We start from the raw sequence: 72,089 nt of genomic DNA, 5'->3' as shown, positions 1-72,089 counted from the left end.
CCATCCCAAACCCCGCTCCCCACCCTCATGCCCCCCGTTCCACCATCCTTTCCCCCACGGCCCCCCACCCCTCTCTCCGTCCCTCCCAACCTCTCCCCGGTGCAGTCACCACACGGTGAACTTGCCTTCGGTGAACTGTAGCCGGTCACGTTCGAGTTCCCAGAGCCGCACCTGGTCGGTGATGGTGGGAGGCAGCACCGGGGTCTGTGGGAGACAAACACAGACTGGATCAACGGGGAAACCACAGAGACCTCCGCCCACACTGCACACGACCCTGTCCCCTGCAGCACCGGCCGTGACCTGCAGGTGGTGGTGTTGCTCCACGGCCAGAGCCTGAGAGAGCCCACCCACTGTCCCCTGCAGCACCGGCCGTGACCCGCAGGTGGTGGTGTCGCTCCACGGACTGAGCCTGAGAGAACACACTGAGGGTCATATTGGATCTTCTCAGTCCAACATAGAAGCTTCCCTCACCCTCCATCGAGGAAACCAAGCCACCAGGAACTGCAGGCGCTGGACTCTGGAGCAAAAATCACAAAGTGCTGGAGTAACTCAGCGGGTCAAGTAACAGGTAACGCTTCACATAGTGATGGAGTAACTCAGTGGGTCAGGCAGCATCTCTGGAGAGAAAGGACTACGCAGTTGCAGCATGGGACCCATACACAAATAAAAACATTTATTCCATCGATCGTGTCCAAAGACAGTTAGCTCGATTTGTTACTAACACATATGAGAAAGAAGCGAGTGTCACCAAACTTCTGAATTCTCTGGGGTGGAAGGAACCCTCTCCAAGACAGACGTGAAGTTCACTGTTTGACCTGTTTTTACAAAATGTTAAATGGTCAGCTCGACATAGACTACAAGACCTACACCAAACCCAAACCCATTAGGAGCAGACGAGGGCATTCGATCCAATTTGTGATCCCAGCTACAAAGACAGATGTGTACAGCAATTCGTTCTCCCCCCGCACAATTAAAGCATGGAATAATCTCCACCCAACTATAGTTACCCAACCAGATGCAACTACATTTAAAGTAGCTCTTTCTTCCCAATAACCCTTTCTGGCTTAAGCCCTCCCTTCACCACCTCCAGTTTAAATTCCATTTGGAATATTTTGGAGGACCAAGAAACCAAGAATATGTGACGTTTCAGGTCGAGACCCTTCTTCAGACTGTAAGAAGGAACTGCAGATGCTGGTTTGTGAGAAGATGAAGGGTATCGAACTGAAACGTCACCTCTCCACTTTCTCCAGAGATACTGTCTAACCCGCTGAGTTGCTCCAGCACTCTGTGAAACGTCACCTATCCATGTTCTCCACAGATGCTGCCTGACCCGCTGAGTTACTCCAGCACTCTGTGTTTCTCCAGACACGGAGGAAACAGGGACAGGCCCTTCGGCCCATCTCGCCCTCGATGCCCCACTGCTGATTCCATTTGCTAGCAATAAGTAGAACTGCAGATGCTGGGTTACAAAAAAAATACACAGACACACACACAAACACAGACACACACACACACACACACACACACACACACACACACACACACACACGCACGCACACACACACACACACACACACACACACACACACACACACACACACACACACACACACACACACACACACACACGGAGACTCGCACACAGACATCACACAGACTCTCTCACACACACACACACACACGCAGACTCACACACTCACACTCTCACACACACACACACACACACACGCACACAGAGACTCACACACACACACACACACACACACACACACACACACACACACACACACACACACACACACACACACACACACACACACACACACACACACACACACGGAGACTCGCACACAGACATCACACAGACTCTCTCACACACACACACACACACGCAGACTCACACACTCACACTCTCACACACACACACACGCACGCACACAGAGACTCACACACGCACACACATACACATACACACACATTAATAGCACCATGTATTACTCAAGTTAGACAACCAGGTAGCTCTTGCCGTCTCTCCTGTTCGTTTCTCTCGTCATGCCGGATTGTGTCTCAGTCACCGCCGCTGCTCCCACGTCTATGTCGGCCTCCAGCATCGCAATCTGTTCATACTCTCTGCCCCAGATTCATTATCCCCACATGCATATCGGCCGATTCCGCAGGATCGATTTTTAGCAACGGGTGGGAACCCTGCGCCGCGCAAGCATTTAGACATCTCGGAGGTAGACACAAATGCTGGAGAAACTCAGCGGGTGGGGCAGCCTGAAGAATGGTCTCGACCCGAGACGTTACCTATTCCTTCGCTTCATAGTGCTGCTCACCCGCTGAGTTTCTCCAGCATTTTGGTCTGCCTTCGATTTTTCCAGCATCTGCAGTTCTTTCTTAAACATTTAAACAGCTCGGCATCAGCTGAAAGTGGCACTGCCGCGAACTGAACTGATCTGAACATGCATGAAATTTGTGCTAACATTCTCGACGTGCTGCATATTCTTAAACCACATTCTGCTATTTTGAAGTTCTACAAACATGTGATTTGTTTAATGTAATAATTTATAATGCTTGGTTCATCGTTGTTGATGTCCAGATTCACTGGGACACAAGAGTCTGTAGATACGGCGCATGCATGAGGTGGAATAGTGGAGAGACCCTCAATGCAGGAGCGAGAAGTGAACTTCTGGTAGAATTTAATTGATCAAGAAGCATTTGTGGAAGCTATGAGCGGATCCTATTTGAGGGTAAAGACCCCCCTAAACATGACGAATTGATACATTAATAGATTAACCCCCCTTTGTTGAATTTGGACAATTCGCACAACCAGTAAAATGCACAATAATCTAATAGATAAGATTTGTTTATTCGAATTTGGTGCCAAGTGCTTTCAGTGTTTAAATGAAGTAAACCCCATACTGAATGGACTTTAGAGGTTGGTTTTAAAATCTGTAGAGTGAAAAGCTTTTGTTGCGTGCACTCCAGTCAGCGGAAAGACAATGCATGATTACAATCGATCCATTACAGTGTATCATAATCATAATCATAAGCAAGGCCGCCAGCTCCATGATGTTAGGCCGCAGAGCGACCGGAGATATCATCCGGGAAACAATCGCATCTCCGACAATGTAAGAGATTGAAAATAAGTTTTCCCCGACCCCTCCCCTACCCCCCCCCACCCCACACAAAAGACACCAGAGAAGATTAACCCACAATTTTGAAACACGCTGAAAATAACAAAAAAAAGACGAAAAGACAGACAGGCTGTTGTGTGATGCAGATCCACCAATGAGGTAGATAGTAGTTCAGCTCTCTGGTTGTGGGAGGATGATTCAGTTGCCTGAGAACAGCTGGGAAGAAACTGTCCCTGAATCACGAGGTGTGCATCTTACTAGTGTCTTGTACAGTTGTATCAAATCCTGTATTTCATACCCTCACGGACCCAGCAAATGTTCCAAACGCCTTCGTCACCACCCTGCCCATTCCTGGTGCAATTGTCTTGGAGCTGTGTGCCTGCATTCCAATGTCTCTCTAGTCTGCTAAAAATAACACAGGGCGTAACGTTTTAATGTGTATAGTGTGCCCTGACCTGTTTTACCAACTTGCATCACAGTTGTCCGAGCTAGATAAATCAGCCTTTAATCCGCACATTGGCCCAGTTCATAAAAATCTTGTTCTAACCCATAGAAATGGATTCACTCTCCAAAATGTTACCATAGAAACGTAGAAACATAGAAATTAGGTGCAGGAGTAGGCCATTCTGCGTATATTAACCGCTGGTCATCCGAATTCAGTACCCTGTTCCTGCTTTCTCCCCATATACCTTGATTCCGTTAACCCTGAGAGCTATATCTAACTCTCTCTTGAATACACCCCGTGAATTGGCCTATACTGCCTCTGTGGCATATAATTCCACAGATTCACAACCCTCCGGGTGAAAAAGTTATTCGTCATCTCAGTCCTATATGACCTACCCCTTATTCTTAAACTATGGCCCCTGGTTCTAGATTCCCCCAACACTGGGAACATTTTTCCTGCATCCAGCCTGTCCAATCGGCTAAGAATTTTATATGTCTCAATAAGATCCCATCTCATCCTTCTAAAATGTCAGTTAATATCAGCGCAGTCGTTCCATTATCGATCTCCCGTACACTAACACTATCCTACATACTAGGGACATTTTTTTTAAACTAGCCTCATCGCAAACTGACTAACCATTGGAACGGGTTGTTTAAGAAGGAACTGCAGGTGCTGGAAAAATCGATAAAAAATGCTGGAGAAACTCAGCGGATGAGACAGCATTCCTTCCATAGATGTTGCCCCACCCGCTGAGTTTCTCCAGCATTTTTATCAACCATTGGAACGGGGTACTGATTGTGGATGATCAGCCATGATCACATTGAATGGTGTCGTGGTTTTAAGATCAAATTGTGGATAAGATTACACAGACACGAATAATTCTTCAATAAGACGAAAAGCCTTTTTATTTGCACACAAATTTAGCTTGGAACATTCAGAGGAACCGCGGCCTGGTCACTCACCACTTGTTCTCTGATTCATAAATTCAGACAGCGTTTTATTACAGTTTCAGTCATCTTCGGCTACTTGGCATGCATGCTTCTGTAACTTTAATCTCTCACTGTCCTTGCCCTTTAACTTTCATCTCTGAGCTTACCGTGGTGTTCTTAGCTAAAGCAAAATAATAAATAAGAAGCAACTTGTTTGTGTGCCTTGATGTCTGATCACATAAAACAACAGACATCTGCGAGCTTTAATAAATGTTTTAAGCATATTGGTTATATGTCTACACATAAAGTTACAAATGGTGCCGAAATTAAAAGTAAGAAGTAACCTTTTTAATCTTTTATATTACTTCTATATAGATTTCTATAATGGTCGTGTTGGGGAAAAGGGCCGACTGGATTAATCCTGCACATATTTTCTATGTATCTATGTAACCATGCCACTTGCATACACATCCAAATCGTTTGCATTAACAAATGGTCGACAGTTGAGCCAGCACCGGGCCCTGCGGCAAACCATCTGCTTCTGGCTCCATTCTGAGGAGCAACCCTCTACCATCGCCCTCTGAATCCGACCTTCAGGCGAATTTTGTATCCCATTGGCTTGTTTAAAGCGTGAATACGCACACCTCCAGATTCAGGAACTGTTTCTTCCCAGCTGTCATCGGGCAACTGAATCATCCCAACAAACCAGAGAGCGGTGCTGAACCACAATCTATCTCAATGGTGAGCCTCGGCCTCTCCTTGTTCAAACTTTAACCTTGCACTAAATTTTACTCCCTTATCGCGTATCTATACACTGTAATGGCTTGATTGTAATCATGCATTGTCTTTCCGCTGACTGAATTGTACGCAAAAAGGTTTTTCACTGTACCTCGATACACGTGAGAATAATCAAAACTCACCTGAACAAAACTAAACTATTTCGTCCTATGTAGATTATTGCATAATATGTGAATGGCACATAGATTAATAGTTGAAAGATGGAGGAATTGAGGTGTAAAGGGAACTCACACTGAACAGAAATTTAGATGAGTCAATAGACAACAGACAATAGACAATAGGTGCAGGAGTAGGCCATTCGGCTCTTCAAGCCAGCACCGCCATTCAATGTGATCATGGCTGATCATCCACAATAAGTACACCGTACCTGCCTTCTCGCCATATCCCTTGACTCCGCTATCTTTAAGAGCTCTATCCAACTCTCTCTTGAATGCATTCAGAGAATTGGCCTCCACTGCCTTCTGAGGCAGTGAATTGTACAGATTCACAATTCTCTCTATGTGAAAAAGTTTTCCCTCGTCTCATTCTAAATGGCTCAGCCTTTATTCTTAAACTGTGGCACCTGGTTCTGGACTCCCCCAACATCGTGGACATATTTCCTGCCTCTCGTTCACCGCTTTAACGCTTCATCTCACTCACTGCCAATTTCCAACCAGCTCCCACTTTCCTCTGTTCGATCCCCGACTCTCCCCTCCGTTTTCTCGCCGTGTCTGTCACCGTTTCAGGGAAAACTTGAGTGGCCAAAAACATAGAAACATAGAAACATAGAAAATAGGTGCAGGAGTAGGCCATTCGCCCCTTCGAGCCTGCAACGCCATTCGATATGATCATGGCTGATCATCCAACTCAGTATCCCATCCCTGCCTTCCCTCCAAACCCCCTGATCCCTTTAGCCACAAGGGCCACATCTAACTCCCTCTTAAATATAGCCAATGAACTTGCCTCAACTACCTTCTGTGGCAGATAATTCCACAGATTCACCATTCTCTGTGTAAAATATGATTTTCTCATCTCAGTCCTAAAAGACTTCCCTCTTATCCTTAAACTGTGACCCCTAGTTCTGGACTTCCCCAACATCGGGAATAATCTTCCTGCATCTAGCCTGCCCAACCCATTAAGAATTTTGTAAGTTTCTATAAGATCCCCTCTCAATCTTCTAAATTCTGGCGAGTACAATCCGAGTCTATCCAGTCTTTCTTCATATGAAAGTACCGCCATCCCAGGAATCAGTCTGGTGAACCTTCCCTGTACTCCCTCTATGGCAAGAATGTCTTTCCTCAGATTTGGAGACCAAAACTGTACGCATCCTTTATAAGCGCGCATAGATAGACAGATATAATTTTTTGCCACACAACCAGGGTCGGTGGAAATTTGGGTTGTCAGCAGCAGTACAATAATAAAGAACACACAATAAAACTGTAACACAAACATCCACCACAGCATTCATCACTGTGGTGGAAGGCACAAACATTTGGCCAGTCCTCCTCCATCCCCCCCCACCCCCCCGTGTACAGGACCAGAGTCCAGAGTCAGTCCAGGATCGGCTCTTCCTCACCGGAGACCGCGGCTTTAAGATGGTGTAGGCCGCAGGCCGGCGGTCGAGATTTAAAGTCCCCGCCGCAGCCAGAAGCACCGTAGACCGCAGGGCCGTGGTCGAAGCTCCCCTCCAGGGGTGATGGTAAGTCCATGCCGGCCCCGCGGTAGAAGTTGGCCGCGGGCCGGCAGTGATGGCTTCTTCTTCCCCCGGGTCCCCCACGAGGGATCCCGGGCCGTAGACGCCGCACCAGCTGGAGCTCTGCAGACCGCGACTTCAGGCTGCGACTTCAGGCTGCCGGCTACCCCGGGCCAGCGAAACGGAGCGCTCCCCTCCAGCGAGCCCCAACGAGGGTTCACCCGCTCCACGCCGAGAGTCCACGCTGCGCCCGCCGCTGAAGCCCCGGGCACGTCTCCGGGAAAGGCCGCGCCGATCCTTGCTGTTAGGCCACGGGGGAGGCGACCTGGAAAAAGTCGCCTCTCCATGGAGGAGGCGACCGAAGCGGTTTCCCCCTCACCCCCCCCCACACCACCCCCCACACAAAACACACAAAGAAACACAAAATACATACTTTAAAACATACAAAAAAAATTAAAAAAATTGAAAAAACGGACGCGCTGCTGACATGGCTGCACACAGAGGAGCGCCACCTACAGATGAAGCTACTTCGTCTATCCAGTACCTCTGTTTGCTCATCGGAAATGTAATATTCCCTCCAAGATCGAGTGCATACAGCAACACCCTGTTACATTTACTCAATGTCCTCGCATATCATTTAGGAAACCCCACAGTCTTTTTGTTGACGTAAATCTCTTTAAAGTGCAGCCACGAACTACAACGGGAGTGCAGCCGTCAACCTGCAGTAAGGAACAGTCACAGACAGAGTTTAAAAGAAAGCTGTACCGTCCCCACCGATTTGGGTTTATTTCAATTAGAGTATTAGAAGCATCAAGCACATCATTCAAATAAACACAATCTTTCTATTCGGTTCTTATGAATGTTACTGGTTGTACAAATTATCCAACTTTAACAACAGGGTATTAAATTTATCGGTTGTATTAATCTACTGACCTACAATATTGTAAGTGGGTTTGATTTCAATGAACCAAACCCTTTTACATGTTTTCCTCTCTGATTGTCTGCCTCTGTTTCTTCCCTTATTTCACCCAATAGAAGAGAGATCGAGCAACTGTCCATCTGGTGCCAGCAGAATAACCCGGCCCTCAACACCAGCAAAACCAAGGAACTGATTGTGGACTTTGGAAGGAGTAGGATGGGGAGGAAGCACCGGGGTCTGTGGGACACAATTGTCGTAGGGCATCCGCCTTGGCCTACGTGATCTCACGGTTACAAATATGTTTACTCCCCTTCCCATTCCCATACTGACATTTCTGCCCTGGGCCTCCTCCACTGTCAGAGTGAGGCCACATGCAAATTTGAGGAACAGCACCTCATATTTCGCTTGGGCAGCTTGCAACCCAGCGGTATTCATATTGATTTCTCTAAATTCAAGTAACTCTTTCATTCCCTCTCCCTCCTTCTCTCCCTACCCACCATAGGCGTCCCGCTAGTTTTACTATTCGTGTCCCATAATTATCATCTCATCCACAGTCAACAATGGATCATTGTGGGCTCCATTTATCCTTGGACACCGGGACATTGACCACAAACGCACTGACTCCAACAGCTACCCAGTCTGTGCCTCCTCCAGCCCAGCCTCCTGTGAGGATGCCACTCCCTTCTCTCAGTTCCTCCGTCTCCGCCGCATCAGTGCTCTAGACGAGGTGTGTAGGAAGGAAATGCAGATGCTGGTTTAAACCGGGGATTGACACAAAAAGCTGGAGTAACTCAGTGGGACAGGCAGGATCTCTAGAGGGAAGGAATGGGTGACGTTTCAGGTCAAGACCTTTCTTCAGACTGGTTCGGGATCACAGAGGGGGAACAGCGAGAGGTCTTCTACTCCAAGACATCGGAGGTGTCCTCTTTCTTCAGGATACAGGGCTTCAACTCTACTGCAATTGATGGTGCTCTCACTTGTATCTCCACCACTATCCGCACATCAGATCTCACCTCCCTCCACTCCAGAGAGAATAGGCGTAGAGATCCCTGGTCTTCATCTTTCACCCCATCATCCCATCCCCAGGCGCTTTCCCATACAACCCACCAGGGGAGGCGCCACTCTGTCCCTACACCTCGACCCTCACCACTATTCAGCAACACAAACAGCCCTTTCATGGGAGGCAGAGATTCACTTGCATCTCCTCTATCCTCGTCTATGGCACTCGGTTCTCTCGATGTGCCCTCCTTTACATCTAAACGCCTCTACTTCCTCGGAAGACCGAGGAAGTTTGGCATGTCTCAAACTTTGAATAATTCAGAGTCCGCTGTACCAGAGTGAATGAATTGGTGTTGATGTTGATCGGACGAGGACAGTATAGGTCTTACTGAGGATGTGTAAATGGAAGCTGGGAATGAAATTGGAAAAAATAATCCATTAGAGGTAAATAACGTTGAATTCTATGAATTTCTCGCAACTTTGGCGGCACCAGAAACTTGGCGACTCTCTCTGTACTGCCTGGGTGAGGTCTGTGTTTTACCGGATTACATGGGAAAACAAAGGGGGGTTTCACGTAAGATCACTGGGTCATAGGGCTTGACGTACGGGGCCGCTCAATCCATCTGGAGGACATCCGTAACTTCCGGTATATGTTATTAATGCAAGAAACGCGTACTTTCCTACCTGTTAAAACCGCCAAAATGTTGAATTTTTGCGCTGAAAAAAATTGTGGAAGTCGGGGTGAGTGTGAGAGACGTGTACCCGACTTCAGAATTCCAAACGTGAAGCGAAATGAAGGTAATGAGAAGCGAGAGCTGAAAGCACAACAACAGCGAAAGTGCATTGGCTGTGCAGATATCAGAATTGAAAATATCGGGAATTATCGCGTTTGCTCACTGCATTTCATCAACAGTAAGGCATTATTTGTGTTTTTTCTTGATTGCTTTGGCATCTAAAATGTCTCTGAAGTGATAAATCTGTCTGCAAATTTTTCTTCAGATGCGTTTTCATTTTTGTATGTAAAACCCACTTGAGAACCATGGGCGATTTAAAACATTTACAGCCAGATTTATCACTTCTGAAACTTTAGATGCCGAAGGAATCAAGAAAAAACACAAATAATGCCTTAGTTGATGAAATGCAGTGAGCAAACGGCCAATGTTCAGATACGACTCAGATTCAGATTTATTGTCATTGTGCAGTGTACAGTACAGAGACAACGAAATGCAGTTAGCATCTCCCTACAAGAGCGACATAAATATGAGCAATAAATAAATATATTTACGTGCATACAGTCATAGTATTTTTTTCCAGGTGGGAGGGGTGTCGGGGGGGGGGGGGGGGTGATTGGCAATCACCGAGGTCCAGTGTTGAGTAGTGTAACAGCCGCAGGGAAGAAGCTGTTCCTGGACCTGCTGGTCCGGCAAAGGAGAGACCTGTAGCGCCTCCCGGATGGTAGGAGGGTAAACAGTCTGTGGTTGGGGTGAGAGCAGTCCTTGGCGACGCTGAGCGCCCTTCGCAGACATCACTTGCTTTGGACAGACCCAATGGAGGGGAGGGAGGAACCGGTGATGCGTTGGGCAATCTTCACCACCCTCTGCAGTGCTTTCCGGTCGGAGACAGAGCAGTTGCCATACCATACTGTGATACAGTTGGTAAGGATGCTCTCGATGGTGCAGCGGTAGAAGTTCACCAGAATCTGAGGAGACAGATGGACCTTCTTCAGTCTCCTCAGGAAGAAGAGACGATGGTGAGCCTTCTTGACCAGAGTTGATGTATTGTGGGTCCAAGAGAGGTCATCGGAGATGTTGACCCCCAGGACCCTGAAGCTGGAAACACGTTCCACCTCCGTCCCGTTAATGTGGATGGGGGTGTGTGTGTGTGTGGGGTTTCGCTAAGCACTTTGGCTGTTGTTGTCCCTTCATCTCTCGCTTCTATCTACCGTCATTTCTCCTCACTTTTGGAATTCTGAAGTAGGCTAAATGTCTCTCACGCTTATCCCGATTTCCTTAATTATTTACAGCGCAAAAATAGACAATTTCAGCGGGTTTTAACGGGCCCACTACGCTGGAAACAATGGTAAGCGCATACCTGCAGTTCATCGCGTGTAATCCATTTGGAGTAGCGTAGCAACAGTACGGGTCACGGGTCGTGAACCGACTGCCGTGAAACCTCCCTATAGCGGCCATGTGTCCCAAAGATCCTATAGCGGCCCTGTGTCCCAAAGATCCTACAGCGGCCCTGTGTCCCAAAGATCCTATAAGATCTTTGCTGTGTCCTGGGCATCCTCCATGGCCAGAGTGAGCAACATCGGAAATTGGAAGAACAGCACCTCATATTCCGCTTGGGGAGTCTGCATCCTGGTGGAATAAACATTGAATTCTCACAATATTGTTAACCCTCGCTGTCTCCTCCCTTTCCTATCTCCTCCTCATTTTTCCTTTCTTCTCCCCGCCCCCCATCAGTCTGAAGAAGGGTTTCGGCCTGAAACGTTGCCTATTTCCTTCGCTGCATAGATGCTGCCGCACCCGCTGAGTTTCTCCAGCATTTTTGACCACCTTCGATTTTCCAGCATCTGCAGTTCCTTCTTAAACAAGTTACATTCACTGCCCGGGACGGCAGCGAGCGCAGTGGACACTCGCGGTACTGCAGGGGTTCTGCAACTACACGTGGAGTGAAAACATTTTAAACCAGAAAGCAAAGAAAGTGCGGGAGTTAATAAAATGGCTGCGAAACGCCCGGCCGGGAGTTGGATCGACGAGGTAGTTTGTCCCATCTGCAAATATTTCTTCACCGATCCGGTGGCGCTGGGCTGCGGGCACAACTTCTGCCGCTCCTGCATCACACAGAGTTGGGACAGGGAGCGGAGAAACTCCTGCCCGGAATGTAGAGAGGAATCTGCAAACCGCACCCTCAGGGTGAATCGGGCCTTGGTTAGACTGTCTGAGAAAGCTCGAACACTGAGCCTGAATCTCAAAGCGAAGAAAAGTAAACTTCAGTGCGAGAAACATCAGGAAGAACTGAAGCTGTTTTGTAAAACTGACAAGAAACTGATCTGTTTGATTTGTGCAACTGGGCAGCAGCACAGGTCTCACAATGCTGATAGAAGAAGCAATTGAATTCTACAAGGTAAAAACAAATCACTTTTGATTACATCATTGTCTAATATTTTGTTCATTGTTTGACATTAATTATTCTCTGATCTGAAACCCAACCCCAGGAACAGGTGAAATCTTCTTTCGAATCTCTCACAGAAAAGGAATCAGAGATCCAGAAAATTGAACAGGAACAGAGAGAAAGCATTTCTGGAGTTCAGGTGAGGCTTTGTACTATCGATTTAATGGTTTTGTGTAGATTTCAACCATGTGATGTGTGCAATAATTTAGCACATCAATAAAGCTCAGCAGTCGAGAGCCAGAACTGTTGGCAGAGGTTGAGCAGCCAAGGTAAACTCGAGTGATATAATATATTGATTCTCATCTTTCATCTGGCAGGCAGAGTCACACAACCTTCAGTCACAGATCACATCCCAGTTTGCTGAACTGCACCAGATTCTCAATGATAAAGATCAGCGCTTACTCGGAGATGTCCGGGAAGAAGCGGAGAAGATTGTAAAATCAATGGAGAAAAATCTTCAAGGGATACAAGAGAATTTAAAATCAATTCAGGAGGAACTCTCAAAGCTACAGGAACAGACAGACCACAAGAACGGCCTGATATTTCTGAAGGTGAGGGGGTTACACTACAGTTTGGTGAAGTGAAAGTGCAGTCACAAAATGGTGGGTTAAATTTCTGAAATAAATGCTGCATTTACCAGTATTTCAGTACTGGGTCAATGTTCCGTCTGTTCCATCTACTCGCCACATGTGACAATAATGCCCCAAATCCCAGGAATCCTCTTGTATTTATCCCACCAACCTAAATGTATCTGCAATAACCAGGCCGCCCTGTGAGTTCCAGTTTCTGTTTACTGCATTTCATGTAGAATTTGTTAAAGTCCATCATACATTTCAGGTTTTATTTTTCTCCTCCCCACAAGTAGTGATAATATTTCCAATCCCCATCCATTATATCCGCCGCTGACCTTAAAATGTTCCATCCCATTATCCCTGACATCTTCTCGTAAGCTGCATACTAGCAGTTATTTTCAACGACATTCCTAATGCTTTCCCCCGTGTTTGATGTCTCTACGACAATATCCAAGTTCTGTCTGTGACAGCGGCAAAGAGTTGGGAAATGGGAATTAGCAGAGGGTATTTTTGGCAGCAATTTGGTGAAATACCCGCCGTCGGGATCATGATGATCGATCTCAGTCTATTGAGATTTGTGTTTTATTTATTTCAGGAGGAAGCTGGTCGCAAGAAGAGGTAGGACATGCTTTTGACTGAAACAATGTATGTTTTTATAGTACAGCTCAAAAAAACATCTAATGCCCAGTTTCTAACCAGCTGTAAAATATTTGCAGGATTAGTGATGAAACCAAACCAATGTTGGTGGTATATGGGGCTTTTCTCATTGAAAAGTATGATTGCAACTTACACTACAAAATAGAATTGAGCGAAGCATCTGATATCAAACAAGGTAAAACTAATACCTTTTCCATCGTACTTTTTTTAAACATCTTTATGCAATACTCATATATGAAGATTAATGATATTAATGGACTGGGGAAGTATCACAGAACCAGAGAGTGAAGTTTGTTTGCACTTGAACAAATCCTGGAGAATAGGTTTGCTGTGCTGGGTGAAATTGCGTAGACTAGGCCTGCGTACTTGAGAGTTCAGGTGTATTAGAGCAGATCTCAGTGAAACACACATAGTACTTACAGGGCTCAGTGGGCTGGATGCAGGGAAGATGTTTCCCCTGTCTGAGGGGGCCTGGAGCCAGCGGAAACCTCCTCAGAATGTGAGCTGCACCATTTAGGACAGAGACAAGGAGAAATTACTGCATGCTGAGACTAGGCAACCTTTAGAATTCACTGCACACCTGGTGGCTGTGGATAATCAATCATTTAATGTTCTTGGAGCCAGAGAGCCATGGTTGTACATTACAGAATCAGGCCCTTCAGCCCATCACGTCCAAGTCCACCTTTTTTCCTAGCCACACAAATCCTATTTGCTCACATTAGAGCCGTATTATTCTACACCTCGTTTGCTAAATCGCAATGTCTCTTAGATGTACTGGTTACATCTGATTCCACCACATCCTCTGGCAAAATACTCCAGGTATTAACTTTTTGTGCGTCCTCCAGTATTGATATCCCTGCATGACAATAAGGTTTCGACGATCTAGCCTATATCCTGCTGCAGACTTTGACAGACTTTCTTGCTATTCACAACATTACCCGTTCTCCACAGTCTTAGTAGTCACACCTCCTACATTCACATCCAAGCCATGAAAACATAAAATAAACAGCAATGGTTGCTGCACCGATCTCTGCTGCACTCCAACAGTCACAGACCCTCCAGGCAGAAAAATCATCCTTCAACCTCCACCTTCTGCCTCCAACCATTAAACCAATTGTGGGTCCATTTTACCAACTTGTCTTTGATCCCACCTGCCTTCGCTTTCTGGACCAGCCTTGCATGCAAAACATTGTCAAGTCCCTCAGTGAAGTTCATATATTGCTTCACAATGAGATTATAGTGTTCTTGGTTGTACAGACGCATCAAACCACCCTCCACTAAAGAAAGCAAGTAAATAGCAGTAGATTGCCTCACCTGTCCAGTCCCCTCCCGTTCAGTATGATCACGGCAACTCCACCACACATCTGTCTTCACTAAGGAGGACACAAACAATCTTCCTGATACAGTAGTGCCCATAGGATCTGGGGTGACAGAGGAACTGAAGGAAATCCACATTAGGCAGGAAATGGTGTTGGATAGACAGATAGGACTGAAGGCTGATAAATCCCCAGGGCCTGATGGTCTGAAACCCAGGGTACATAAGGAAGTGGCTCTAGAAATCGTGGATGCATTGGTGATAATTTTCCAATGTTCTATAGATTCAGGTTCAGTTCCTGCGGATTGGTGGGTAGCTAATGTTATCCCACTTCTTAAGAAAGGCGGGAGAGAGAAAACAGGGAATTATAGACCAGTTAGCCTGATATCGGTGGTGGGGACGATGCTGGAGTCAATTATAAAAGATGAGATAGCCGAACATTTGGATAGCAGTAACAGGATCGGTCCGAGTCAGTATGGATTTACAAAGGGGAAATCATGCTTGACTAATCTTCTGGAATATTTTGAAGATGTAACTAGGAAAAGGGACAAGGGAGAGCCAGTGGATGTAGTGTACCTGGACTTCCAGAAAGCATTTGATAAGGTCCCACATAGGAGATTAGTGGGTAAAATTAGGGCACATGGTATTGGGGGTAGAGTGCTGACATGGATAGAGAAGTGGTTGGCAGAAAGGAAACAATGAGTAGGGATTAACGTGTCCCTTTCAGAATGGCAGGCAGTGACTAGTGAGGTACCGCAAGGCTCGGTGCTGGGACCGCAGCTATTTACAATATACATCAATGATTTGGGTGAAAGGATTCAAAATAACATTAGCAAATTTGCAGATGACACAAAGCTGGGTGGCAGTGTGAACTGTGAGGAGGATGCTATGAGAATGAAGGATGACTTGGACAGGTTGGGGGAGTGGGCAGATGCATGGCAGATGAAGTTTAATGCGGATAAATGTGAGGTTATCAACTTTGGTAGCAAAAACAGGAAGGCAGATTACTATCTAAATGGCGTCAAGTTGGGAAAAGGGGAAGTACAACGGGATCTGGGGGTCCTTGTACATCAGTCTATGAAAGTAAGCATGCAGGTACAGCAGGCAGTGAAGAAAGCGAATGGCTTGTTGGCCTTTAGAACAAGAGGAATCGAATATAGGAGCAAAGAGGTCCTTCTGCAGTTGTACAGAGCCCTAGTGAGACCACACCTGGAGTATTGTCTACAGTTTTGGTCCCTTAATTTGAGTAAGGACATTCTTGCTATTGAGGGAGTGCAGCATAGGTTTACAAGGTTAATTCCCGGGATGGTGGGACTGTCATATGCTGAGAGAATGGATCAGCTGGGTTGTACACTCTGGAGTTTAGATGGATGAGAAGGGATCTCATTGAAACATATAAGATTGTTAAGGGCTTGGACACGCTAGAGGCAGGAAACATGTTCCCTATGTTGGGGGTGGAGAGTGGTGAGTCTGTGGAATTTTCTGCCTCGAAGGGCGGTGGAGGCAGGTTCACTGGCTAGATAGGGCTCTTAAAAATAGCGGTGTCGGGGGATATGGAGAGAAGGCAGGAACGGGGTACTGATTGGGGATGATCAGCCATGATCACATTGAATGGCGGTGCTGGCTCAAAGGGCCGAACGGCCTACTCCTACACCTATTGTCTATCTCTACATCCTCATTAACCATCTGTATTTACCACTCACACCAGTCTCCTCATCTGCCAATCTGCCTCTCCCTCCCCAGCAACAGGCAAGATATTGGAATACCTGCCTCATTTCTCCATTTTCACCCACAAAGTCCCGTTCATCCTGACTTTCCGCGTTCGTTTTCCCCGTCCGCATGCCTCGCCCCCTCCCCTTCCCGATAACATGCAGAATTTCCGCTCTCCTGCCCGCTTGAGAAATGCCGGGGGAAATGTGTGTGTCCATCCGATGTTGTTGTGGGCGGCGCGACTCTCGTCAGCAGCGGCCTCTGCAGTCCGTCTGCGTTTTTATTATTTTATGTCTTATGTTTTTATGTAGTTTTTGTTATTTTTGTTGGGGTATGTGTGTGGGAGGGTGGGGGTGGTGTGGGGGGTGGGGGGGGGGTAACTTCTAAATCTCTCCCTGCACGGGAGACCCGACCTTTTCTTTGTCTGGTCTCCGTTGTCGTTGGGGCTGCAACGAGGAGCGGCCTGCAGCAGGAAGACCGCGGGCTGTGGTGCCGACTACTCACCTCACCGTCGCGGAGCTGGCCGAGTCCAGAGCGGGTGGAGCTGTGGTGGATGCTGCTGCGACCCGACCCCCGGAGATCTGGTGGCTACAACTGCGGGTTTGGCGGGCGGCACCGGGAGCCCGCGGGTCCTTGGAGGGAGACCGCTTTCCAGGGCTCCCGCAACGGCGACTTCTCCCGCCCGAGTTGCGGGGCTGAAGAGCTCCTGGAGCGGGGCCTTACACCATCGCCCCGCGCGGCTTGGAATGGCTGCTGGTCTCTGCGAGCGCGCGCCGGGGGCTCTAACATCAAGACCCGGTGTGCGGCCTTGCATCACCCGGCGTGGCTTTAATGGCCACGGGACAATTCGCCATCGCCAGCCGGGCGCTTTGACTTTGACTCTGACATCGGGGGGGGGGGGGGGGGGGGGCGGGGAGAGTGCAGTGGAGAGATAAGTTTTTTTGGCCTTCCATCACAGCAATGTGATGGATGTTTATGTAAATTATGTTGTGTCTTGGGTCTATTTGTTTGTAATGTATGGCTGCAGAAACGACATTTCGTTTGGACCTCAAGGGGTCCAAATGACAATAAATTGAATTGTATTGTATTGTATTGTGGGTGAAGGGTTCAGTTGTCCGCCTGCCTGTGCCTGAGGCCGAGCGGCTTCTCCCCGGGACCGCGCTGCCCGAGTCTCCCCCCCTCCCCCTCCCGACCCCCGGGGACTCTCTGAATCTCTTCTTCTCCCCCCAGTCTCCGTCACCCTGGATGTGGAAACAGCGCATCCGGAGCTCGAAGTGTTTGAGGATCGGAAGAGGGTGAGACGGATCCGGACCCAGAGGAGTCTCCCTGACACCGGGAAGAGGTTTACATCCAGTCCGTGTGTGCTGGGATCGGAAGGATTCACATCGGGGAGACATTACTGGGAGGTGGAGGTGGCAAGGAATCAGTACTGGAGTCTGGCTGTCTCTAGGATACGTATATCATTCCTTGTTTCAGTCGCCACCTCTCTCCCATGTACACCATGTCTGAATCGCTGCTGCTTCCTGCTCTTGTTCATCACTTTAACGCTTCATCTCCCTCACTGCCAGTTTCCAACCAGCTCCCACGTTCCTCTGCTCGAGCCCCGACTCTTCCCTTCGCTTTCTCGCCGTCTCTATCTCTGTCAGAGAAAACAAGAGTGAACAAAATCCATTCCAAGCCCGCGGACACCATCGGCTACCTCGTCTAACCTCGACCCCTTTTCATGCATCAGAAATGCAATATTCCCCACAAGATCGAGTGAGTACAACAACAACACGCTTACATTTACAAAATATCCTCGCGTCTCTTTTAGGAGACTCCACAGTGCTTTCCATGCGTAATGCCCCTGTCCCACTTAGGAAACCTGAACGGAAACCTCTGGAGACTTTGCGCCCCACCCAAGGTTTCCGTGCGGTTCCTGGAGGTTGCAGGTGGTTGCCGGAGGTTGCAGGTAGGGAGACTGACAAAAACCTCCGGGAACCGCACGGAAACCTTTAAAAAAATTTTAAGAAAGTTATGGCCATTTGACTGTCCTCGATCACAGCTTTTGTGTTAAGACAATGGAAAAGTAATAGGGAACAAGATGCTAATTTCCGAGTATGAAAATGGCCACATATTCTTATAGAAACTTACAAAATTCTTAAGGGGTTGGACAGGCTAGATGCAGGAAGATTATTCCCGATGTTGGGGAAGTCCAGAACTAGTGGTCACAGTTTAAGGATAAGAGGGAAGTCTTTTAGGACCGAGATGAGAAAATCATTTTTTACGCAGAGAGTGGTGAATCTGTAGAATTCTCTGCCACAGAAGGTAGTTGAGGCCAGTTCATTGGTTATATTTAAGATATGGCCCTTGTGGCTAAAGGGATCAGGGGGCATGGAGAGACGGCAGGTACAGGATACTGAGTTGGAATGATCAGCCATGATCATATCCAATGACGGTGCAGGCTCGAAGGGCCGAATGGCCTACTCCTGCACCTATTTTCTATGTTTCTATGTCTATGTTTCTATGACTAAAAGATATGAAAGTGAATTAGATATGAAAGTGAATTAGGTGACAAATTAAACTTCTTTTTATGCTTTATCTGATGGGATAAATTGTAGACTTGATTTTTTAAATCTCAAAAATTTGTAACATTGCTTGATGGGGGCGTGCACATTGAATTCTCCCAATTTTGTTAGCCCTCCCCTTCCTACCTCTCCTTCAGCTTTCTGGCTGTCTCCTCCTGCTTTTTCCGCTATTCTCCCCGCTCCGCTATAAGATCTTTGTTCCAATTAAAGCTCCATTCACAAAATCCTTTGTTCACTCTGACATCACCGGCCCGCCCACTGACGCGTGATTGGCCGGTCCAGATCACTATGACACGCCCACTGCCGCGTGATTGGTCAGTCCAGATCACGATGGACCGCCCACTAACTCGTGATTGGCTGGCCCAGATCACTATGACCCGCCCACTGATGCATGATTGGTTGGGCTAGATCTCGATAGCCCGCCCCCTGATTGGTCGGCCCAGACCACAATAGCCCCCCCCCCCCACCCCCCGCTGACCGCGTGATTGGCCCGCGCCATCCCTTCTCTCCAGGGATGTCAAGTCAAGTTTATCCGTCACATACACATACAAGATGTGCAGTGAAATGAAAAGTGGCAAATCCTCGCGGACTTTGTGCAAAACGACAAACAAACAAACAACCAAACAAACTATAAACACAATCATAAACACACACATATTCTTTTACATATTAAATATTGGAAGGAAAAACGTTCAGTAAGGTTAGTCCCTGGTCCTTTGGGACTGCCCTGAGATACTGGAGGAGGAGCAGGAGCAGCATCTTTAGCTGGGACAGCCCTGAGATACTGGAGGAGGAGCAGCATCTTTGCTGAGGCTGCCATGAAATACTGGAGCAGCATCTTTAGCTGGGACTGCCCTGGGATACTGGAGGAGGAGCAGCATCTTTGCTGAGACTGCCATGAAATACTGGAGCAGCATCTTTGGCTGGGAAGCAGGCGCAGCATCTTTGGGACTTCCCTGAGATACTGGAGGAGCAGCAGCAGCAGCACCTTTGCTGAGACTTCCCTGAGATGCTGGAGCAGGAGCAGCATCAGCATCTTTGCTGGGACCAAAGATCTTATAAGATCTTTAGCTGGGACTGCCCTGAGATACTGGAGCAGGAGCAGCATCTTTGTCAAGTCAAGTCAAGTCAAGTTTATTCGTCACATACACATACGAGATGTGCAGTGAAATGAAATGTGGCAATGCTCGCGGACTTTGTGCAAAAAGACAAACAAACAAACAACCAAACAAACTATGAACACAATCATAAACACACACATATTCTTTTACATATTAAACATTGGAAGGAAAAAACGTTCAGTAAAGTTAGTCCCTGGTGAGATAGAAGTTTACAGTCCGAATGGCCTCTGGGAAGAAACTCCTTCTCAACCTCTCCATTGGCTATTTCCATGCCTGTCCTGTCCCGCTGAGTTATAGACCCAGAGACAGACAAAAAAAAACAAAGAACCGTGCAAGCTATTCATTCACACATGGTTAGTATCTGTACATTTAATAGTGTTATTTATTCATACGGCGCCTTAGACTTCTGTACATTCATCACCTATCGTTCCAGAGAGTACTCGTGGAAAAACGTTAAAACGCGTGCAAAGGTTTTAATTTGTCTGTACACAAACAAGCTGGAGAAACTCAGTGGATGCAGCAGCATCTATGCAGCGAAAGAAATGAGCAACATTTCAGGCCGAAACAATTCTTCAGACTGGTGGGGGGGGGGGGGGGGGGGGGGGGGGGGGGGGGGGGGGGGGGGGCGGCGGAGAATAAAGGAAAAAGGAGGAGGAGACAGCCAGAGGCGAAACTATCGCCAAGCCTACGCTTGGTCTCAGACTCTGCACAATAACATCACTTCAATACCAGACACTGCAATGAAGAAGGGGTCTCGTCCCTAAACGTCACCCATTCCATCTCCCCAGAGATGATGCTTGTCCCGCTGAGTTACTCCAGCTTTTTGTGTCTATCTGCAGTTCCTTTTTATACGCTCGATTATTATTTAATAATCTCATGTGTAAACTTGAATTTAATGATTCAATTATACTCTATTGTCACGTGTACCTCGTGACTGTGGGATTATTTGCTTTTGCGTGCAATCCGGTAAAATACAGACCTCGCCTCCTCCATGGCCAGAGTGAGTCCCACCGCAAATTGGAGGAGCGGCACCTCATATTTCTTTTGCGTAGTTTGCACCCCAGCGGTATGAACATTGACTTCTCCAATTTCAGGAAGTCCTTGCTGGCCTCTCCCCTTCCAAGCTCTCTCACATCCCACTCTCCGCCTCCTCCTTTCTTCTTCCCGCCACTCCCCCACCCCCATACCAGTCTGATGAAGGGTGATAACATCACTTCAATACCAGACACAATAACATCACTTCAATACCAGGCACTGTAATGAAGAAGGGGTCTCGACCCTAAACGTCACCCATTCCTTCTCTCCAGAGATGCTGCCTCACCCGCTGAGTTTCTCCAGCATTTTTGTCTACTTTCGATTTTTCCAGCATCTGCAGTTCTTTCTCAAACAATCATACTCTATTGTTCAATGTACCTCGGATCAGTGAAATGCCTTGTTTTTGCCAGTAACCCGGTACAGACCTGACCTGGGCGGTACAGTGGGCGCCGGTTAGGTTGCGAGAGGTTCATGGAATAGTCTATATTTCCCCGCAGCGGTGAACCAGGCCCCGCCGCACCAGGCAGCAGGCGCCCGCGCCGGGTCTCCCTTCGTTCTCGGCTGCCCCCCGCCGGGTTGCTCTCGGCTTGGAATGATTCAGGGCTATTTTCCCAGCGTGGAAAATTCAATGACTGGACGACATAGATTTTAACACAGTAGGGGGATCTTTCAAGGAGATGTGCGGGGCATGTTTTATCACACAGGGTGGTGGGTGCCTGGAACGCGCTGCTGGACTGGTGGTCGAGGCACATACGGTGGAGGCATTGCAGTCTGATGTGGGCTGAAGGAACTTTTCTGGTTCAATGTGGCCATCAACAAAACCGACAGATTCATTAGAGCTCCCATTCTCAGCTTCTTACCCACAACCATTAGATTCTTGAACCGACCTGCACTGCCTGCGTTTGGCCCACATCCCTCTAACCTGTTCTATCAATGTACCTGTGTAAATGCTTCTGAAGCGTTACGATAGTGCCCGCCTCATATACCTCCTCCAGCAGCTCATTCCATACACCCACCACCCACCACCCCTTGTGTGAACAAAGTTACCCCTCAGGTTTCTATTAAACCTTTCCACCCTCACCTTAAACCTTTGTCCTCTGGTACTTGATGCCCCTTCTCTGGGCAAGGGGCTCTGTGCGTCTACCCGATGTGTTCCTCTCATGATTTTTTTACATCTCTTCTAAGATCATCCCTCATCATGGAAAAGCAACCAACATAATCAAATACTTGTTCTACCCCGGTCATTCCTTCTTCTCACTGTTCTTGTCGGGCAGAAGGTACAGCATCTTGAAAGCGCTTACTACCAGTCTCAGGAACAGCCTCCTCCCCTCTGTTATCAGTCTTGTGAATGGTCCTTCCATAAGCTAGACATTGTGTGTTGAAGGGCCTGTTCCTGTGCAGTATTGATTACGACTTGTTTTCGCTGTTGAGCGGCAGTGCAAGGTTGATTTTCTGACCAGAGTGGAGCTTACTTTACTTTAGAGATACAGCATGGAAGTAGGCCCTTCGGCCCACCGAGTCCACATCGACCATCGATCACCAATTAACACTTGGACTCTGTTATCCCACCTTCCCGTTAACTCCCAACATATTGGGGCAATTTACAGAGGACCAATTACCCTACAAACCCGCATGATTTTTGAATATGGGAGAAAACCGGAGCTCCCGGAGGAAACCCACACGGTCACCGGGAGAATGCGCACGTTCCGAACAGTGAACATGGTCAGGATCGAACCCGCGTCTTTGGCCCCGTGAGGCAGCGGTTCAATCTGCTGCTCCATATTACCTCAGAAATATTAACCCTTCCCTTTCCAGATACTGTACACTGCCCGAACCTGCTGAATGCCGACAACGCTTTCTGTTTTTTTGTTGGCATTTTATGGTCAGACTCTCGTTCCAGTCACCCATTTAACTGGAACAACTTTAGTTTAAGGGAATGAAATTTACCCGAAGCTAATTACAAATGACATCGGCTTTCTGGTCAGGGCTGTGATTGACGGGGCTGAGCTCCGCCTCCCCTCAGCCATGCCCCGCCCCTTTCATTGATTGTTCCACAGCTCCGGGCTCCCCCGGGTCCTAAAGCCCGTCCACACGTTGTTGTCCAGCCTGACTTACCTCCTCTGGCAGCTTGTTCCATTTCCCCACGACCTTCTGTGTGGAAATATTGTTCCTCAGGTTCCGATTAAATGACAATAAACTAACTTGAACTTGAACTTGAACTTGAAATCTTGCACCTCTCACCACAAACCTGTGTCCTCTAGTTCTCGACTCCACTGCTCCGGGTAAAAGACTGTGCATTCACCCTATCCATTCACCTCTTGATCCCATGAACTTCAGCCTCCGGCGCTCCAATTAATTACTGCAGGGCGTCAGCAGTTTCAGCGAATGGGAATGCGTTTTGAACCAGGAAGTGGAGGTTAAAATGGCTGCGAAAGACCCGGTCGAGAGTTTAACCGAGGAGATGCTTTGTCCCATCTGCCTGGATTTCTTCACCGATCCGGTATCACTGGAGTGTGGGCACTACTTCTGCCGCTCCTGTATCACACAGAGTTGGGACAGGGAGGAGAAAAACTCCTGCCCGGAATGTAGAGAGGAGTTTACAGACCGCACCCTCAGGGTGAGTCGGGCCTTGGCGAGACTGTCTGAGAAAGCTCGAACACTGAGCCTGAATCGGACAGAGAAGGAAAGTAAACTTCAGTGCGAGGAACATCAGGAAGAGCTGAAGCTGTTTTGTGAAACGGACAAGAAGCTGATCTGTGTGATTTGTGCAGCTGGGCGGGAACACAGAGATCACCGCTTCATGCCGGTTAAAGAAGCTGTTGAAACCTACAAGGTAAAAGCAAACCGATTTTGGTCGCATCATTGTTTAATTCCATCTTTATAATCTGAACACTTTATTCTCTGATTTTCAATCACAATCCCAGGATCAGACGAAATCTTCCATCCAGTCTCTTACAAAAAAGAAATCAGGGATCCAGCGAATGGAGCAGCAACAGAAACAGAAGATTTCTGGAGTTCTGGTGAGGCTTTTAAGTTTCGATTTCCTGATCTTGTGTAGATTTGATCCCTGTGATGCGTGTAATAATAGGGCAGCGCAGTGACACAAGTAGTGCTGCTGTCTCCTAGTTCTGGTGAGCGGGTTCGATCCTGGCCTCGGGTGCTGCCCGTGTGGTTCATGCCTTCACCCTGTGACCGCGTCGGATTCCTTCCACGTCCCCAATACACGCTGGTTCAATGGTCAATCGGTGACTGTTATAATCCCTGGGAAAGTGGGTGGTGGATGGATAAATGGGAATTAATGGGCACGTGAAAAGGAACAGGCAGCAGGGAATTGTATTGGGGGTAGAGGATTGATGGGTTATAACATTACCCTCACGACATTTCGTGAAGTCTGAAGAAGGGTCTCAAGCATCACCCGCTGAGTTCCTCCAGCATTTTTGTCTACATTAGACAAACTATTGAATTGCTAAAGCAAATAAAACATGCACAGGCCAAATGTCACCGTTAAAGTCGTGAGGAAACACAACCAGTGACATTATATATTAATCTTCACCTTTTATTTCACAGGAACAGTCACACAACCTTCAGTCCAGATCACATCCAGTATGCTGAACTGCACCAGATTCTCACTGAGAAGAGCAGCACACACTGGCAGATATCCGGGAGGAAGAGAGGAAGATTCTAAATACAATGGAGACAAATCTTGGAAACATTCAAGAGAATTTAAAATCCATTCAGGAGGAACTCTTAAAGTTGCAGCAACAGATGGATCATGAAGACAGTGTGTGTTCTGAAGGTGAGGGGTTACACTACAGTTTGGTGAAGTGAAAGTGCAGTCACAAAATGATGGTGACATTTCAGAAATAAATGCTGCATTTACCAGTAATGAGAACTGGGTAAATGTTCACTCTGTTCCAGCTGTTGTTGTTCCCAAACTAATTGGCCTCCCGTATAATCTATGGGATCTCAGGAATGCCTGGCCGGCATGTAGAGAGGTGTTTGTATTCGTAGCGTTTGGAACAACGACGGGTGATCCTATATCTGATCCCAAGGACCACGAATGGACAGAGGGCAGTAAATCTCTGGGATTCTCCAACAAGAGACTCTGAGAGGGGTCACAGCTTAAGGATAAGGGGAAATCCTTTAAAACCGAGATGAGAAAAACTTTTTCTGTGGAACTCTCTGCCACAGAGGGTAGTTGAGGCCAGTTCATTGGCTATATTTAAGAGGGAGTTAGATGTGGCCCTTGTGGCTAAAAGGATCAGAGGGTATGGAGAGAAGGCAGGTACGGGATACTGAGTTGGATGATCAGCCATGATCATATTGAATGGCGGTGCAGGCTCGAAGGGCCGAATGGCCTACTCCTGCACCTAATTTCTATGTTTCTATGTAAGACGTATTTAAACCTGAGGAAGATACATTTTTGAACATTCGGGCGATTGTAATTGAAGGGAATGGGGCTAAGAGGAGGAGTTCAGTCCTGGGCTAGATTAGCCATGACCACATTGAGGGGATTAACATTGAAATCTAAAATGTGGCACACACATCATCTATATCCAGTTCCCATCAGCAGTGGGTGGTCACCTTGAGGGAATTTGCTCTGTTTGTTTTGTCCATCTTGTTTCACCATAGAATGACATCCCATTCTACACCATAGACAGGCCATTTGGCCCATCCTATCCAGTCAAGATTTCTGCTCCACTCATCATCCCTCCTATCTATTCTCCACACCCGGTAACTATATCCCAAATTCCATGAGCCCTAATGTGTTTACCCCACTGTTAATCCTGGCTAAATTGGACCAGCCAGGACTTCAAAATGGGGTTCAGTTTCAGGGTTTGCTGGGAGATTTGGTCAAATTGGAATTGCTCTCTGGGACTGGCTGCGAGAGATGCCAGGATGTCTGGAACTTAGATAGAATTTGCAAGCAAAGAATGGGAAGCTTTGCAAATCCTGTCAATCTGGTACAAAATGCATAGAATGGATTGGATGGCTGCAAACCAGACATATACCTTGTAAATAGCTTGTAATTAATGTTGCAGAGTCTGACTCTGCTAAGTGTTGATTGGATGGGGTGTTGAGCCTTGTCTGAGAGTTCTGTTCATCAGGGTAAATGTTTCCAAGTTGACTTCATCTTGAAGTCGGTTGTGAATACAATGTATTGAATTGTTGTATCATCGGGTTAGGGAAATGCCTGTTATGTATGGGGTTAATCGATATTTGTAATTGGGTGATTAAGAGACAACCCCCGTGTGGTTCGGCCCCTCGAGTTTGCGGGGCATATAAAAGTCCCTGGTCACGAGGCTCAGGGCCCATCTTCTGGAAGAGCGCTCAGGACCACGTATCCTTCTTGAGTGCCTCTGTCTGTGTGAGGCCTAGAGGGCTTGAACAGATAGACGCAGGGATCGAACCCAAGGTGGGATAGGTACAGTGTGTGATCTGTGATTCGCTTTTGGTAGAATACAATTAATTGATTCAAGTGCTTGATTCAGTGCTTTTACTGAAACTAGACTGGGGGGAAGCTTAGAACCGAGCAATTATCAGCGCTTGAATTTAAATTTATCTCTGCTGTTGGCTTCAGTCCCTCCAATGCTAGTGAGGTCCATGTTCTCATGACTGCATTCCTTTAGGTATTTATTGAAGACCACGTTACATTTCAGCTTTGATTATTGGTCTCCCCTTCGATTTGAGATATTATTTCATCCCCACACATTTAAATCCACCGATAATATTAAATTCCCGCTCATCATTCCTGAAAACTTCTACAGATGAAAACACAAGACCTGCCCAGTCTTTTCATTAAGTTCCATCCTCTCAGTTGTGGCGTCATTCTCATGAACATTCCTTGTGCTTTCCCCCATCGTTCTACATCTCTGCGACAATATCCGCTTTCTCTCTGCATGACAGTGGTGATAAGAGTTGGGAAATGGGAATTATCAGAGGGTTGTAGAAATTTGGTGAAGTTCCCGCTGTCGGGATGAGGACGGTCCATCTCAGTCAATTGAGATTTGTGTTTTATTTCTTTCAGGAGGAAGCTGGTCGCAAGCGAAGGTATGACATTGTCCTGACGGAAACAGTGTAAGTGTTTTGTGGAACACCTTAAAACATTTCTAATGCTCAGTTTATAAACAGCTGTTCAATATTTGCAGGGTTCGTGATGAAGCCAAACCACTGTCGGTGGTAGATGAAGCCTTGCCGATTGAAAAGTTTCATTGCCCTGTTTCGTTCAACACGGCATTCAAAGAAACATCTGATGAATTCAAGCAAGGTAAAGCTTGTACCTTTTCCATTATTCTTCTTTGTGTTATCTTTAAGCAATACCTAGATGCAAACATTAATGGTCTTTTGGACTGAAGGGAAATTGGATCTACCACTAAATCCATCAGCTGGGAAGCATCACCGAGTCAGACGTTCACACTCATGCTTTGGGTGAAATACTGTGGCTATTCACCCTATCTGTAAACCTTATATAGATCTTATACACAGCTATAAAAACACCCGGACGGGCTCCAAAGACAAATGTTCCTGCCTGTACAACGTCTTCTTATAACCCAGCCCTTCAGACCTGATGAAATTATCGTAAATACTTTTGCACCCTCTCTAATTTACTAACAACCATATTGTGTCAAATTTAATATCCTGACCTATGAAAGCATGAGTGACAAACACAATCTTCACCACACTGCCTGTCACTGTTGCATCTTCCATGGCACTGTGTACCTGCAGCCCGAGATCTCTCAGTTCTATAAAGTTCCCCGTTTACTGTGTATGTCCTGCCCTGGTTTGTCTCAGCAAAGTGCATCACCTCACCTTCACATGAATAAATACCACCTGCCGTTCCTGACCCCATTGGCCCAGTTCACCGGGATCACATTTACTCTCAGATAACCTTCTTCACTCTCCACAATGTTACCAATTTTAGTTCCATCTGCAAACTGACTAACTGTGCAACCTACATACACACCCAATCGTGTATATAAATAAGGAACAACAGTGGACTCTGTCTCCAGTCTGAAACACGACCCTCTACCAACATCCTCTGTCTGTGACCTTCCGGTAAATGTAGTATTCCATCGGCTAATTCACCCCGGATTCCATGAGATCCAACCTTCCAGAGCGGCCTCTCATGTGGTGTGTAGAAGTTGCATCTCTCAGAGGGCAGTGAATATCTGGCATGTTGTGCCCAAGGTGGTGGTGAAAAGCTGAGTTATTGGATATGTGCAACTTGGCTACAAATAAATATTTGATAGATCCAATATTTAAGATTATGGGGAACTCACACAGAAGAGGAATTGGTGCCAGCTTAGATCAGCCATGATCACATTGAATGGAGGGGCAAGCCTGAGGAGCGGATTCTAATCCTGCTCCTGTTTTCTTGTGTTCCTATGCTCCTGTGTACCGATAAATTGACAGACTTGACCCAGAGGAATTGAAGCAAAGATTAACAATACTTGTTCCTGGGACAATGAGTTTGCTGTGCGGGGTGAGATTGAGTAGACTAGGCCTGTGTACTCTCGAATTTGGGTGTATAGGAAGAGATCTCAGTGAAACACAAAGTTCTTACAGGGCTCAGTGGGCTGGATGCAGGGAGGATGTTTCCCCTGACTGTGGGGTCTGGAGAATGGGCACCCTCTCAGAATGTGGGCTGCAACATGTAGGACAGAGATAAGGAGACATTACTGCACGCAGCGACTGGGGAACCTATGGAATTCCCTGCACAGGTGGCTGTGGAGACTCAGTCATTCAGTGCTCTTGGAGCTGAGAGCCATGGTTGTACATTACAGCGTCGGGCCGTTTGGCCCATCATGTCCATGTCCACCTATTTCCCATCTTTACTAATCGATTTGCCCAGATTACATTGGTATTCTTCTGCACCTCGCCTAGATAAGTGCCTCAAATATAATGATTAGATCTCACCACCGCCTCCTCTGTAGCATGTTGCAGATATCACCCACTCTCAGTGTAAAGAAAACTTACAACTCAGAACCACTTTAAAATTCCTTGCTCTCAAGATAAACCTGTACTCTTGATCTGATATCCCTGCTGCAGCTCCGATCTCTGCTGCACTCCACCAGTCACAGACCTCCAAGCAGAAAAATCATCCTTCTACCGCTACCTTCTACCTCCAACCACCAAGCCAATTGTGGATCCATTTCACCAGCTCGCCTTGGATCCCACCTGCCTTCACTTTCTGGACCAGCCTTACATGTGGAACATTGTCAAGTCCCTCAGTGAAGTTCATATATTGGTTCACAATGAGATCAGTGTGTTCTTAGTTGTACACACCCATCAAATCCACCCGTGAATCCCCTCTCTTTCAGCGACCCTACAACCACAAGTCCCCACATATTCTGTCCAACACCCGATCATTCAAACTCTGCTTCCTTCCATGGTCCAAGCCACCCCTACCTCTCTCTCACCCTCCACTCAAAGAAACAGGGGCAGGTCCTCTGGCCCCTCATGTCTCCCCCTCCCATTCACTATGGTCATGGCGACTCCACCCCACACCTCTACCTCCTCTTTAACAACCTCAAACTACCACTCACCTCAATATCCTCTTGCTCCGATCTGCCTCCATTTCTGAATAGCCCGCTTCATTTCTCCATCCCCACCGCAATCTCGCAATTCTCCTCACTCTCCGCACTCGTCCTCCCCGTCCACCCTCCCCCACCTCACGAAATTCCCCTCTCCACCCCTGGATAAAAACTGTGGGAAAGATGTCTGTTGTCCACCGGATGTGGTTGTGGGTGAAACCCCGGGCAAGGTTCCAGTTGTCCGCCCGCCTGTGCCTGAGGCCGAGCGGCTTCTCCCCCGGTCCCGGGGCCGCGCTGCCCGAGTCTCCCCCCGACCCCCGGGGACTCTCTGATTCCCTGCTTCTCCCCCCAGTCTCCGTCACCCTGGATGTGGAAACAGCGCATCCGCGGCTCGAGGTGTCTGAGGATTGGAAGAGGGTGAGATGTACCGGGACCCAGAGGAATCTCCCTGACACCGGGAAGAGGTTTACATACTGGCCGTGTGTGCTGGGATCGGAGGGATTCACATCGGGGAGACATTACTGGGAAGTGGAGGTGGCGGGGAATCAGTGGTGGAGGCTGGGAGTCGCCGCAGAGTCTGTGGAGAGGAAGAGAGCGGTCACATTGATCCCGGAGACTGGAGTCTGGAGCATCGGGTGGTGGGATGGCGGGTTTGTTGCATTCACCTCCCCTCTATCCCCTCTCCCCGCCCGTCCCATCCCCGGGAGGGTGGGAGTTTATCTCAGTTACGAGTTCGGGACAGTTTCATTTCACGACGCGGACACCAAGTCCCATCTCCACACCTTCACTGGGAATAAATTCACGGAGAAACTTTATCCTTTCTTTGCGCCTTGGGATGGAAACTGGCTGAGAATCTGCTCCGGTTCCGCTCCGGGTGTGTAAAAAATATGTAAATGTGGGAGTTGAAATAAACCGCAACTGAAATCAGAGCTGTCTGTCTGTCGATCCGTTCATTTTAACGCGTGAACCGCGTCCGGCAACGGAACAGAAATTACTTTTATGAAAATATAAAGATTGAAACAATCCCCCTTCCCGCGGGTTCAGCAGCAGCCGCGGGCGGCGGGTCCTGAGCTCCGGGCTCCCCCGGGTCCTAAACTCCCCCCGAGTCACAACGCGACACAAGCGGTGTTGGTGCGGAATTCAACAGCGGCGTAAAGGCGAGTTTGGGGGTAGGTGGAGATAGAAGGGCGGAACAACATCGGAAGTGGTCAAGATCTTACTTTTGATATAGATTTAAACTAAAATGTATTTACAAATAAGATCCGACATAATATTTATAGTGGATAGATGGATAGAGGTGTTTTAGAAATTGGTATATGTGAGGGAGATTGAATTGAGTTACGCGAAGTGCGTGTAGGATGATGTTAGTGTGCGGAGATTGTTGGTCGGCGTAGACTTGGTGGACCGAGGGGCTCGTTTCCGCTCTGTGTCGTCAAATTTCGCAAAGTGCAAAGTGAGAAACTCAGCTGGTTTCCCCCAAGAATGATACCCAAAGCGTTGAGTTACTCCAGCACTTTGTATCCACAAGTACATCCACTTCCTCCCGAATGAGGAAGTTCGAACAGGCTGTCACCTCGTCCGTTATTCAATTCTCCAACACATTGCACAACACCGGATCAAGCAAACTATTCCGAGAATCATAATTTTCCGAGAATCACCCCATAATTTTGCTGGAGCTACTATAGAAAACATAGAAAAATAGGTGCTGGAGTAGGCCATTCGGCCCTTCAAGCCTGCACCGCCATTCAATATATCATGGCTGATCATCCAACTCAGTATCCCATCCCTGCCTTCTCTCCATACCCCCTGATCCCTTTAGCCACAAGGGCCACATCTAACTCCCTCGTAAATATAACCAATGAACTGGCCTCGACTACCTTCTGTGGCAGAGAATTCCACAGATTCACCACTCTCTGTGTAAAAAATGATTTTCTCATCTCGGTCCTAAAAGATTTCCCTCTTATCCTTAAACTGTGACCCCTAGTTCTGGACTTCCCCAACATGGGAATAATCTTCCTGCATCTAGCCTGCATCTAACTGCATCTAGCGAGTAATACTAATAACAGTTGCGCACTATCTCATCCTGCCCAGGTCACTCACTGTCCCATCCTCTGGGGGTCCAAGTCACACTCACCGTCCCATCCTCTGGGGGTCCAAGTCACACTCACCGTCCCATCCTCTGGGGGTCCAAGTCACACTCACTGTCCCATCTATTTTATAATTTCTTTTTCTCGTTTAAAAAAAAATATTTTTTGTCTTTTTTCTATTTTCTCGGTTTCTTTTTTCCTTCTTTTCCCTCTGTTTTTCTTTTTTTAAATCTTTTTTGTCTTTTTTTTTCTAGTTTTCGCTTTTTTCTTTTTGTCCTTTTCCTCCTTTTCTATTGTTTCTTGATTTTTTTTGATTTTTTAAATTTCTCTTTTTTCGCGTTTTTCTCTTTTCCTCCTTTTCCTCCTATTTTTTTATATTTTGTCTTGTTTTTCTTTGTTATTTTTTATTTCTCTTTTTCTCGTTTTTCCTTTATTTCATCCTTTTTCCTCTTTTTCTTTTTTCTCTTTTTTATTTCTTTTTCTCGTTTTTCTTTTTTGACTTTTTTGTCTTTTTTCTATTTTTCCTCCTTTTCCTATTTTTCTTTTTTCATTTAATTCTTTCTGGTTTTTCCGCCTTTTCCGCCTTTTCCTCCTTTATCCCTCTTTTTTCTTTTTTCTCTTTTTTATTTATTTTTCTCGTTTTTCTTTTTTTCAAAATCTTTTTTGTCTTTTTTTCTAGTTTTTCTCTTTTTTCTTTTTTCCTTTTTCCTCCCTTTCTTCCTTATTCCTCTTTTTCTCGTTTTTCCTTTTTGCCTTTTGTCTTTTCTATTTTTTCTGTTTTTCCTATATAACTCTTTTTTCTTTTTTTCCTCCTTTTCCTCCTTTTTCTATTTTTTCATTTTTCCTTTCTCTTTTTTCTAGTTTTTCTCTTTTCTCTTTTTTATTTTTTTTAGTTCTCTTTTTTATTTTTGTCCTCCTTTTCCTCATTTTTCTATTTTTTCTATTTTTTCTTGTTTTTCTTTATAAATGTTTTTTTTATTACTCTTTTTTCTCCTTTTACTTTTTTCCTCCTTTTCCTCCTTTTTCTATTTTTTCTGTTTTGTCTTGTTTTTCTTTTTTCTTTTTTTTAAAATTTATTTTTTCCTCTTTTTTCCCCTTTTTTCTTTTATATTTTTTTCTCATTTTTCTTTTTTGACTTTTTTGTCTTTTTTTCTATTTTTTCTTTTTTTCCCTCCTTTTCCTCCTTGTTCTATTTTTACTAGTTTTACTCTTTTCTCTTTTTTTATTTCCCTTTTTTCTAGTTTTTCCTTTTTTTCCACCCTCCTTTTTCCTATTTTTTCTTTTTTCTCTTTTTTATTTATTTTTCTCGTTTTTCTTTTTTAAAATCTTTTCTGTCTTTTTTTCTAGTTTTGTCCTTTTTCTTTTTGTCCTCCTTTTCCTCTCTTTTTCTAATTTTTCCATTTTTTCCTCCTCTTTTTTCTTTTTTCCTTTTTTATTTCTTTCCCATTTTTCTTATTTAAAATCTTTTTTGTCAGTTTCTAGTTTTCTTTTTCTTTTTTCCTCCTTTACCGCATTTTTCTATTTTTTCTCTTTCATTTTTTTTCATCTTTTTCTTTTTCTATTATTTATTTATTTTTCTCGTTTTTAAAAACAATATTTTTTGTCTTTTTTTCTGTCTTGTTTTTCTTTTTTCTTTTTTTAATTACTCTTTTTTCTCCTTTTGCTTTTTTCCTCTTTTTCCTCCTTTTCCTCCTTTTTCTATTTTTTCTATTTTGTCTTGTTTTTCTTTTTTATTATTAATTTTTTTATTTCTCTTTTTTCCTCCTTTTTCCTCTTTTTTCTTTTTTCTCTTTTTTATTTATTTTTCTCGTTTTTCTTTTTTTAAATCTTTTTTGTCTTTTTTCTAGTTTTCTCTACTTTCTTTTTTTCCTCCTTTTCCGCTTTCCATTTTTTCTAGTTTTTCTCCTTTTTTCCCCCTCCTTTTCCTCCTTTTCCTATTTTTTTATTTCTTTTTCTCGTTTAAAAAAAAAACTTTTTTGTCTTTTTTTCTATTTTTCCTTTTTACCTCTTTTTCCTCCTTTTTCTATTTTTTCTAGTTTTACTTGTTTTTTCTTTTTTCTTTTATTTTTTATTTCTCTTTTTTCTCGTTTTTCCTTTTTTTCCTCCTTTCCCTCCTTTTTCCTTTCTTTTTTATTTCTTTTTCTCGCTTTTGGAGTGGAATGGAGGGTTATGGCATGAGTGCAGGCAGGAGGGACTAAGGGAAAAAAGTTGTTCGGCACGGACTTGTAGGGCCGAGATGGCCTGCTTCCGTGCTGTAATTGTTATATGGTTATATGGTTTTCTTTTTTAAATCTTTTTTTGTCTTTGTTTCTAGTTTTCTTTTTTCCCTCCTTTTCCTATTTCTCTTTTTTATTCTCGTTTTAAAAAAAAATATTTTCTTCTTTTTTTCTATTTTTTTCGATTTTTCTCTTTTTTCTTTTTACCGCCTTTTCTATTTTTTCTTGTTTTTATTTTTTATTTTTTTATTTCTCTTTTTTCTCGTTTTTCCTTTTTTTCCTCCTTTTCCCTCTTTTTTCTTTTTTTCTCTTTATTATTTCTTTTTCTCGTTTTTATTTTTTTAAATCTTTTTTTCTAGTTTTCACTTTTTTCTTTTTTCCCTCCTTTTCCTCCTTTTACTGCCTTAAGGGCACAGAAAACTGGAGTAACTCCGAGGGTCCGGCCGCATCTGTGGAGAAAAGGAACGTGACGTTTTGTGTCGGCGACGGTTGTGGGAAAGATGTTAAGTGCGGCGTGACAGGGTCGGAGCGAATGTCGGTCCCCGCACATCAGCAGCAGCGGCGACGGCTCCATCTCCTCCTCCTCCCGCATAGCTTAGAGAGGAAAGAACGAGAGGGGGGGGGGGACGAGACAAGAGATAGTTAGAGACACGTACATGACAGGAGTCTCCTTGTAGTACACTGTAACTGTACTATATATTTATATTTATTGACCACAGCCACACACATTTCCCGCTCATTTACAACATTATTTACCTCAGCTCTGTCCGTCTAGTTTATTGACCATATTGTATTTATGTGGTCATTGACCCATATTGACCACACACACGTGTACTAGACTACACTATATTAACAATATTGACCCCACACAAACACAGTGTTCTGTACTACATGTGTACTACACTGTACTGTAACTATATTTATATATATTAACCACACAGAGTTCCCGCTCATTTACAACATTATTTATGTGATCATTGACCCATATTGACCAGTTTCCACACACACACACACACGTGTACTGTACTGTATATATGTGGTATTTATTGACCACACACACGTGTACTACACTGAACTACACTACACTGTACTATAACTATATATTTATATTTATTGACCATACACACAGTGTACTACACTACACTACACTACGCTACACTATAACTATCTATTTATATTTATTGACCATACGCACAGTGTACTACACTACACTACATTGAACTACACTACACAACACTGTACTATAACTATATTTAGACTAGACTGAACTACACAGACATTTCCCGCTCATTTACAACATTATTTATGTGGTCATTGACCCATATTGACCAGTTTCCACACACACACACACACACACACACACACACACACACACACACACACACACACACACACACACACGTGTACTGTACTATATATATATTTATTGACCACACACACACGTGTACTGTACTATATATATATATATATATTTATTGACCACACACACACGTGTACTGTACTGTACTACACTACACTATAACTATATACTAGACTACACTACACTACAACTATATTTATACTAGACTACACTACACTGCACTATAACTATATTTATACTAGACTACACACACATACACACACACAGTGTTCTGTACTGTACTACACGTGAACTAATACTGTAACTACACTGAACTACACTGTAACTATAACTATATATTTATACTAGACTAGACTAAACCATAAAAACATTTCCTGCTCATTGACAACATTATTTACCTCAGCTCCATCCGTCTAGTTTATTGACTACACTGTATTTATGTGGTCATTGACCCATATTGACCCCACACACGTGTACTACACTACACTATATTAACAATGTAATAATAATAATATATTTTATTGTCATTGCACATCAGCGCAACGAGATTTAATATGCAGCTCCAACCGATGTACAAGAAAAGTAAAATAAATAAATAAGCTGTGTGACGTGACCATCCAAGGGAGACTGTCCAGGGGGGTGGGTGGGGGGCACTCAGCAGGGCCGGTTCAGAGCCACTATAGCTCTTGGAATAAAGCTGTTTCTGAGTCTGGAGGTTCGGGCGTAGAAGGCCTTGTAACGTCTGCCGGAGGGAAGTAGTTCAAACAGTCCGTTACAAGGCTGTGATGAGTCCTTATGGATGCTGACGGCCTTCCTGAGGCACCGTGTGTGGTAGATGCCCTCCAAGGCTGGTAGCTGTGTCCCAATGATCCTCTGCGCTCTGTGGACGACGCGCTGAAGAGCTCTCCTCTCCGCCTCCGTGCAGCTGAGATACCACACAGAGATGCCATACGTTAATATGCTCTCTGTGGTGCAGCGGTAGAACGTTGTCAGCAGCTGCTGGGGCAGACCAGTCTTTTTTAATGTCCTCAGGAAGAACAGTCGTTGCTGTGCCTTCTTGACCAGCGCGGCGGTGTTGGTGGACCATGTGAGGTCCTCTGAAATGTGAGTGCCCAGAAACTTAAAGCTGGACACTCTCTCCACACTTTCCCCGTAAATGGAGATTGGGGCGTATTCTCCATTATGGGACCTCCTGAAGTCGATAATCAGCTCCTTCGTCTTGGAGGTGTTTAGTGCCAAGTTGTTATGAGCGCACCAGACCGCCAGGTTCTGCACCTACGCTCTGTATTTAGTTTCATCACCGTTGGTGATCAGCCCAATCACTGTTGTGTCGTCTGCAAACTTCACGATGGTGTTGGTGTCGAATGCAGGGACACAGTCGTGAGTGAAGAGGGAGTAGAGCATGGGGCTTAGTACACAGCCCTGTGGTGTGCTGGTGCTCAGGGTGATGGTGGAGGACAGGTGCGGGCCCAGTCTCACTGCCTGCGGTCGCTCCGTCAGAAAGTTCAGGATCGAATCGCATATCGGCGAGCTGAGGCCTAGCTGGTGGAGTTTGGTGGTGAGCATGGTGGGGATGACCGTATTGAATGCAGAGCTATAGTCAAGGAAGAGCATCCTCACATACGTGCCCTGTCTGTCCAGGTGAGTCAGGACAGTGTGAAGAGCCAGAGAGATGGCCTCTGTTGATCTATTTGCCCTGTATGCAAATTGATGAGAGTCCAGTGAGGCAGGGATGCTGGATTTGATATGGGAGAGGACCAGCCTTTCGAAGCACTTCATTGGGATTGGAGTCAGGGCAACCGGCCGGTAGTCGTTCAGGTTGGTGACTTTGGACTTTTTCGGCACCGGCACTATGGTGGCTGTTTTCAGGCACTTGGGGACCGTTGCCAGAGATAGAGATAGATTGAAGATTCTCGTGAATACCTCCGCCAGCTGTCCAGCACAGTCCTTTAGTACCCTTCCCTGGACTCCATCCGGGCCTGCACCCTTGCGTGGATTGATCCTACGCAGAGCGCACTGTACCTCCTGAGTGCTCAGTGTTAAGGCCTGTCCCTCCGCCATGGCTGGGGTTATTCCCATCCTGGTGGTGTTGCCAGTTTCGAACCGGGCAAATAAGGTGTTTAGTTTGTTGGCCAGTGTGATATCACCGTGGGGGCAGGCGGGGCTGCTCTTGTAGTCAGTGATGTCCCTGACACACTGCCACATGCTTCTGGTGTCTGCGGTATTGAAGTGGTCTTCTACCCTTTGCCTGTGGATGTCTTTGCCCTTTTTTATGCCTCTGTTCAAGTTCGACCTGGCCGCACTGTAAGCAGAAGTGTCCCTGGATTTAAAGGCGTTGTTGCGTGCCATTAGTAGATACTGAACCTCCTTGTTCATCCAGGGTTTCCGGTTTGGGAACATCTTTATTTGCTTGTCCACTGTGACAGTCTCCACACAGCAGTTGATGTAGGAGAGCACAGTGGATGTGTACTCCTCCAAGTCTACCTCTGTACCACTGGTAGCCTGTTGTGCAAACAGGTCCCAGTCGGTGCGATCAAAGCAGTCCTGAAGTTGTAGGGTGGCATCCTAATGATATTGACCCCACACAAACACAGTGTTCTGTACTACACTGTACTGTAACTATATTTATGTATATTAACCACACACAGAGTTCCCGCTCATTTACAACATTATTTATGTGGTCATTGACCCATATTGACCAGTTTCCACACACACACACGTGTACTGTACTAGACTACACTATAACTATATATTTATATTTATATTTATTGACCACAGACAAAGACATTTCCCGCTCATTTACAATATTATTTACCTCACTAATTTCTCTTCTGTACATTATATGGTGATATTGATCCATTTTGACCCCACACACACACAGTGTTCTGTACTACCCTACACTACATTTACACTAGACTAGACTAAACTATAAATACATTTCCCGCTCATTTACAACATTATTGACCTCAGCTCCGTCCGTCTAGTTTATTGACCATACTTTATTTATGTGGTCATTGACCCATATTGACCACACACACGTGTAACTGTAGATGATGTGGTCATTGCTACATGTTGACCCATTTTGACCCCACACACACAGTGTAAGTATATGTATACTACACTACAATACACATTTATATATATTGACCACACACACACATTTACATTATTGACCTCAGCTCCGTCCGTGTAGTTCCAGTACAGCGTAGTACACGTGTTGTACAGAACACTGTGTGTGTGTGTGGTCTAGTCTACACTACACTATATTGACCAGTTTCACGCACACACGTGTAACTACACTACACTGTACTATATTTACACTACACTATATTTATATATATATTGACCACACACACACACTATATTTACACTAAACTACATTTGCAACATTATTTACCTCAACTCAGTCCATCCCCAGTGACGTCACTAACCGCCGCTTCTTCATGCGGTCCATGAGGCGGGCGGAAGGGCGGCCATCTTGGCGAGGGGTCTAAATATGACGTGCCGGCGGCCATCTTGGTGAGGGCAGGTGAGCTGGTCAGCCGGCGGCCATCTCGGTGAGGTGGTAAGCCGGCGGCCATCTTGGTGAGGGCAGGTGAGGTGGTCAGACGGCGGCCATCTTGGTGAGGTGGTCAGCCGGCGGTCATCTTGGTGAGGGGATCAGTCTGAAGAAGGCTTTCGGCCCGAAACGTTGCCTATTTCCTTCGCTCCATAGATGCTGCTGCACCCGCTGAGTTTCTCCAGCAATTTTGTGTACCTTCGATCTTCCAGCATCTGCAGTTCGTTCTTGAACACTTGGTGAGGGGTCTATTCCCTTCGCTCCACAGAAGCTGCTGCTTCTCCCGCTGTGTTTCAATACAATACAATACAATTTATTTGTCATTTGAACCTCATTGAGGTCCAAACGAAATGTTGTTTCTGCAGTCATACACACAAGAAAGACCCAAGACACAACACAATTTACACAGACATCCATCACAGCGCATCTCCTCCTCGCTGTGATGGAAGGCAAAAACGTATCTCTCCCCTGCACTCCCCATTCCCCTCCCGATGTCAGAGTCAAAGCCCCCGGCGGGCGATGGTAATTGTCCCGCGGCCATTAACGCCGCGCCGGTTGATGCAAGGCCGCGCTCCGGGTCTTGTTGTTGGAGCCCTCGGCGGGCGCTAGCAAAGTCCCGCAGCTATTCCAAGCCGCGCCGGGGGATGATGTAAGGCCCCGCTCCAGGTACTTTTCAACCCGGCAACTCGGGCGGGTGAAGTCGCCGTTGCGGAAGCCCCGAAAAGCGGTCTCCCAGCAGGAACCCACGGGCGCCCAGTGTTCCTGTCCACCAGACCTGCGGTTGGAGCCTCCGAAACTCCGGGGGTCCGGTCGCAGCCGAGCGCCACCACCGCTCCTCCCGCTCCGAACTCGGCCAGCTCTACGATGGTGAGTAGGTCCGCAGCTCCACGACTGGCTAACCCACTAACCCTCCCAAATTCCCAAGACATGCAGTCTGTACGTGAATTCACTTCTGGCAAATTGTCCCGAGTGCGAAGAAAAGGAGTTGTGCAGGTGATCGATGATCGGTGTGGCGTTGGTTGGGTGAATGGCCTGTTTCCTCTAAACTAAAGTAAAACGAAATTGAACGAATCCATAAGAAGCCCAACACATTGTAATTGATCCAGTCCACTGTTACCCTCCGCAGTGTTTCACAGTACAGGTGATCAGTGAAGGCAAGTGCCCATATTCAGGTCCCGTAGCCACTGCAGAATAGGGTGTGGACTTGGTGCTCCGTGAAACAATCTTCACTCTGTAATAAAGTGGCCAATGTAGCCTTAAGAAAAACACATTCCGAATTACAGAGAAACATAAACAATAGGTGCAGGAGTAGAGGCCATTCGGCCCTTCGAGCCTGCACCACCATTCAATATGATCATGGCTGATCATCCAACTCAGTATCCTGTACCTGCCTTCTCTCCATACCCCCTGATCCCTTTAGACACAAGGGCCACATCTAACTCCCTCTTAAATATAGCCAATGAACTGGCCTCAACTACCTTCTGTGGCAGAGAATTCCAGAGATTCACCACTAACTGTGTGAAAAATGTTTTCCTCATCTCGGTCCTAAAAGATTTCCCCCTTATCCTTAAACTGTGACCCCTTGTTCTGGACTTCCCCAACATCGGGAACAATCTTCCTGCATCTAGCCTGTCCATCCCCTGAAGTATTTTGTAAGTTTCTATAAGATCCCCCCTCAATCTTCTAAATTCTAGCGAGTACAAACCGAGTCTATCCAGTCTTTCTTCATATGTAAGTCCTGACATCCCAGGAATCAGTCTGGTGAACCTTCTCTGTACTCCCTCTATGGCAAGAATGTCTTTCCTCAGAATCGGAGACCAAAACTGTATGCAATACTTCAGGTATGGTCACACCAAGACCCTGTACAACTGCAGTAGAACCTCCCTGCTCCTATACTCAAATACTTTTGCTATGAATGCTAACATACCATTCACTTTCTTCACTGCCTGATGCACCTGCATGCCTACTTTCAATGACTGGTGTACCATGACACCCAGGTCTCGTTGCATCTCCCCCTTTTCTAATTGGCCACCATTTAGATAATAGTCTACTTTCCTGTTTTTGCCACCAAAGTGGATAACCTCACATTTATCCACATTATACTTCATCTGCCATGCATTTGCCCACTCGCCCAGCCTATCCAAGTCACCTTGCAGCCTCCTAGCATCCTCCACACAGCTAACACTGCCCCCAGCTTCGTGTCATCCGCAAACTTGGAGATGTTGCATTCAATTCCCTAGTCCAAATCATTAATATATATTGTAAATAGCTGGGGTCCCAGCACCGAGCCTTGCAGTACCCCACTAGTCACTGCCTGCCATTGTGAAAAGGACCCGTTTACTCCTACTGTTTGCTTCCTGTCTGCCAGCCAGTTCTCTATCCACATCAATACTGAACATTACTCAAATTACATTTGGGTTGTTGAAATATTCCCGGCCAATGTTTATTTTCAACCTCTCTAATTTTGATTTCTCAAAGGTTCAGTTAAAACATCCCCCTGCTATTTTTGCTGAACACATGTTGGCTGTTTCACCTTCACCAGAATAGATACAGATATGCTGTCTCTATGTCCACAGATGTTCAACGGCAACACAAGGAGACTCTGCGAGCACAGACTGAAACACTGAGCGTGAACACCATCCTGATGAATGAGAAGGTTAAGAATTTCCTGCTGCGTGATCGATACGCTGAGCTCACAATCATCTCCACCGTTCGGCATCGGAGACTGGTAGAAGATGAGCTGCTGGCAAGAGGTCAGGACCATGAGGAATGGCAAGAGAAACATCTGCGGAGAGAACTGGAAAAAATACGAATTGATCAATTGCTCCAGAAAAGTTTCCTCAAGGAAATGAAGAGATTTTGGTCTGAGCACAAAGCTGGGAGTTCAGCAGCCGTGGCCGGAGTCCCGGGATCGGAAAAACAACAATGACTTTCTGGGACTTAATGAAGAGAAGACAGAGGTGATTTTGTTTGGCCCCAATGGCTGCCGTGAACCTCCCTTTGTTGACTTGGGTCCACTGGCATTGTCTGTAAAGCCAACCGTTTTGAACCTGGGTTTTAGGATGGACGGTGATTTTAAACTAGATAAACAAATAGGCGCGGTGGTTAAGTTCAGCTTCTTTCACCTAAGGAAGCTGGCAAAGGTGAAGCCCATTCTCGAGCGGCAGCATTTTGAAACAGTAGTCCATGCCTTTATTACATCTAGGCTGGATTACTGTAACGCACTCTACTCTGGAGTCGCACGAGCTTCATTGGCTCGTCTCCAGCTGGTTCAAAATGCTGCCGCTCGCCTTTTGACCGGAACTCGAAAGAGGGAGCACATTACGCCAATTTTGGCCTCCCTTCACTGGCTCCCAGTGCACTTTCGAGTTCATTTCAAAATTATTTTATTTGTTTTTAAATCGTTGAATGGGCTCGCCCCGCCTTACCTCTCTGAGCTGCTCCACCTATATGCTCCTGCCCGGTGCCTCAGGTCAGCTGATCAGCTGCTCCTTGAGGTACCAAGGTCTAAGCGGAAGCTCAGAGGGGATAGAGCCTTTTCTGTTGCTGCTCCGGCACTTTGGAACACCTTGCCGTTGCACATCAGACAGGCCCCCTCGCTGTCCATCTTCAAATCCTCCCTAAAAACTCATTTTTATTCTCTGGCTTTCGACACTGGCTGAGACATTGCTCCTGTTCTTAGTGCTTTTAATGTCTTTTAATTTTTAATGTGTTTTTTATAGTCCTTCGTTTTACGGTTTTTAATGGTTTGTAATAGCTTTTTGTCCATGAGTTCTCATGTACAGCACTTTATGGCAACTGTAGTTGTTTAAAGTGCTTTATAAATAAAGTTATTATTATATTATATTATTATAATGGTGCAGAAGACTGTTCATGACTGGGCCACGGGGAAAATATACCCATGCTTCCAGTTTGTCTTCAGTTTCAAATTCCGGGATTTAAATACAATTAAAGACAGAATAAACCTGAGGGAACTGATTCTGTGACAGTATCCATACTTTGGGAATATGCTGGGAGAAGTCTGGAAGAACCCAGAGGGATAGCTGTTTATATTCGACGGTCTGGATGAATTCAAGGGCAGAATCGATTTTGCTGACAGTCGGAGAGACATAGAACCTAAGCACCAGTGCCCAGATCCCGAGTGGTGGTGTGAAGTGTCTGACATTGTGTACAGTTTAATCCAGCACAAGCTGCTCCCAGGGTGTTCAGTGCTAGTGACCACCCACCCCACTGCGTTACATTTACCGGAAAAGGCAGAGATCAGTGTCTGTGCTGAAATCCTGGGATTTGTTGGTGAGGAACGGAAGGAATATTTCACCAGGTATTTTGAAGATCAGTCGGTGACAGCAGCTGTTTTCAAACATGTGAAGGAGAACGAGATCCTGTACACCATGAGCTACAACCCCTCCTACTGCTATATCCTCGGCCTGACACTGGGCCCCTTCTTCACACAAACACACCGGGACCCGCAGCGAGTTCCCAAGACCATCACCCAACTATATTGCTACTTTATATACAACATCCTGAAAAACCACGGCCGTGAGATTGAGAGCCTCCGTGAGGTGTTACTGAGGGTTGGTCAGATGGCCTTCACTGGAGTGGCTGAGAAGAACATCGTGTTCACAGATGGAGATTTGATCAAATACAATCTGCAGCCTTCCCAGTTCGTGTCCGGGTTCCTGATGGAACTTTTGGAGAGAGAGGGTTCAGCCCGGAGCGTGGTGTACACCTTCCCGCACCTCACCATCCAAGAGTTTGTAGCCGCACTCCCACAATTCCTGACTGTAGATCCCGGGAATATCGTGAACCACCTGTCTGAAGCCCACAGCACGACAGATGGGCGATTTGAAGTATTTCTCCGTTTTGTCGCTGGTCTCGCCTCCCCGCGGGCAGCTCGGGTCCTGGAGGAGTTTCTGGGTCCATTTCCTAATGAAACAACCTGCCGAGTGATTGACTGGGTGAAGGAGGAGGTTCAACGCCGGGCTGGAAACACAGAGAGTGAAGCTGGTCAAAGGAGCCTCCTGAACACAATGCACTACCTGTTTGAGTCTCAGAATCCTGGACTGGCTCAGCAGACACCGGGATCTGTGGAAACACTTTCATTCTATGGACTGGGACTGACCCCGATTGACTGTGCGGTCCTGTCTCATGTCATCAGGTTCTGTGATACAATCAAACACCTCAATCTGGGGAACTGCCACATTCAGTGTGAAGGTCTCCAGCGGCTGGGACCGGCTCTGCACAAGTGTCAGCACTTGGGGTAACTGTCCGTTTGATACTAACACTGAACTGTAAAATTGTTCCACTATTTTGTTATTAAGTCCAGCACCCCTTCTATGGGGCCGAGCCCCATAGCTGGGGGGGGGGGGGGCACCCCTCCTATTTTACCCACCTCCACCCCCCCCGGGTCACCAGTGGTTGACTCCACCCCCCCCCCACCCCCGGGTCACCAGTGGTCGACTCCGTCCCTTCCTCCCCCGGGTCACCAGTGGTCGACTCCGTCCCTTCCTCCCCCAGGTCACCAGTGGTCGACTCCATCCCCCCCTCCCCGGGTCACCTGTGGTCGACTCCACCCCCCCCCTCCCCCGGGACACCAGTGGTCGACTCCATCCCCCCCTCCCCGGGACACCAGTGGTCGACTCCATCCCCCCCTCCCCCGGGACACCAGTGGTCGACTCCATCCCCCCTCCCCCCTCCCCCGGGACACCAGTGGTCGATTCCATCCCCCCCTCCCCGGGTCACCAGTGGTCGACTCCATCCCCCCCTCCCCCGGGTCACCAGTGGTCGACCCCATCCCCCCCTCCCCCGGGTCACCAGTGGTCGACTCCATCCCCCCCTCCCCCGGGACACCAGTGGTCGACTCCATCCCCCCCTCCCCCCTCCCCCGGGTCACCAGTGGTCGACTCCATCCCCCCCTCCCCCGGGTCACCAGTGGTCGACTCCATCCCCCCCTCCCCCGGGACACCAGTGGTCGACTCCATCCCCCCCCCGGGACACCAGTGGTCGACTCCATCCCCCCATCCCCCCTCCCCGGGTCACCAGTGGTCGGCTCCACCCCACCCTCCCCGGGACACCAGTGGTCGGCTCCATCCCCCCACCCCCGGGTCACCAGTGGTCGACTCCACCCCCCCCTCCCCCGGGACACCAGTGGTCGACTCCATCCCCCCCTCCCCGGGACACCAGTGGTCGACTCCATCCCCCCCTCCCCCGGGACACCAGTGGTCGACTCCATCCCCCCCTTCCCCGGGACACCAGTGGTCGACTCCATCCCCCCCACCCCCGGGTCACCAGTGGTCGACTCCATCCCCCCCTCCCCCCTCCCCCGGGTCACCAGAAGTCGACTCCATCCCCACCCCCGGGTCACCAGTGTTGCAGCCGTTCTCTGCACGGGGAACATCTCCCAGTCGTCGGGGAATGAGAATAAATGGTGAAAGTCACCAAACACAACCACAGAGATTTATTCAATCGTGCTGAGGTGTTTCCATAAATATCCATTTGGGAGAAGTTATCTGTCTCAGCCCCGGGGTTTGTGTCAGTTTGTTTCTTACTCTGTCTGTTTGTGTTTAGACTGGGAGGCAACGACCTGGGAGATTCCGGAGTGAAACTGGTGTCTGCGGCTCTGAGGAACCCGGAATGTAAAATACAGACGCTGGGGTAAGTCCCAGACTGTGAGAGATTGTGTTTACACTCACTGGGTGTCTGACTCTGAGTTAGATAGAGCTCTAGGGGCTAGTGGAATCAAGGGATATGGGGAGAAGGCTGGCATGGGTTATTGATTGGGGACGATCAGCCATGATCACAATGAATGGCGGTGCTGGCTCAAAGGTCCGAATGGCCTCCTCCTGCAACTGTTGTCTATGTATCTATGACACAGAACATTAATATAATGAGTAATTGTGTCACTGATAAACACTGGGGATTTGCACCATCTCCTGTCTCTCTGTGTCCCTCACCCTCACTTTCTCTCATCTCCAGGCTGGACAGTGTCGATCTCACAGATTCTGGAGCCGAGGATCTTGCCTCCGCTCTCAGTACAAGCCCCTCACTGACGGAGCTGGAGCTGAGTGGGAATAAACTGGGAGATTCCGGAGTGAAACTGGTGACTGCAGCTCTGAGGAACCCGCACTGTAAAATACAGAGACTGCGGTAAGTCCCAGACTGTGAGAGATTGTGTTTACACTCACTGGGTGTCTGACACTGAACATTAATATGATCAGTAATTGTGTCACTGATAAACATTCATTGATTTATTACAAGGATAGTATGGTGCAACACAACTTTGCATTTAAATCTAATTACGGGTTAGGTGCGGTGGGTGGGGAGGCATTTGAGGCACAGAGAGAGGGGGAGAGTGCGGGGGGTAGATATGGGGAGACAGAGAGGGGAGAGAGAGGGGGGGGATATTTTGGGGGAGAGAGAGGTAGGAGAGAGAGAGAGAGAGAGAGGGAGTAATTAATGGGAAGGAAAGTTCGAGAAGGGATAAGAGAGTAAAGTCAGGGCCAATTGTGAGCGGTGCGAGGGGGAAGGTGAATACGGAGGTCAAAGTGTTGTATATGAATGTGCGAAGTATAAGGAATAAAGTGGACGAGCTTGAAGCTCAGTTAGAAATTGGCAAGTATGATGTTGTGGGAATTACTGAGACTTGGCTGCAAGATGGCCAGGGCTGGGAACTGAACATTCAAGGGTATACCTCCTATCGAAAAGACAGACAGGTGGGCAGAGGAGGTGGGGTTGCCCTGTTGATGAGGAATTAAATTCAGTCCCTTGTAAGGAGTGACATTGAAACAGGAGATGTGGAGTCAGTATGGTTAGAACTGCAGAATTGTAAGTGTAAAAATACACTAATGGGTCTAATCTACAGGCCCCCAAACAGTAGCCTGGACATAGGGTGCAAGTAGATTAAGGAATTGAAATTGGCATGTAGTATAAGGCAATGCTGTGGTTGTTGTGGGAGATTTCAACTTGCAGGTATACTGGGAAAATCAGGTTGGTACTGGACCTCAAGAAAGGGACTTTGTAGAGTGCCTCCGTGATGGATTCTTAGATCAGCTTGTATTGGAGCCAACCAGGGAGAAGGCAATTCTGGATTTAGTGTTATGTAATGAACCGGATTTGATAAAGGACCACGTGGTTAATGAACCATTAGGAGGCAGTGACCATAACATGGTCAAGTTTAATCTACAATTGGAGAGGGAGAAGGGTAGATTGGAGATGTCAGTGTTACAGTTGAATGAAGGTGACTATGGGGCCATGAGGGAGGAGCTGGCCAAAGTTGACTGGAAAGATACACTAACAGGGATGACAGTGGAACAACAATGGCAGGTATTTCTAGGAATAATACAGAAGGTGCAGGATCAGTCCATTCCTAGGAGGAAGAAAGATTCCAAGGGGTGAAAGGGACGACCATGGCTGACAAGGGACGTCAGGGACAGTATAAAAATTAAAGTGAAGAAGTACCACGTAGCAAAGATGAGCGGGAAGCAAGAGGATTGGGTAATATTTCAAGAACAACAGAAGATAACTAAAAAGACAATACGGGGAGGAAAGATGAGGTACGAGGGTAAGCTAGCCAAGAATATAAAGCAGGATAGTAAAAGCTTCTTTAGGTATGTGAAGAGGAAAATATTAGTTATGACCAAATAATCTGCCCCCTTGTTTTTGCCGCCAAAGTGGATAACCTCACATTTATCTGAATGCACTGAGGTCTAGTTTGGGAGAAAACATAGAAACCTAGAAAATAGGTGGAGTAGGCCATTCGGCCCTTCGAGCCTGCACCATTCGCCATTGAATATGATCATGGCCAAAGCAAATATTGGAATTGCTGCTTCGTGTTTAGAAAATATATCTCAATGTTCAAGATTCATCTTTGTTGTAATGAAGGTCAGAGTAGGAAATGTTGAATTTCTTACTCTTCAGTTACCTGTGGTGAGCAACTTCCTCCATTGCCAGGGCAACAGTAGTGCAGGAAACATTACACATTGTGTAGGAAGCAACTGCAGATGCTGGTTTAAATCGAAGGTAGACACCAAATGCTGGAGTAACTCAGCGGGACATGTTTGGAGAGAAGGAATAGGTGACATTATGTGTCCAGATCCTTTTTCAGACCTTACACATTGTTATCTTACTCTGACCGCTGCCCTTTAGTAGAGAGAGTTCAGCTTTTGGAGCTGATGCAGTAGAATAATAGTGGGAGAAGAACAGGCATTGCCTTCATCTTCTGTGGAACAGGGTTGTATACGGCTCAATGCTAAAAGTGTGAATGAATTGATGGAGTGAATGTGAATGCTCCATTTAAAAAAAAGAAATGCACTGAGGTCTAGTTTGGGAGAAAGCAAACATTGGAATTGCTGCTTCGTGTTTAGAAAATATATCTCAATGATCTAATGCTTTTTAAATGAAATCATTCCATAGCAGTAATTATGTATTGATTAAAATCAAAAGAAGTGCAAAAGTTTACATTTGTAATGAAAAACAGAAGATGCTGGAAGCACTTGGATCAAGCAGCTTTTGTGGGCAGGACCAGTTCTGATGAATGGTCTGTTTTCTATCTGGAAGGTTAACTGATTCTTTCCGCAGATGCTGCCTGACGGCCTATTGTTCTTTCATATAAATGTCTTGGTCACTGCTGCTGTGCAAGAAAATGGCAGATAGCTGTGCCTGGCAATGTCCCACATACCAATGGGATCATGAATATGTTATGTGCTTAGTCCAGGAAAGAGGTTTGGTTAAAAGACTTTATAGGGAAATAGCAGGGGATTCCTTTCATCAACGAGGTGATTTCAGGATAAGAGGTTTACCCATTTAATTCTGACCTAGATTTTTCAGGCATGATATTGGAGGATTAGTACATATCCCCAGACGGACTGGATCACTGCCATTCACCTGCCATTGCAACAGGTCCAGGACAAATGCCTTCTCGTTGGAAATGCACTCGCCCATGAAATATATGGATATCAATCATAGAAAATATGTGCAGGGGTAGGCCATTCGGCCCTTTGAGGCAGCATAATGGCTGATCATCTAAAATCAGTGCTGCGTTCCTGCTTTCCCCCATATCCCTTTATCCCGTTAGACCTAAGAGCTAAATCTAACTCTCTCTTGAAAACATCCAGTGAAGTGGCCTCCACTGCCTCCTGTGGCAGAGAATTCCACAGATTCACATCTTTCTGGGTGAAAACGTTTTTCCTCGTCACTGTCCTAAATGGGAGTCGTAAACTGTGACCATCGGTCTGGACGCCCTCAACACCGGATTTTTTCCCCTGCATCTAGCCTGTCAAATCCCTTAAGAATTGTATATGTTTCTATAAGATCCTAAATTCCAGTCAATATAAGGCAGTGATCCATTCTTTCATCAAATGACAGTCCCGCCATCCCGGGAAAAAACAGGAAGTGGAAACCTCACATTCATTATATTCAAAAATAAACTTTATTTCAGAATAAAATATATGCCAAACTAGTCTGAAGAGTCCCAACTCAAAACGATCCTTGTTCAACATGAATGCTGCCTGACACACTGAGTTACTCCAGTATTTTATGTCTTTCCTTGGTAAAACAGCATCTGCAGTTCCATAATTCTATACACAACTAGCACAAATGCTTTTGGTGTCTATACATTCAATAATGTCACACTCAGTAGTGTGAACCAGTGGATGTGGTGTATCTGGACTTCCAGAAGGCTTTCGACAAGGTCCCACATAAGAGATTAGTTTACAAACTTAAAGCACACGGCATTGGGGGTTCAGTATTGATGTGGATAGAGAACTGGCTGGCAAACAGGAAGCAAAGAGTAGGAGTAAACGGGTCCTTTTCACAATGGCAGGCAGTGACTAGTGGGGTACCGCAAGGCTCAGTGCTGGGACCCCAGCTATTTACAATATATATTAATGATCTGGATGAGGGAATTGAAGGCAATATCTCCAAGTTTGCGGATGACACTAAGCTGGAGGGCAGTGTTAGCTGTGAGGAGGATGCTAGGAGACTGCAAGGTGACTTGGATAGGCTGGGTGAGTGGGCAAATGTTTGGCAGATGCAGTATAATGTGGATAAATGTGAGGTTATCCATTTTGGTGGCAAAAACGGGAAAGCAGACTATTATCTAAATGGTGGCCGACTAGGAAAAGGGGAGATGCAGCGAGACCTGGGTGTCATGGTACACCAGTCATTGAAAGTGGGCATGCAGGTGCAGCAGGCAGTGAAGAAAGCGAATGGTATGTTAGCTTTCATAGCAAAAGGATTTGAGTATAGGAGCAGGGAGGTTCTACTGCAGTTGTACAGGGTCTTGGTGAGACCACACCTGGAGTATTGCGTACAGTTTTGGTCTCCCAATCTGAGGAAGGACATTATTGCCATAGAGGGAGTGCAGAGAAGGTTCACCAGACTGATTCCTGGGATGTCAGGACTGTCTTATGAAGAAAGACTGGATAGACTTGGTTTATACTCTCTAGAATTTAGGAGATTGAGAGGGGATCTTATAGAAACTTACAAAATTCTTAAGGGGTTGGACAGGCTAGATGCAGGAAGATTGCTCCCGATGTTGGGGAAGTCCAGGACAAGGGGTCACAGCTTAAGGATAAGGGGGAAATCCTTTAAAACCGAGATGAGAAGAACTTTTTTCACACAGAGAGTGGTGAATCTCTGGAACTCCCTGCCACAGAGGGTAGTCGAGGCCAGTTCATTGGCTATATTTAAGAGGGAGTTAGATGTGGCCCTTGTGGCTAAGGGGATCAGAGGGTATGGAGAGAAGGCAGGTACGGGATACTGAGTTGGATGATCAGCCATGATCATATTGAATGGCGGTGCAGGCTCAAAGGGCCGAATGGCCTACTCCTGCACCTAATTTCTATGTTTCTATGTTTCTATGTTTGTACCTGTCTTTACACAATATACTGTCATTTGGCCCCCTGGGGTGATATCCCTTCCATTGTATGAGGGTTGACCCACCAGACTCAGTCCTCAATGTCCAGCAGGGGAAGGTCCCAAGACAGTGATCCTCTCTAACAGAGTCTATAAGTTGGCTGCACGAAGCTTCAGTGCGTCCCTCAGCATGTTATCCTGCAGTCTGGAGTGGGTCAGTCAGCCACATCCCTAGATGGACCTCTCTTTGTCATATCGTTGTTTTATTCCTCAGCACAGTGTGTGGGACATGGGGCCAATGTTCCTGTCCCCACAATCCAGCCTTTGCCCCACAGTAACAGTGTGTGGGACATGGGGCCAATGTTCCTGTCCCCATTATCCAGCCTTTGCCCCACAGTAACAGTGTGTGGGACATGCGGCAAATGTTCCTGTCCCCATAATCCAGCCTTTGACCCACAGTAACAGTGTGTGGGACATGGAGCCATATTCCTGTTCCCATAATCCAGTCTTTGCCCCACAGTGGGCAGCACCAGAACAGAAATAATGTATTTGAAGATTTGTCTTTAGAAACAAGTAAACAGAATGCGGTCTCTATATCACCAGCATCCTCAAGGAAAGACAACCTGCTATCCTTATACAGTCTGTGATGTACATGACCAGGCGGCACAATAATGTGGGTGACTGTGAAGTGATTCACAATTGGATCAGTTACAGGATAATTCACGATGGCATGAAAGTGTCCACATTTAGTGGAAACGTTAAAACAATGGAAAATGTTCAACTGTTTTTGTTTACCAGTCCTATAGAGCTGCATTCTGACATCCTGATTCTGATGTCAATGGCCTTAGCATTGAAGGCAAGCATACCATACACATTCTTTTCCACCCTATCTACTTGTGCTGCCACCTTCAGTGTCCGATCAACTTGTAGTCCAAATGTGCTGAAGATATGCGTCTCAAATCGGCTCAGTCTAAAATCTGTACTTTATTTCTCACAGGGAATCCAAAAAATGAGGCCGAGGTTTCTCTGCAGCAGTTTGCCAGCTGGTTTGATGTTCAGTTTCTTTGTTTTCCTGCTTCGACCAGTTTCCACACAGAGTAAGTACTTTCTCTTCACCGGTCACAATCACCTTGCATTAATTATCATTGTCCGTGTAAACCCGCACCCTATTGTCAATCTCACTTTCCTCTCCACATCCCTGAATGTGTTGCTGCCTCACAAATCCACACCATCCTTGCTGGACCTCCATTCCACATCCCTGTATGTGTTGCAGCCTCACAAATCCACACCATCCTTGCTGGACCTCCATTCCACATACCTGTATGCGTTGCAGCCTCACAAATCCACACCATCCTTGCTGGACCTCCATTCCACATCCCTGTATGTGTTGCTGCCTCACAAATCCACACCATCCTTGCTGGACCTCCATTCCACATCCCTGTATGTGTTGCTGCCTCACCAATCCACACCATCCTTGCTGGACCTCCATTCCACATCCCTGTATGTGTTACTGCCTCGCAAATCCACGCCATCCTGGTTGTTGCTCCGTTACTGAGCCCCTCCCATCTGCTCCCTCCCCTCATGGAGAATTGCCCACCTGTGAGCTTGTTGCAGAGGTCGCTGCCCAAGAATCACCAGCAATGTCTCCACTTCACTGCAGTTTCCTCGAGCTGCCTCAGGCAATAAGTGAGTTCGGTATTCCGAAAAAACGCAAGGAATCATGGGATTTGTCAAAGGTCGTAAGCTATAAGCATAAATAGATCTCAGCGCTATAGATACAGTGAGTATACTTTTGGTCTGATCTTAAGCTTCTATTTGTCATGGCTGATCCAAAGTACCAAGATATGAAGCTGGACGATTTTATGTCAAGGAAAGTCGATGCTTTGAAGAATTTATTAGTGGAGAGGGGGTTAAAAAAATTGGGAAGAAAAGCTGAACTTGCTGTGTCTGCCGCAATTTAAAACAGTCTAAAGAATTCCTTAAAATCTATAGAAAGTTATAGAAATCATACATTTAATTTAATATCGAGTAGATGTGATAATAAAAATGCTGTATATACTCAGTTATTCCAAAGTTGAGTTTAATTATCTCCTGAGTTTCACACAAGGTAAACCCAACAGTCACCAGCCTCATCATCATCCAATTTCTTCAACTTTCAGTTTTCTCCAAATCAAACCGCACAGTTTGCACCAAGACCTTCACAACCTCTGGGAATAAATCACGACCCTTCCAGTTCAATTCAGTTTAGTTCAGTGTCACGTTCGTGAGGTAAAGAGAAAAACTTTTGCAGAATGCTAACCAGCCTGGAGAAAGACAAGTATAATTAATGCTATTCACAACTGAAGTTAGAATAGTTTCCAGTAACACATATTCAAGCAGATGACTGTGTGATGTTTGAAATGTCTATGGTAATGGCAAATGACAGAATCTGTTGTTTTGTAATAAATGGAACGGTCGATATTCTTGCCTGTTCATGCTGTAGTTGGTCCGATAGATCAAACTAATATTCAATTGCATCAGATCATGGTGGAGGTTGGACTTAGGAGGTCACCAATCAGCTGCATATGATCATCAAACTACTACATTTTACAAAGTAAGTCCAATATTGAGAGTAAATTTCTCCTCAGTTCTGAATTTCACTCAAGGTAGAACCTCCAGCAAACATTTTCACAATCACTAGTTTTTCCCTCTGTCATTTGGTGTTCTCCAAGCCCAACCTCACAGAGTTGCACCAAGATCTTCACAGCCTAGAGATATAGACACGAGAGATACATTGTGTTCCAGGTGTACACTGGCCCTAACCCCGAACTCTATCCCCATTACATTGATGACTGCATCGATGCTAGAAAATATATCTACAATATGAAAACACAATCCATACCCAGAATTGTTTGGTCCTGTTAGTGGAGTGGCACAAATTGACCCAGTTAGTCACCATCATAACTTGGAAATACATTGCTGGTCCTTCGTTATTTGTGGGGCCTACTCCTATAATTTACATCATTTACTAAACACATCCATCAGTGGTGGAATAAGGATGGTAACATCCTCATGGGTTAAAACTGGAAGCCTAAACACCGAGGCCCACATCCAAAAACATAGATTTATCAGCAAAACATCTGGAGGGAATCACAACGTGCAGCTCATCATCAGCTCAGGAGTTAGTGTCGTCCTCATTGTGACAAGAAATCTAATCAGGCTTCTTCCTTAATCCGGGTTAACAAATCATTTCCCCCATATTGTGTGAATTCTGCAGAGAAATACAATTCATTTTTATTGCTGCTCAGCCTCTGTTTTAGATATTTTTCGCCAGATCCTGAATCTTTCTCTTCATAATTCATCTCATCTCCCCGTCCACCCCACACTGTCCGTCCCTCTCACATTTTAAACATAGAAACATAGACAATAGGTGCAGGAGTAGAGGCCATTCGGCCCTTCGAGCCTGCACCATTCGCCATTCAATATGATCATGGCTGATCATCCAACTCAGTATCCTGTACCTGCCTTCTCTCCATACCCCCTGATCCTTTTAGTCACAAGGGCCACATCTAACTCCCTCTTAAATATAGCCAATGAACTGTGGCCTCAACTACCTTCTGTGGCAGAGAATTCCACAGATTCACCACTCTCTGTGTGTGAAAAAAAATGTTTTTCTCATCTCGGTCCTAAAAGACTTCCCCCTTATCCTTAAACTGTGTGTGGCCCCTTGTTCTGAACTTCCCCAACAGCGGGAACAATCTTCCTGCATCTAGCCTGTCCAACCCCGTAAGAATTTTGTAAGTTTCTATAAGATCCCCCCTCAATCTTCTAAATTCTAGCGAGTACAAGCCGAGTCTATCCAGTCTTTCTTCATATAAAAGTCCTGCCATCCCAGGAATCAGTCTGGTGAACCTTCTCTGTACTCCCTCAACTCCCTCCAGGGCCTAACACAGATTCTTCCTATTTTACGCTGACGTTATCTCTCTTTACCCTTTCCATTTAAAAGTAATTCTGTATAATTCTATTTATGTAATGTTTTTAAATACATGAGAACAGAACATGGGGCATGTGTGTTGAGGATGCATTTATTATAAGGATAGTAACTAACTATTATATTGTTGGTGTCTTGACCAAAAAGCGTAATTTTTACATTATTTTTGCTACTTCCCACTGATTAAAAAATAAAATAATGGTGTTTTCCTCTAGTAAATGCCGCTCTTTATTCATTAAAACATATTTCAATCTCCAACCTGGTTTGGTGTTTCCGGGTTCCAAAACAGTGTTTGGATATTTAAAATAATTTATGCGATAAGACAATGTATTTTTGAATGTATGTAAGTGAAATGATGACATGAAACTGAGAGTAAATAGGAGAAGCAAATAGGATGCAAAGATGTTTGACACAAATTGACCCAGTTAGTCACCATCATAACTTGGAAATACATTGCTGGTCCTTCATTATCTGTGGGGCCTACACATATCATTTACATCATTTACTAAACACATCATTTACTAAACACATCATTTACTAAACACCTCATTTACTAAACACTCGAAATTTAGTTGAGGTAAAAAATAGGAAGCGAATCAGCCCAGAGCTGAGAATAGACGAATCATTGTGGTTAAATTGCAACAGCTCTTCCTGCAGCTTTGACCATTGCTCTGAATGATTCAGGATATGATGTAACATTCAGAGCAATGGTCAAGGCTGCAGGAAGATCTGTTGCAATTTAACCACAATGATTCGTCTATTCTCAGCTCTGGTTGTTTCACTTCCTGTTTTTTATCTGACTAAATTTCACAATGTGTAAATAAACATCAGAATTGTGAAGGACAAAGGCAACATCAAACTATCCCAAACCTATTGAAACATGCAAAAGAGAATCGGGGGTGGATTATTTGTCACTTTGAGCCTGTTCAATCATTCAAAACATTCGCATATTCCAATTCTCTCCCGATAAATGTTGATGCATTTTATATCAAATAAATCTATCCCCTACTTAACAAGATTCAGTGACCTGCCATCTACCATTTTCTGTGGGGTGAATTTCAATGGCTCACCATATTCACAATGAAGAAATGTCTCAGCCCTAAATGTTTCACCCCTTATCTTGAGTCCAAAATCCCTTGTTCCAGATCCTACAGTCACTGGAAATATCTTTATGTATCGAGTCTGTCTAGCTCTGCTTTGAATGTTGTTTAATTTAGAGAGGTCATGTTTAACTCTTCCAAACTCCAGTGACCACTGGCTCAGTCAGCTCCTCCTCTCCTTACACATTAGTCCTGCCATTCCAGGAATCAGTCTGGTGAGCCTTGGCTGCATTACATGTGTGGCTGAAAAACCATTTCTCCGGTAAGGAGAGCACAAAGACATGTTTGGAGAGACATGGGCCAGGGACAGCCAATTGTGATGGGGTCAGTTGGACATCTTGGTCAGCATGTGTGTGTTGGGTCGATGTGTCTATTTCCATGCTCTACAGCTCTATGACTATCTGCTGCATCTGTGTATATTTGGCCAGTAACTCAACTGACTGACATCACCTGGAAACCTCTTTGCATCCTCTTTGCTTCTCCTATTTACTCTCAGTTTCATGTCATCAAACTTAGAAACATTCAATTTGTTTCCTTGTCAATACCATAGATGAACATTGAAAATAACAGACTCAAGAACTGGCTTGATGCTGGGTCATTCATCACCACCTGCCACCCTAACAAAGTCTCCTCTCTGTTTCCTGTCTGCCAAATAATTTTCAATTCATGCCTGTTTAATATTGCCTAATCCACATGTTTAAAATTCAAAGCCCTTCTGAAAATTGGACACATCGACTTGTTCTCCCTGAAACAAACAAAAACAATCTGCTGGAGGGACTCAGTGGGTCAGGCAGCATCTGTCGAGGTAAATGTACAGATGACCCTGTGTATCGTGACCCTTCTTCAGTTGCGAATGGTCATCTGTCCATTTACTTCCACAGATGATTCCTGATCCACAAATTCCCTCCAGCATTTTGCTCTTTGCTGGTGTTTCCAGAATCTACAAACTCTTGTGTCTCCACATCTTCTCCCTTCTCTATTCTACACGGTACATCACCATCATCTACAATAGATTTGTTTGCCATGATTTCACTTACATACATTCAAAAATACATTGTCTTATCGCATAAATTATTTTAAATATCCAAACACTGTTTTGGAACCTGGAAACACCAAACCAGGTTGGAGATTGAAATATGTTTTAATGAATAAAGAGCAACATTTACTGGAGAGAAACACCACTGTTTTATTTTTTAATCAGTGGGAAGAAGCAACAATAAATTTAAAAATTACTCTTTTTGGTCAAGACACCAACAGTACAATAGTTAGTTACTATCCTTATAATAAATACATCCTCAACACACATGCCCCATGTTCTGTTCTCATGTATTAAAAAAAATTACATAAATAGAATTATACGGAATTACTTTTAAATGTAAAGGGTAAAGAGAGATAACGTCAGCGTAAAAGAGGGAGGATCTGTGTTAGGCCCTGGAGGGAGTTGAGGGAGTACAGAGAAGGTTCACCAGACTGATTCCTGGGATGGCAGGACTTTCATATGAAGAAAGACAGGATAGACTCGGCTTGTACTCGCTAGAATTTAGAAGATTGAGGGGGGATCTTATAGAAACTTACAAAATTGTTAAGGGGTTGGACAGGCTAGATGCAGGAAGATTGTTCACGATGTTGGGGAGGTCCAGTACAAGGGGCCACACACACAGTTTAAGCATAAGGGGGAAGTCGAGATGAGAAAAACATTTTTTTTCACACAGAGAGTGGTGAATCTGTGGAATTCTCTGCCACAGAAGGTAGTTGAGGCCACAGTTCATTGGCTATATTTAAGAGGGAGTTAGATGTGGCCCTTGTGGCTAAAGGGATCAGGGGGTATGGAGAGAAGGCAGGTACCGGATACTGAGTTGGATGATCAGCCATGATCATATTGAATGACGAATGGTGCAGGCTCGAATGGCCGAATGGCCTCTACTGCTGCACCTATTGTCTATGTTTCTATGTTTAGAATGTGAGAGTGACGGACAGTGTGGGATGGACGGGGCGATGAGACGAATTACGAAGAGAAAGATTCAGGAACTGGGGAAAAATATCTAAAACAGAGGGTGAGCAGCAATAAAAAATGAATTGTATTTCTCTGCAGAATTCACACAATATGGGGGAAATGAGTTGTTAACCCGGATTAAGGAAGGAGCCTGATTAGATTTCTTGTCACAATGAGGACAACACTAACTCATGAGCTGATGATGAGCTGCACGTTGTGATTCCCTCCAGATGTTTTGCTGATAAATCTATGTTTTTAGATATGGGCCTCAGTGTTTAGGCTTCCAGTTTTAACCCATGAGGATGTGACCATCCTTATTCCACCACTGATGGATGTGTTTAGTAAATGATGTAAATGATAGGAGTAGGCCCCACAAATAACGAAGGACCAGCAATATATTTCCAAGTTATGATGGTGACTAACTGGGTCAATTTGTGCCACTCCACTAACATGACCAAACAATTCTGGGTATGGATTGTGTTTGCATATTGTGGATATATTTTCTAGCATCGATGCAGTCATCAATGTAATGGGGATAGAGTTCGGGGATAGGGCCAGTGTACACCTGGAACACAATGTATCACTCGTGTCTATATCTCTGGGCTGTGAAGATCTTGGTGCAACTCTGTGAGGTTGGGCTTGGAGAACACCAAATGACAGAGGGAAAAACTAGTGATTGTGAAGATGTTTGCTGGAGGTTCTACCTTGAGTGAAATTCAGAACTGAGGAGAAATTTGCTCTCAATATTGGACTTACTTTGTAAAATTGTAGTAGTTTGATGATCATATGCAGCCTACGCTGGGCTCCCTCAATAGCAAGAATGTCCTTCCTCAAATTAGGGGACCAAAACTGCACACAATACTACAGATGTGGTCTCACCAGGGCACTGTACAACTGCAGAAGGACCTCTTTGCTCCTATATTTGAATCCTCTTGTTATAAAGGCCAGCATGCCATTGGCTTTCTTCACTGCCTGCTGTACCTGCATGCTTACTTTCATAGACTGATGAACAAGGACCCCCAGATCCCGTTGTACTTCTCCTTTCCCCCCTTCCCATTTAGAAAGATGAGGTTTCATGTCTCAACGCATCCAATGCATGTTTGAGCTCAGTAAATTCCCATTTTCCTTTGTCGAATAAGGTTTCACAAGATGGGTTTTACACTGACACAAACACTTTCAACAGAAGTGATGTCTGAACCCTGAGCAGGAGAGGAAGAGGAAGGGCCTGTAGTTTCATAAGACACAGCGTGAGACTGGGGAAGTCAGTGTGTCATCGTGCTTGGAGCTTTGCTGCCCAGTCTCTGGACTCGTGCACCATCAGTCTCTTCCCACAAGGTAGGCGACCTTACTACAGGCTCACTTCAGGTTAAGGTGTGATTTAAATGGGATCTAGAAACGGAACTCCGTGTTCAATACTTTCTTTTTTAAATGTATTTATTTTTTAAATATAATTTTATTTGTTTGAAGTAGTGTACATTACAATAATATAAGCCAGAAATAACATAATACATTTCCTGTACCACTGCATATTTTAAACTTTGGAAAGAAGAAAAATAAAGAGAGTTAAATAGGATAGTAAGTGTGTGAAAGAGTGATCAAAAGAGACCCTTAGACATGAAAAGTTCGAAAAAGAGTTAAGAAGCAAGCCATAGAAAAGGAAGAAGTGAAAAAGAAAACAGAAGATATATTAAAAGTAGAAAACAGAGATAAAATGGATAAACGAACTTTGTATTTTTCCTCCCCCCTCACCAGGTCCTGAAACCATTTATTTTCAGAATTCTGTTGCACCTTATACTTGTAGTAAGTCGATAAATGGAGACCAAAGCTTTTGGAAATGGTCTGGTTTGCCTGCTAGAAGGAATCTCATATCTTCCAGGTGTAACGTTTCGGACATATTTGAAATCCACATATTTATTGTTGGTGGTACACAAAAAAGCTGGAGAAACTCAGCGGCTGCAGCAGCATCTATGGAGCGAAGGAAAAAAGCAACGTTTCGAACATATTTGAAATCCACCTATTTATTGTTGTTGTTGGGGAGCTTTTCCAGAATTTAAGTATGAGTTTTTTCCCCATTATTAAACCGTAATTAAGTCGGCTCTTTTGGGATGCATTTAGCTCAGGGCTGCCTTCCATGGTTCCAAAAATAATCAATTCTGCGTTCGGTTTCAGTTTTATTTTAAATAATTTTGTAAAAATTAAAAACATTTAATTCCAAAATGTTTAGCTTTTTCTACAAAAAACAAAAGAATGTGCTATAGTTGCTTCATGGGATAGACATTTATCACAGATGGGGGAGACATTTGGAAAAAGTTTACTTATTTTAGTTTTTGAGTAATATAGTCTATGTAAGGCAAGGCAAGGCAAGTTTATTTGTATAGCACCTTTCAACAACAAGGTGATTCAAAGTGCTTTACATAAAACATTAAAAGCATTGGAAAGAAACACATATAAAATGACATTTAGATGTAAAACGATTATTAGATTATTCAGATAAAATAATTACAAAATTAAAAGCAATCAAATAAAATATTTAAACTAGAATAAAACCAGGAATAGAAGTTACAGTGCAGTATAGGTAATTAATCAATTGTATTGTTTACTGAAAGGCAGCGGCAAACAGAAAAGTCTTCAGTCAAGATTTAAAAGAGCTGAGAGTTGCAGCAGACCTGCAGTTTTCTGGGAGTTTGTTCCAGATATGTGGTGCATAAAAACTAAATGCTGCCTCTCCATGTTTAGTTCTGACTCTGGGGACACAGAGCAGACCTGTCCCAGACGATCTGAGAGGTCTGGGTGGTTCGTAGCTAAGCAGAAGTTCAAAAATATATTTTGGCCCTAAACCATTCAGTGCTTTGTAAACCAACAGTAGTATTTTGAAATCAATTCTTTGACAGACAGGAAGCCAGTGTAAAGACCTCAGAACTGGAGTAATGTCATCTCCTTTTTTGGTCTTAGTGAGGACTCGAGCAGCAGCGTTCTGAATGAACTGCAGCTGTCTGATCGACTTGTTAGGGAGACCTGTAAAGACACTGTTACAGTAGTCGAGCCTGCTGAAGATAAATGCATGGACAAGTTTCGCCAAATCCTGCTGAGACATAAGTCCTTTAATCCTTGATATATTCTTTAGGTGATAGTAGGCTGTTCCAGACCCCTAAGTTTCTGGCTCACCCGCTCCACGCCGAGAGTCCACGCTGCGCCCGCCGCTGAAGTCCCGGGCGCGTCTCCGGGAAAGGCCGCGTCGATCCTTGATGTTAGGCCACGGGGGAGGCGACCTGGAAAAACTCGCCTCTCCGTGGAGGAGGCGACCGAAGCGGTTTCCCCCTCACCCCCCCCCCCCCCCCCCACACCACCCCCCACATAAAACACACAAAGAAACATTAAATACATACTTTAATTTGCCATTATCATAGACATTTCAAACATCACACAGTCATCTGCTTGAATATGTGTTACTGGAAACTATTCTAACTTCAGTTGTGAATAGCATTAATTATACTTGTCTTTCTCCAGGCTGGTTAGCATTCTGCAAAAGCTTTTCTCTTTACCTCACGAACGTGACACTGAACTAAACTGAATTGAACTGGAAGGGACGTGATTTATTCCCAGAGGTTGTGAAGGTCTTGGTGCAAACTGTACGGTTTGATTTGGAGAAAACTGAAAGTTGCAGAAGAAATTGGATGATGATGAGGCCGGTGACTGGTGGGTTTACCTTGTGTGAAACTCAGGAGATAATTACACTTCCAAACCACCCAAATCACAGTGACACAGATGTTAGAGCTGCTGCCTCACAGTGCCGGAGACCAGGGTTCAATCCTGACCTCCGGTGCTCTCTGGGTGGAGATAGCACGCTCCCTGTGGCCACGAATGAGTGGGGATGTAGGTAACTGGACCTCCGTAAATTGCCTGTAGTGTGAAGGGAGCGGATGGGAAAGTGAGAGAACAGAACGAGTGTGAACGGGTGATCAGTGGTCGGCACGGACAGAGGGCTGAAGGGCAAGTTTCCATGCTGTGTCTCAAAACTAAACTCAATCAGAACATCACTACAGATACAAGAAGATTAACACATACTCATCATTACAAAACAATAGATACTCTCATTCCCCAATGCCCTTGACATTTGTTATCCTCCAATAACCTTTAGACAATAGACAACAGGTGCAGGAGTTGAGGCCATTCGGCTCTTCGAGCCAGCACCACCATTCAATGTGATCATGGCTGATCATCCCCAATCAGTACCCCGTTCCTGCCTTCTCCCCATATCCCCTGACTCCGCTATCTTTAAGAGCCCTATCTAGCTCTCTCTTGAAAGCATCCAGAGAACCTGCCTCCACCGCGCTCTGAGGCAGAGAATTCCACAGACTCACAACTCTCTGTGAGAAAAAGTGTTTCCTGTTCTAAATGTCCGACTCCTTATTCTTAAACTGTGGCCCCTGGTTCTGGACTCCCCCAACATCGGGAACATATCTCCTGCCTCTAGCGTGTACAAACCCTTAACAATCTTATATGTTTCAATGAGATACCCTCTCATCCTTCTAAACTCCAGAGTGTACAAGTCCAGCTGCTTCATTCTCTCAGCATATATGACAGTCCCGCCATCCGGGAATTAACCTGGTGAACCTACGCTGGGCTCCCTCAATAGCAAGAATCTCTTTCCTCAAATTAGGGGACCAAAACTGCACACAATACTCCAGGTGTGGTCTCACCAGGGCCCTATACAACTGCAGAAGGACTTCTTTGCTCCTATATTTGATTCCTCTTGTTATAAAGGCCAACATTCCATTGGCTTTCTTCACTGCCTGCTGTACCTGCATGCTTACTTTCATAGACTGATGAACAAGGACCCCCAGATCCCATTGTACTTTCCCTTTTCCCCCTTCCCATTTAGAAAGACGAGGTTCCATGTCTCAACGCATCCAATGCATGTTTGAGCTCAGTAAATTCCCATTTTCCTTTGCTGAATAAGGTTTGACAAGATGGGTTTTACACTGACACAAACAATTTCAACAGAAGTGATGTCTGAACCCTGAGCAGAAGAGGAAGAGGAAGGTCCTGTAGGTTCATAAGACACAGCGTGAGACTGGGGAAGTCAGTGTGTCATCGTGCTTGGAGCTTTGCTGCCCAGTCTCTGGACTCGTTCACCATCAGCCTCTTCCCACAAGGTAGGCGACCTTACTACAGGTTCACTTCAGGTAAAGGTGTGGTTTAAATGGGATCTAGAAACGGAACTCCATGTTCAATACTTTCTTTTTTTAATTTATTCATTTTTTTAATATAATTTTATTTATTAGTAGTGTACATTACAATAATATAAGCCAAAAATAACATAATACATTTCCTGTATCACTTTTATTTTAAACTTTGAAAAGAAGAAAAGTAAAGAGAGTTAAATAGGATAGTAAGTGTGTGAAAGAGTGATCAAAAGAGACCCTTAGACATGAAAAGTTCGAAAAAGAGTTAAGAAGCAAGCCATAGAAAAAGAAAAAGAGAAAAAGAAAACAGAAGATATATTAAAAGTTAAAAAAGAGCTAAAAGGGATAAACCAACTTTGTATTTTTCCTCCCCCCTCACCACATCCTGAAACCATTTATTTTCAGAATTCTGTTGCACCTTATACTTGCAGTAAGTCGATAAATGGAGACCAAATCTTTTGGAAATGGTCTGGTTTGCCTGCTAGAAGGAGTCTCATATCTTCCAGGTGTAACGTTTCCGACATATTTGAAATCCACATATTTATTGTTGGTGTTGGGGCATTTTTCCAGAATTTAAGTATGATTTTTTCCCCCATTATTAAACCGTAATTAAGTCGGCTCTTTTGGGACGCAGTTAACTCAGGGCTGCCTTCCATGGTTCCAAAAATAATCAATTCTGCGTTCGGTTTCAGTTCTATTTTAAATAATTTTGTAAAAATTAAAAAAAAATAATTCCAAATGTTTAGATTTTTCTACAAAAAACAAAGGAATGTGCTATAGTTGCTTCTTGGGATAGACATTTATCACAGATGGGGGAGACATTTGGAAAAAGTTTACTTATTCTACTTTTGAATAATATAGTCTATGTAAGGCAAGGCAAGGCAAGTTTATTTGTAAAGCACCTTTCAACAAAAAGGTAATTCAAAGTGTTTACATAAATCATTAAAAGCATTGGAAAGAAACATATATAAAATGACCTTTAGATGTAAAACGATTATTAGATTATTCAGATTACAACATTTAAAGCAATCCAATAAAATATTGAAAATAGAATAAAACCAGGAATAGAAGTTACTGTGCAGTATAGGTAATTAATAAATTGTATTGTTTACTGAAAGGCAGCGGCAAACAGAAAAGTATTCAGTCTAGATTTAAAAGAGCTGAGAGTTGCAGCAGACCTGCAGTTTTCTGGGAGTTTGTTCCAGATATGTGGTGCATAAAAACTAAATGCTGCCTCTCCATGTTTAGTTCTGACTCTGGGGACACAGAGCAGACATGTCCCAGACGATCTGAGAGGTCTGGGTGGTTCGTAGCTAAGCAGAAGATCAGAAATGTATTTTGGCCCTAAACCATTCAGTGCTTTGTAAACCAACAGTAGTATTTTGAAATCAATTCTTTGACAGACAGGAAGCCAGTGTAAAGACCTCAGAACTGGAGTAATGTCATCTACTTTTTTGGTCTTAGTGAGGACTCGAGCAGCAGCGTTCTGAATTAACTGCAGCTGTCTGATCGACTTTTTAGGGAGAACTGTAAAGACACTGTTACAGTAGTCGAGCCTGCTGAAGATAAATGCATGAACAAGTTTTTCCAAATCCTGCTGAGACATAAGTCTTTTAATCCTTGATATATTCTTTAGGTGATAGTAGGCTGACTCTGTGACTGTTTTTATGTGGCTGTTGAAGTTCAGGTCTGAGTCCATGACTACTCCTAAGTTTCTGGCTTGGTTTGTTGTTTTTAGCATTACCATTTGAAGCTGGCTGCTAACTTTTAATCGTTCTTCCTTGGCTCCAAAAACAATTATTTCAGTTTTTTCTTTGTTTAATTGGAGAAAATTCTGGTTCATCCAATCGTTGATTTGCTCAATGCATCTACTCAGTGCTTGTATTGGACTATAGTCTCCTGGTGATATTGTTATGTAGATTTGTGTGTCGTCTGCATAACTATGGTAACATATTTTGATGTTTTTCATGATCTGAGCCAGTGGAAGCATGTAGATGTTAAACAGAAGAGGCCCCAGAACGGAGCCTTGGGGAACTCCACATGTAATTTTTGCACGCTCAGATGTGTAATTACCTATAGACACAAAGTAGTCCCTGTCCTTCAAGTAGGATTCAAACCATTTTAATGCTGTGCCCGAAAGTCCCACCCAGTTTTCCAGACGGTCTAGTAATGTGTTGTGATCGACTGTGTCGAATGCAGCACTGAGATCTAGTAATACTAAGACTGACATTTTGCCATTGTCTGTGTTTAAGTGAATGTCATTGAAGACCTTAACATGAGCCGTCTCGGTGCTGTGGTGTGGTCTAAATCCTGACTGGAAGACATCAAAACAGCTGTTCATTAACATGAAATTGTTCAGTTGCTTAAAAACAGCTTTTTCAATGATTTTACTGAGAAATGGGAGGTTTGATATTGGTCTATAATTGTTCAGTAGTGAAGTGTCTAAGTTCTTCTTTTTTAAGAGAGGTTTGATAACAGCAGTTTTCAAGGCCTGTGGGAAGACACATGAGAGAAGGGGCGTGTTTACAATCTGTAGAAGGTCTGAGGTCATGCAGTTTGATACACCTTTGAAAAGGCCTGTTGGTAGAATATCGAGGCAGCAGGAGGAGGATTTCAAATGTTGTATAATGTCCTCCAAGGTTTTATGGTTAATAACATAAAATTGTGTCATGGTATTTGAATTGATTATAAGTGGACACATGGACAACACATGTCCTGCACCTGATGTGGAGGCACTGACTGCTTGCCTAATTTTCTGAATTTTGTCGGTGAAGACGGAGGCAAATTCATTACAGGCCCTTGTGGAAAGCAGTTTAGGGGCTACTGACACAGGAGGGTTTGTTAGACTGTCGACAGTAGTAAACAAGGCCCGTGCATTATTATTGTTTTTGGCAATGATGTCAGAGAAGAAGGATTGCCTTCCATTTCTCAGTTCCAAGTTGTAGATTCGAAGTCTTTCTTTATAAATTTAATAGTGAACCTGGAGATTTGTTTTCCGCCACCTACGTTCAGCTTTCCGACACTCTCTTTTTTCAATTTTCACCAACGTGGCGTTTCTCCATGGAGACTTCTTTTTGCCAGGGACCACTTTCACGTTAGTGGGTGCAATGGCATCAATAATATTTGTAATTTTCACATTGAAATTATCGACAAGCTCATTTACTGAGACCCAATGGAGAGTGGGCGTGGAGGAGAAAGCCTGAATAAATGTTCCACAGGTGTTTTCTGTTATGTACCGTTTTGTGATTACTTTCCTTTGAACATTAGTCTGCACAGAGATAGCACTCTCAAAGAAAACACAGGAATGATCAGAGAGGGCAGCATCAATCACAACAACCTTAGAAATGCTAACACCCTTGGACATGACTAAGTCCAGAGTGTGATCTGTGTTGTGTGTGGGCTCCGTCACATGCTGATTCAGTCCATAGTTATCAATGACACAATACAATTCTTTAGTCCATTTGTCATGGAGTTTGTCAACATGAATGTTAAAATCACCAACAACAACTACACAGTCAAAGTCAATACAGATTGTAGACAGAAGTTCAGAAAATTCGTCAAACAAGGCTGCACAGTATTTAGGTGCCCTGTAGACATTTAGGAACATAACTCGGGAAGAAGAGTTCAACTTAACAGCCACATATTCAAAGGAGGCAAAGTTTCCATAAGATATCTGCTTGCATTGGAGGGAATCATTAAACAGAACAGCCACTCCTCCTCCTTTCTTATGCACTCTGGCCTCACTTATAAAACTGAAGCTGGGAGGAGTTGATTCAATAAGAACAGCAGCACTGTTGTTTTGATCTAACCAGGTTTCAGTTAAGAACAAACAATCAAGATCGTGCCTGATAATAAAATCATTGATTAAAAATGTTTTTCCTGCCAAAGACCTGACATTTAATAAAGCTAGGTTTAGTGTGTTAAAATCATTATCTGCTGGCTGTGGCTGATGAGGAATGGGTGCTAAATTCGATAGATTAGCAGAATGAGTTGAGTGCGTCTTGTTTTGCCTTTTTTTGTTTACTTATTAAGACTGGAACTGAGCAAGCTACCAGCGTGTTGGGCCCCGACATATCCTGGAAAAAGTCATGAGTGCAATCTGTCCCGTAGCCTAAGCCCAGCACATATCAGTTAGAGCTTGCTGGATTGTGTACACAACTAACGGAATGTGCTGTACTGTTATCGGGCTGTGGAGACAGAGGATGATTCTGCCCTCGTTGCAGAGGTGGGAGTGGTGCAGGTCGTTCCTTTGGCGATTTTGCCAGAACTCGATGACGACTTAGAGCCAATGGTGGGAGAGGGGGCAGTGGGGCATTTGAGGGACGGAACCTGGGAGTAGGGCGGGGTGTGAATTTGGTTCCAGCAATGACCAGCTGTTTCATATGGTCAGTGAACTCCAAGAAAGGGGAAGCGGGGGAAAGGGTGGTTATAGAGAAGGGTGACCTGGATGGGGTTTGGGGAGGGGAGGGAGGTAAATTTGTTGGTAAGGTGGGAGGTGGGGACGCTTCCTCTCTGCGCTGATGTCTGTCATGGCCAAAGCTCTCTTCAGGCAGGGGCTGAACAGGCTCTCTTTCAGAGAGTTTTGTTTTGGCGTCTTCATGTTTTGATTCCTCCTGTCTCCTGTCCTTGGCAGAGGGAACAGATGGGTGACGCAGGATATAAAATAGGTTTGCCATGAAAAGTTATATTCCCAGCCTGTTTAGGCATAGTCCATCTGCTTTAAAAAGATGTCTGCGATCCCAGAAAAAGTTGAAATTTTCAATAAAAGTAACTGAAAGGAGGGCACATGCAGTTCATAGCAAAAGGATTTGAGTATAGGAGCAGGGAGGTTCTACTGCAGTTGTACAGGGTCTTGGTGAGACCACACCTGGAGTATTGCGTACAGTTTTGGTCTCCTAATCTGAGGAAAGACATTCTTGCCATAGAGGGAGTACAGAGAAGGTTCACCAGACTGATTCCTGGGATGTCAGGACTTTCATATGAAGAAAGACTGGATAGACTCGGTTTGTACTCGCTAGAATTTAGAAGATTGAGGGGGAATCTTATAGAAGCGTACACAATTCTTAAGGGGTTGGACAGGCTAGATGCAGGAAGATTGTTCCCGATGTTGGGGAAGTCCAGAACAAGGGGCCACACACAGTTTAAGGATAAAGGGGAAATCTTTTAGGACCGAGATGAGGAAAACTTTTTTCACACAGAGAGTGGTGAATCTGTGGAATTCTCTCCCGCAGAAGGTAGTTGAGGCCAGTTCATTGGCTATATTTAAGAGGGAGTTGGATGTGGCCCTTGTGGCTAAAGGGATCAGGGGGTATGGAGAGAAGGCAGGAACAGGGTACTGAGTTGGATGATCAGCCATGATCATATTGAATGGCGAATGGTGCAGGCTCGAAGGGCCGAATGGCCTACTCCTGCACCTATTTTCTATGTTTCTATGTTTCTATGAAAGCCATGTGTTAAGACTCAAAAGTCTTGAAAATTTCTCGACTCCTTTTCCGACCGGCGGCAGTGGCCCACTGATGGACACTTCAATGTTCAGACAGCTGACTGTGTTTAGCAGATCAATAAAGTCTTGCTTCAGTACTTCAGACTGCTGTTTCACAACATCATTTGACCCTATGTGCAATATGATGTATTTCACCGTTGGGTGCTCAGTCACGATATCCATGATTTTTTCTCTCATGTCAGTTACCATGTCCTTGGGGAAGCATAAAACTTTGGTGTTCTTACTGCAAAAGCTTCTCATATCTTTAACAGCAGAGTCACCCACAATCAGATTCTCAGGCCAAGTCTTTAGCTTATTCTGTAGCCTTTTACTTTCTGAGTTACTTTCAGCCCCTACCCCATTGTGAGCAGATGAAAAATTATCCAGGTCGTCAGACGGGGATCCAGGATCCTGCAGCAGGGGAGCATATCTGTTCTCCAGTTGTACACATTGTTGTTTAGGAGGTTTGTTGTTATTCCTTCCTTTAGCAGTTGTCCAGGGCTCTTTCCTGCTAGGAGCAGGGGTTGAAGAGGCACTATGCCGGGGTGGTAAAGCAGCCCAGCCAGGCGCATCACAAATCTCACTGCGCTGGGCTCTGCCTGTTAATCGCCCTCGCATTTCCCAGGGAGTTGATTTACTCTTAGGCTTAGCACCAAGAGAGTTCCAGGGATAACTTGTAGATTTAGATGTAAGGTTTTAAATTTCTAACGTGTGATATTCCACTCCTACAACCATTTATTATGTTCTGCTTTAGATTTTACAAGGACATAGAAACGTAATGAATAATGAAGAGAGACACACAATGCTGGAGTAACTCGGCGAGACAGGCAGCATCTGGAGAGAAAGAATGGGTGATGTTTCGTGTCGTGACCCTTCTTCAGATCCAGACATATTTGACCCGAAACGTCACCCATTCCTTCTCTCCAGAGATGCTGCCTGGCCCGCCCAGTTACTCCCGCCCAGTTACTTGTCTATATTCGGTATAAAGCAGCATCTACAGATCCTTCCAACACAAAACTTTATCAATGTATTTCTGTCTCCATTGTTTCCACTAGAAACTTAATGAAGCTAAATGATCAGCATCTGCCATTTTACCCATTTGGGATTTCTGGTCAATCTAATGTATCCATGCTCATGTGGATTTTATGTTTCCCATTTCTCCGGCAATCCTCTGGGACTGATTGAGGATGTTCAATTTCCTCGCCGTTCTGTTGCCCGCTCGCTCAATTAATTGACTGACTAGTGAGGTACAAATGAGTTAAAACCATTCTACCGAGAAGCAGGAAGGAAGTGGGTCAAGAATGAAACTGTCGACGTACAGATGAGTCGTTTCAGTCAAGGCAAAGTGACTCAATGTGGTTGTGAAATCCCAGATGACAGCAGTGACAATATTCCAGTGGCAGATTCCACAGAGGAATGGTCCTTCCCCGTGTAATTGTGTGCGGTTAATTCTCAAATGTTCCTGGCCCAGGGTTTTCAAAGTGGCTGTGTTCAATACAACACTTGCCAACTAGCTATTCACTGCAGCATTTCCTTTGCAAATGATCTAGTGCCCCAGTTCCGTTCAAGATCACACGACCATCAACCATTCTTCAGTATGATTTTACAGACCATCACCACTTCAAATGGTGACGTTTGTTTTAGAGAAATGCAAGGTGGTTATGTGGGTTATTTACAGAGGCTGTGAAGGTCTTGGTGCACTGTGTGATGTTGAACTCGGAGAACACTGCAAGGTGGTTATGTGGGTTATTCACAGAGGCTGTGAAGGTCTTGGTGCACTCTGTGATGTTGAACTTGGAGAACACTTGCAAGGTGGTTATGTGGGTTATTTACAGAGGCTGTGAAGGTCTTGGTGCACTCTGTGATGTTGGGCTTGGAGAACACTGCAAGGTGGTTATGTGGGTTATTCACAGAGGCTGCGATGGTCTTGGTGCACTGTGTGATGTTGAACTTGGAGAACACTGCAAGGTGGTTATGTGGGTTATTCACAGAGGCTGTGAAGGTCTTGGTGCACTCTGTGATGTTGAACTTGGAGAACACTGCAAGATGCAGGAACTATTTGGATGCTAATGAAAATATTGGCTGCAGGTTCCTCCTTGAGTGAAATTAAATGCTCGGGAGAAAATTTACATTCAATATTGTACTAAGTTTGAAAATAATGTATGATCCTGATTCTCAAATGTACCTCATTTGTAACCTCCTAAACCCACCGTGATGTGCTACATTTGGATATAGATTTAAACTGCAGGATCAGCTATAATGGTATATGGACATATAATGGTATATGGACACACTGATCTGTTTTGTTGTCAATGCCTACTATGTTCTGTTGTGCTGAAGCAAACCAAGAATGTCATTGTCCTATCAGGGACACATGACAATAAACTCACTTGAACTTGAAGTTGAGCTAAAGCTCTAACACAGCTGCAAGGCATGAATATTGACCATGTTCCCTTCGTTACAAAACAGCAGATTCCCTCGTTTGCCATTATCTTAGACATTTGCCACCCACTAATAGCATTTAATATAAGGAGGTTTCAAGTCTAAACTTATCCAATATATTTGTGACCTCAGGAAATTCCCCATTTGTTTTGTCCAATTAGCTTTTACAAAATGATTTTTAATCTGACGTAAACATTATCAACACAAATGGTGTGTGAATCCTGAGCTGGATAGAAAGAGGAAGGGTGTTTGCCCTTCCAAAAAAACTGTGTGAGTGTGAATCTCAGTGTGTCGCCGTGCTTGGAGCTTTGTCACTCAGTCTCTGACTCGTTCACCATCAGTCTCTTCTCACAAGGTAGATGACCTCACTGCAGTCTAACTTCATGTCAAAGAGTGGTTTAACAGGTATCCACAAACTGAACAATGTTGGATGTCCTGTAAACTGTGATTTATCACTCATTCAATCAGGTTGTTCCACTTTAGATTTGACAAGGGCATACAAACTTTATTAATTTCGTTTTGTCTCCTTTATTTCCCACAGCTAAATGACCATCATATGCCATTTTCCTACTGGTGTCAATAGACAATAGACAATGGGTGCAGGAGTAGAGGCCATTCGGCCCTTCCAGCCAGCACCGCCATTCAATGTGATCATGGCTGATCATCCCCAATCAGTACCCCGTTCCTGCCTTCTCCCCATATCCCCTGACTCCGCTATCTTTAGGAGCCCTATCTAACTCTCTCTTGAAAGTATCCAGAGAACCGGCCTCCACCGCCCTCTGAGGCAGAGAATTCCACAGACTCACAACTCTCTGTGAGAAAAAGTATTTCCTCATCTCTATTTCCTAGTCAATCTAAATTGAATACTTTTGTTCCCATTTCGCCGGCAACGTCCTGGGACCGTTTGAGAATATTGAATGTCCCTTGCCATTGTGTTGTCTTCTCTGTTCATCAATTCACTAGTGAGGTCTGATTTAGTTGAGAACATTTTACCAGTGGTCGGAGGTAATTGAGTCAAACATTAAAAAGGCGGAGTACAGATGAATGATTTGGGACAATAGCGGTTGAATATGGTGGTGAAATCCCAGATTACTGAAGTGACAATATTCCAGCTGCAGAGTCCACCAAGCGAATGTATTTTCCCCGTGTAATTGTGTGCGGCCAATTCTAAAATGCCCCAAGGTCAGGAGTTTCAAACTGGCTGTACTCAATACAACATTTGCCAACTACCAATCTACTGATCCTTAGTCTAAA

The 72,089-nt window shown here is 45.1% G+C and overlaps 1 protein-coding gene and 1 long non-coding RNA gene across 3 annotated transcripts; both read left to right on the top strand.

Moving 5' to 3' along the window:
- The first annotated feature begins 11,991 nt into the window (after positions 1-11,991).
- LOC116969144 lies at positions 11,992-12,152 on the top strand. The gene is made up of 2 exons (XR_004410643.1): positions 11,992-12,028; positions 12,120-12,152. It is a non-coding gene; the product is annotated as an uncharacterized LOC116969144 (long non-coding RNA).
- A 360-nt stretch (positions 12,153-12,512) lies between these two features.
- LOC116969142 (E3 ubiquitin-protein ligase TRIM39-like) lies at positions 12,513-30,516 on the top strand. Of its 2 annotated transcripts, XM_033016076.1 has the most exons (4): positions 12,513-12,627; positions 13,244-13,266; positions 13,365-13,480; positions 29,940-30,516. In XM_033016076.1, the coding sequence occupies exons 1-4, from the start codon at positions 12,520-12,522 to the stop codon at positions 30,467-30,469; spliced, it is 777 nt and encodes a 258-aa protein (XP_032871967.1). In that variant the 5' UTR covers positions 12,513-12,519; the 3' UTR covers positions 30,470-30,516. The 2 variants fall into 2 exon arrangements, 1 of the variants encoding a protein (XP_032871967.1); XR_004410641.1 differs by lacking the exons at positions 12,513-12,627; positions 13,244-13,266; positions 13,365-13,480 and adding an exon at positions 27,260-27,321 and having other exon boundaries at positions 29,940-30,075.
- The last annotated feature ends 41,573 nt before the right edge of the window (positions 30,517-72,089 follow it).

Source organism: Amblyraja radiata, unplaced genomic scaffold, assembly GCF_010909765.2.
Source record: "Amblyraja radiata isolate CabotCenter1 unplaced genomic scaffold, sAmbRad1.1.pri S110, whole genome shotgun sequence".
In the NCBI taxonomy this organism is placed as follows: Eukaryota; Metazoa; Chordata; class Chondrichthyes; order Rajiformes; family Rajidae; genus Amblyraja; species Amblyraja radiata.
The sequence above is the reverse complement of the archived record's forward strand: the minus strand, read 5'-3'. Positions and strand labels throughout refer to the sequence as shown.

Bases quoted from the DNA above. Each gene is read 5' to 3' on its own strand.
- LOC116969142 (XM_033016076.1), top strand. From the start codon at position 12,520: ATGGAGAAAAATCTTCAAGGGATACAAGAGAATTTAAAATCAATTCAG. The intron at 13,267-13,364 runs GTAGGACATGCT...AAATATTTGCAG, and splicing joins GAAGCTGGTCGCAAGAAGAG to GATTAGTGATGAAACCAAAC. The intron at 13,481-29,939 runs GTAAAACTAATA...TTCTCCCCCCAG, and splicing joins AGCATCTGATATCAAACAAG to TCTCCGTCACCCTGGATGTG.